We start from the raw sequence: 72,089 nt of genomic DNA, 5'->3' as shown, positions 1-72,089 counted from the left end.
ACCATTGTGAATATTACATGGATACACCTTAGTAAGATGCTCAATAAGGGGTCACTAAATGTTGGCTGTAGTTTTTATTCTTACTTCTCTTTCTCTTCCCTGACATGTAAGAGGAAGCATGACTCAGCACTTAGAACACAAAAGACAATTTGCCTTATAACCAGGTGCATTTTTCGTGCCCTGTGCAAAATTTTAGCTTGAATACTTTAGTCAATGCTGAGATAGTCCCATGTTACTTCCAGTGGCTGCACCTAAAGTGTTAGTGCCAGGAATCTTGGATCTGCTTTCTCCTGTATTCTTTCTAATTCTCAGCATCCAAGCCAAAGATTATATTATGCTCTCCACTCTAGAAAAGGCAAGCAGGATTCTCTTTCCCATGCTTGAATGCCTGAGTATATGACTGAAAGAAAGACTTCTAACCTTTGCAGCCTCGTGTCTTACTTGCCTGACAGTTTCCTCAATTCCATTTTCTTCTCAGCATGTTTTGTTTTATGCCCGAATGAGATAGAAAAATCTAGGGGTTTTACAGTATGTAGATCTGACATTAAGATATTCTGGTGACACTACACATAAAGCACAATAGAATGGGAATCATGCCTACTACTCAGTGATGGTAAGAGAATAAGTATCCTGCTTGGTCAAGGTTCTTTGGTTGTAAGTTATAGAAACCCACTAGAATTTGCTTATGATCCAGTGAGAAATTTATTGCAAGAATGCTTGGATAATCATTAAGCTCAAGGGCAAAAAGTGGAGCCAAGCCTTTTGGGGACTTGGATTTATGAATAGAAAGTTATAATAACAGGTTGAGATTATCTGTCTGTCTCACTGAGAATTCTTGTCTGGCTTCCTCACCTGTCACTTGCATGGTAGCTTGTCCTCTTGCTTAGTAGGTAAGGACTGATTCCGAGTTCCCATGTTTACCTGTCTGCCATTATAGACACAAGAGAAGACCAATTTGAGTTATTTGCAGTCTTAATCACACCTTCAAAAGGGAGAGACTGTGATTTGCCCAGTTTGGAAGAGTGTTGTCTCTCTTGTGTCTAATCAGCTGTAATATAAACCTTTGGGATATAAAATACAAACATGTTAATGTCCCACACCAGTCGATGGATGAAGGGAGTCAGTCGTAGAAATTCATGGGAGGTTGCCTTTTCCACTAATGGACATCTTTAAAAGTCTTTCCTTCATCTTACTTTTCCTCTTCCCTAAAATTCCCCATCTCCTATTTTCTTATTGGGAAAACAAATTTGTCTTATCTGAGTAAAAATGGAGATACTTCATTTTAACAATTTCTTCATATTACTATAGTAACTGAACTAGACTAAGAAATCATAGCCTACATTTTACATTCCTAAGACCTTGGAAAATTATTGCATTAAGGGATTCTTGCAGTTCCAAACCAAATTTTGTGGTTGTCAGTTTGAGATCTAAGTGTGCATTGCAAACATCATCTTCCTTGTGAAGAATTCAATAATCTTGGACTTTACTGCCAATTCTAGAAATTAGCCAGAGGGCATGTTTGTGGAGTTATTGACACCCTATGGTCTGAAGAAAGAGGTCAGGCTCCCATTTTGAATTGCAATTACCTCCCATGTCTAAGATGTTGTAACCTATTAATGGGATTATTGTAATTTTCTCTTAGGAGTTGGCATAGTAAATCTATTCTTGGCCACAGGAGCAGATGAAACTTTCTCAGTGGTGAGAGCAATGGTAACAGTAGCAGCAGTGGGTGAGAGGAGAGTGCCTGTAGGATGCCTCAGTAGTATTGACAGTATGGAATGCTATGTTTGCTAATGAGAACTTTAAGAAAGTCAAGCGAAATGACAGCGCTTTTAAGATGTAACTTCATTTTATATTTTGACAGAGCATGTTGCTCTTGTCATTTTGCTAAGTATGAAGTACTGGTGTTGTTTTGGAAGGACAATTTCTTCCAGAAGGCTAGGAAAAAACGCCTAGGCTACGGGAGGATACAACTCTGATGCTTTGTAACAGTTCAACTGTAAGTCAGAGGCAGGGTTATTAACCATTTTGGACAGAAAGACAAAGAAAGCACTGTAAGCTCTCTATGAGGCACCTTTTAGTTTGGAAGGTTTCCCTTGATCTACTGTCTAGCAAGTAGCACAGATAGTATTTAGATACTGTGCATTCAAAGTATATTTTATTTTTGCCTTTTCTTATTTGTTTTCATTGTTTAAATCACAAGCTTTGAAAATATCATCAATGTCAGAGACATATGTCTTGACCTTCACCAATAGTTCCTGGAAGCCCACAGGGAGAGTAGAAAACACTGAGCAGAGGCTCAAGCCAAAGCAGGAATTTCACTTACCATTTCTGGAACCCAAACTTCAGTATCTACTGAAGTTTGGGTTCCAGAATATCTACTGAAGTTTGAGTTCCAGAAATGGTATCTAGGGGTAAGAGGAATAAGTAGGTGAGGATGCTGCTTGGTGGCTTTAATTATACATGTTTTCTTATTGGTCATGCAAATGAAGTCATGATCCAGCACATGTTGGATAATAAGCTATAAGCCTCTATTAGAAACAATAAAGTATGGAAATTACTTTCTCTTCTTATTTCCACATTTTTTCACTGTGTTTGGGTAGGGCACTGGTTTTCAAAAGGTTGTATCATTCACTTCATTATCGAAACACATTTTATTGATCACCAACTGTGTGCAAAAGATTATCTGAAGCTTGGTGTTAACGAACACCAGAAAATGGAAGGGTGAAAAAAATAGAGACATGGTATTCTAAGTAAAGGGGTGACCACAGAGATTTATATTTCTCTCTCGGTCTTTCTCTTAGACTGATCTTCACTAATCTGAATGCACATACTAGTTAGTAACCTGACAGACAGTGACATCCTTCTAGCCTGAGCATGAGTAAGAAAATTCCAATTCATTGCAGGAAGCATGGATTTTGGGAAAGCTCATCTCTGAAGGATGCCATTATTTGTTGATCTCATTTTTGTTGTTGTTGTTTACTCCTTCCAAATACTGAGTGTTGTATCTGCAAAGTATTTTCAGCAGGGTGTAGACTATCTTCAGTTGGTATTCTTTTTAGATTGTGTCCATTGGAGAATACTGCCTTAGCCAAGATCTCACTTCCTTCCTGAGAAATTCTGTATCCAGTGACTGACAGTACACAAAAGCAAAGGCATTAGTATTTTGTCCTTTCTTGCGGACATCCCAAAGGCCATCCTGGGCCCAGAGCCATTTGAGGGGTTGGCTGATGGTCTGTTTGTTCATTTCACAGCCCAGGGACTCCCACTAACCTTTGATTATTTTCTTTCTCGTGGGCATGGATTTCTAAAATTGCCCCTATAAATGTCCCTGCATGATCTTGGGAACACAAAATATGATACTTCAGAACAAAGCCTGAATTTAGAGTCAGAAGCATGTGAAGCTGCAATAATTATCAAAAACAATTTACAAAGACAGTTTAGGGACAGGCAAAGCAAAATGACACAGAGATAAGTGGTCCAAGTGTTGTGGTCTGGAGGACTACGTGAGTGTGAGTATGCATGCCTATCTGTCTCCCCATCCTGTGTGTGTGTGTGTGTGTGTGTGTGTGTGCACATGCTTGTGTGTACATGTGTATGCATACCTGCATGTGCATGTGTGTACTGGAGAGTGGTGAGACATTGCTAGAGACTTTCTCTGCAGAGAACAGATAGGGATGGACTTGGGTAGGGTCATGAATGTAGTGCTTTCCTGGGATTGTTTCAGAGGCTGTTTGCAAGTAAGCAGACTACAAACGGTCAGGTCTCTATAAGTAGCTTCCTGGCTGATATATTTGATAACTTTGAACATTTATATACATTCTGATATTGACCTGGAAAAATACCTGTCAGAATTATGGTTTCTAAAAGAGAATGATGGGTTCCTAGATGCAATGGCAAATCATTGAAAGGAAAGAACTGCCCCAAACATGGAAGCAGGTAAGAGAATATAGGGGAAATCTAACAAGAAAACATATGCCTTCAGGTCAGAATCAGAAAATACATGGTGGGATATAAAAAGAAGATGTATACATGTATATTATGGAATGAGTACACGCTGTTGGAAATATATGCAACTAGTGTTCACTGCATGTGTACAGTATGAATGAACACTGAGAGGTATATATATACGTATAAGGACAAAGGGGAAAGTAACAACATACAGAAGGGTTGATTTCATTCAACTTTTTAGACTTTGATATAGGGATATTTGAAATAGTCAGAAACAGGAGCTAATAAAGCAGATAGAGAAAAAGGAGAGAATGTTGTAGTTCTGAGATACCAACCCAGGAAAGAGAGGGGCTAAAGGGCCCGGCAGGCAGAATTCATGGGAAGTCTTGTGTTCCGTCTGATCTAGTTCTGATGGTCAGAGAAACCATCTAGGGCTCATAAATTGGTAACAGGCTGTGATACTTTTCAAACTGATATATCTTTATATTTCTCAACAAGATTCACTTCTACTTCTCATTCTTGTCACCATCACTATCACCGTCTTTAGTTGAGAGTTGATATCCAAACTATAAAGAAGTCAAGTTCTCCTTTTAAATTTTGTGAATTCATCCCATGCATGTACAACCTCTTCCTCCAAATACCAACATGATGGGATATAATGAAATTGGGTAAGCTCATTATAATGGAGAAAGTGTTATAAACAGTGAGAATTGTAGGCAAGATCTTTCTACATATTTCTGGGAGACAGAAAATATATGCAAGAGTTCACAGTAACAAAATAGGCAAGAGGCACCTAACCATAGCTTGCATGGAGAAGCCACAGAGGAGGTCCCAGCCTGCTCTGGTGACCTATTGAGAAAATGTGAAATGATGGCGAGGAGATAGGAGAAACTAATTGGAACTCTGACTGTGAAACAGAAAATACACTCTTTCATCCTGAATGCAATGCATTACAATGTTTCAGAATAAGTTGAAATATCTGGAGAGAAAAATTTTTTACAGTTGGGTATGGTTGGCTACATTTGTAATTCTAGCATTCTGGAATCTAAGGCAGGAGAATGGTGTGTTTAAGGCCAACCTGGACTGCAGAGTGAGAGCCTGTCTTAAAACTAAAACAAATACAAAACCTAAATAAATAAATAAATAAATAAATAAATAAAATAAACCAAAAAACCCAACCTTCTACATTCTGGCACTAAATGCCCATTGAGTGAACAACATACAAATATATTGAACTCAGAGGATCTCCTACATTGCTATCTCTTGTGTCTCCAAACACATGGAACTTCTGTAATTTATTCACTACTGCCCAAAGGCATTTAAAGAAACTTTCCTTGTGAGGCAGAGAAACTTAGATAAATAAACAGAAAAAAATGTTAATTCCAGAGGTGAGAGATAATTTGAAAAATAAAGAGTTTGGAATTTGTAGAAATAAATACTGTGTTTGTAACAAAGTAAATAGAGGGCACTGTAGAAAGGAAATAACCTAGTGTTAAGAACACTTAGAAATTAAAAAACACCATATTCTGAAATAAAAATGTGTATACAAGAAGATAAAAAAAATCTTATGAAATAGAATGCATTTGCCATGATCCTACCAAAAATACTGAACCTGTAGGCAATAACTGTATCTTTGCATTAATCATAGATCTGGCTATGGGATTACAGGAGTATCTAGGCAAGTCCAGTATCTGTAGGGCAGGCTATGAGGAAATTGAAGACTGGTACTCTTGTGTAGTTGCTGTTCCTGTTATGTACAGGGGTGCATTCCTTTTTCATTCTTTTGCTAATAAGGCCTTTAAATGGATTGGTTTAAGCCCACACAGATTATGAAATATAACTGTGATTACTTAAATCTACTGAATGTTAGGCACATCTGCAAAATGCTTTGTTATCAATTAATTAGCATTGGATTGAATAATGGAGTACTATAATTTAGCAAGTTGTCACATAAAAATGCATATAGAAAAAAACAAGACAAAGGCAAAAGTGGGGCTGCCGATGAGTCTCCAAGGGTAAATGGGTTTGCTACTAAGCCTGATGACTAGAGTTTGATCCCTGGTATCCACATGGTGGGAAGAGAGAGCTTGGTTCTCTTCTACACATATGCGCCATGGCATATGAGTGCCTACTCATAAACAAATAAGTATGCAATGTTTTTCTGCAGTCTAACCCATATCTAAATCTGAGACTAAAATACAGGCAAGTTCAGGGATTTTTAGAAAATTTGTCTGCCATATATCTTGGGATTTCACTAGAAGATGTTTTATGGTAAAGCAAAGATCTAATGAAGAAAAAAGAGGATATGGAGTTCAGAAACTGGTGAGCTCCTAGGAGAGCAGGTGGATTAGCCAGAGTTCTCTCTAAAGAAAAAGAGCTGAGAGAATACTTAAAACTGAATAGGCTTCCATTATGGCCCAGATAGTCCGACAGAGTCTGTCTTTAAACTGGGGAGACTAAAACTGTGCTAGCTTTCCTTTCCATGAGACTGGATGTCTCAGCAATCTCAGTCTGTTTGCTGAGTATCAAGAAGATTCTTGGAGAGTTCATGATAGGATCCTGAAGAAGGCGGTTCTGCTTTCAGCAAAGGATGAACTAGATGAACTTGTTGGCAAGGAAGAAGCAAAATTTCCTCCTTCTAAGACCTCCTATCTAGGATGCTGCCAAAAGGGGCTGTATACATTACGGTGGGTCTTTCTGGTTGAAATCATCTGACCAAGAAATTACCTCATAGGAGTGCCTAGCAGCTTGGATTTCAATTGATTGCAGATCCAGTCAAGTTGACAACCAAGATTAGCATTACACTAAGGAAAGGAAATGTCAAGATGCTAACTTTGTCATCAGGCTGAGCAAGAGGGCTGAAGGAGATTTGTTTAAAAACGCACAGACACAATACTGCATAATACAACACAACGATAGGGTAGAGAGTTTAAATTGTTTGAGAGGACATAGGGCATCAGAAGTGGGGTGAAGAGATACCACTTGTCATACAATTTGGCTTGTGAAATGGAACGCACAAAAGAATACAGGTGAGCCTTAAACACTGCTAGTCACTAGGGACTGCACCATGTATCATTCTAGTTATATAAAATGTATGAGTCTACTTATATCAACAAGTCTTGGATACACAAATCCAAGGATAGAGAAAGCAAATGACTTGCTGTCCTGGATGTGTGGGGGGATGGGAAGTGATGGCTGAGTGGCCCAGGGTTTCTTTCTGAAGTGTAGAAAATCTAAAGGTGACTTTTACTATATGCATGTATGTATATACTAAAGATCATTGGATTGTACACCTCAATTTGGTGAGCTGTATGGAATGGTATGTAAATCACATGCCAATGAAGCTATTTTTTAAAAGCTTATACAGACTAAACAGCAATCTGTCAAAGAGAAAATGATACTATCGTCTTACTAGGCTCAGAAAATTTTTAGGAAGTCTTTTATCTCTATCATCTTTTGTTTTAACCTAGGCTAGCTGTCTTCTCTGAGTTGCTGCCAGCCCAGTTGTTTTGGCTACTCACAGCAGATCTGTCCCTTGGCTGAACTCTCATCTTCCAGACAGGTCTTCCCTCTAGCTGGTCTCTAGTGCAAAGCACTGGTGTCTCAGAATTCACATAAAGGTGGTGGTCCTGATCCTTATCTTAACTGACCCCATCACTGCTGAGGCCTCTCCTGTCTCACTCTACCTGGCAACTTTTGGGTGCATTGGCAAACTGGTTTTTCTTCTAGCCAGTGCAGTTTGCATCCCTTCCCAAATAATGCTCGCCTCTCTCAACGCAGGAAACACAAGGAGACAACTGGGCAGAGATGCTAGAAAGGGAGGTTCTCATACTGAGGAATTTGATTAGAATGGGCAATGCTTTTGAAAGCTTAACGTGCACATGAATCAGCACATTCAACAAGAGACCTTGTTTAAAATGGGGATGCTGACTCAGCAGCTCCATGGTCTGAGATTGCACATGTCTTAAAAGCTCCTAAATGCTGCTCCAGCTGCTGCTCTTAGGCCCCTATGTTGAGAAGCAAGGTGCTAGACAGTTGCTGAAGTCCATTTTGATGCCAGCATTCCATGAGACCTGATCCCAGAAGTCCCAGCTGCTTATCACCTGGCACTGCTAACACAGATATCAACTGTTCTCTGCAGAGCATTCGCTCTGGAGGTCCTGGAAATGCAAGTTACAAGTAATGGGATGGAAAGTGGGTTTTCCCCAGCTACTGGATAATGTTGCTGGCACTGAGCAGCAGGTTGGCCAAATACAGAACATGATATATTGTCAAAGTGCTATGGGTCATCTTTGTTTCTCCAAAGTTGATTAATGCCTAGGGAGTACTTTTATTTAACATAGGTTTAAGTTTCCTCTGTGAGTGGATGGTCTATTACACTTATTTCAGATGCTGGCAAATGGCACCAAGGGTATCAGGAAAGGAGAACTTGAAAATACTATGATAATTTAGATCTCAACTATTGATTCACATTTGGAGGTCAAAAGGATAGAATCATTAACTTCCAACTTACACTAATTATTAGTATCATGGTTACTGTTAGTTTTTAAAATTTCTTTAAATCAGAATAACTCCATAAAATGGTCTAAAAATTCCAATTTGTGCTAAAAATAAAATTCAACAATACAGTATAGATATATGCATATAAAATTTATATAAAATTCTCTCTCTCTCTCTCTTTCTCTCTCTCTCCCTCCCTCCCTCTGTGTGTGTGGGTGTGCACATGTAACCATGTAACAGAAAATGATTTTGCCTGTCATTTCTTTGGACCCATCATCCACGTTTTAAAAAATAAGGCCTCTTCTGCTGTCCCAAAGCTTGCTAATTAGGTTTGGCTGACTGGCTACTGATGCCCAGGGATTTACTTATACATCTCTAGTACTGAGTTTGCAAGACTGAGCCTCCATGCCTAACCTTTTAATATGGGTTCTGGTGACCAAATTCAGGTCCTCATGCTGTATGGCAAGCACTTTACTGACTGAACCATCTCCCTCCCCTCTACCATTTCATAGTGCATATTACTTATCTAAAAGAATGGGTCTAATTGTTCAATTTTCACACATGCATATGACATACTTTGATTATATTTACCCATCATCGAGTATGAAGTGAATTTGAAGGACTTTGAGCCACAACCTGGTAACATGTCTCATCCTCGGCTTTGGCTAGGGCTTGACCACTTCAACAAAGCCCCAAAGAGGAGTTGCTACACTTACCTAGAAAAGGCAATTAAAATCCACAACTGACTTTCTTCCCGTGTCCAAGGCGAGGGACAGTACGTGGGTGTGTGCCCTTTTAAACAGCCATAGAACTCTGGTGCACGTGCACTCTACCCGAAGTCTCCAGCAAGAGGATTTGCTGCTGATGTTATTTTATTTTGTTGAGGCTGTTCAGTTTGGCTTCTCTGTTATCTATTGACTTCCCTTTTTAAGCAAAATGAAGGTGTTTTTATAAAGCTTGGATGCCAATGAGAGTTATTTTATGGTAACCACGATGCAAGGCAACCATCAGCATCATGGGGGAAGAGCTTCCTAGGCTGAGTCCGTGGCAGAAGGGATCTGGTTGGTGCAGGCAGCTTGGCCACCTGCCCGGGTCCTGCTACCAGCCATGCGGCTAGTCAGGCTGATGAATAGGCTCATCCGATTTCTTCCTTCAGTTAGACTTTCAGTGACCTGTGTGCATCTGTAAAGGCAAACCAGAGAAAACAGCCCTAATCAATAGCGTTCTCCTTTGCCATGTGCGTTGCTGGCTCTTCCTGGTGTTCCTCTCCTCAGCTGCCTGGAGTCTTTTTAATAACCGTCTCTCTTCGTCAGCTAGTACTGTTGGGCAGCCCATTCACAAAGTGGATGCACTGAATACGGTCCTGACAGTTAGGGGTCTTTTTATACACTGAGAACATTGTCAGATACAATGAAGGTTTACTCTGTTGCCATTTGGCAAACAATGATCTAAGCAGGTGAAAAGTCACTCTAGGCTTCAAAGCAAGAGCGCATGCTCGCTAGTGGTTAGTAAGCTGTTGACTTTGTAAAAAAAAAAAAAAAAGATAAAAAAGGAAAAATGGAAAATGAAATTGTATATTTAATGAATGAAACCTGTACAATTTGCCCTGGGAGGAGGTCATTTCTGTTGGGTGAGTGCAAGTGAACTTGGCCGACTTGGACACTGCGTAGCTTTATTTGAGTCCTCTCCTTGTTTCCCTTTTTGTTGGAGCTAATGCCAGCTGCGTGTCTAGTTTGGAGTGCAAATAGAATGAGCAAGCCACACTTCTTTCCCACCTCCCCAGTACTTCTGTTTGTTTCTGTAGCAGCAGTGTACACCGATTCTCCTGTATATTGCCTTTTTGCTGGGAAATGTTGTATGTTGAATAAAATTTTCTATAAAAATAATAAAAAAAAAATTTACCCATCATCATTCTCTTACCCTCCTGTTACTCGATGCCTGTAATCCCAGCCCTCTTCCTTAGCTATCCCTCTAGTACTTTCATGTCTTTTTCTTTCTCCTAGATTCCACAACTGAGAGAAAATAGGTAGTACTTAGCTTTCCAAGTCTCACTTATTTTATTTAGTATGATTTCCAGTTTCATTTATTTTCCTGAAAAAATGCATGATTTTGTTATTGGTGGTGAAATAATACTTCCGTTTGTGTGTGTGTGTGTGTGTGTGTGTGTTTGTGTGTGTGTGTAATATATAATGTTTATCTTTTAGTATTCATGGACAATAACATGACTATCAATTGCATAAATTATATATCGATTACCTGCTATGGTAAATATGAATTTTGTTCAGTTCTCTATTTTCTTTTCCCACCCAACCAATAAATTTATATCTCTTTTTTGGCTCCACTATTAGATACCTCTGTGGCATTAAATGATGTATTTAAATTCTTCTCTTTTCAGCCAGAAACAAAGCGCCATACTTTTAAGTGCAGGTCTGAAGTCCAGCAACCCCTGACCTCTTCTTTCACATGCCCACTTACTGACTTTTGGCACCAAATATTTATTTATTTTTTATTTATTTATTTATTTTTGGTTTTTCGAGACAGGGTTTCTCTGTATAGCCTTGGCTGTCCTGGAACTCACTCTGTAGACCAGGCTGGCCTCGAGCTCAGAAATCCGCCTGCCTCTGCCTCCCAAGTGCTGGGATTAAAGCCATGCGCCACCACCGCCCGGCAGTTATTTATATTTTACTCATCTTTGAATGTTGTCAGTAGTCTTAAATACGAAAGTTAACTAAATAAATCCCTGCCTTTTCTGTGTGCTGAAGAAAATGAAAATGTTTGCATATTGTCCCTATGGAGATACTGTTTCCTATCATGTGTAATGATATAGTATATCATTTCCTTTCTGTAAAGCTATTCCTTCAAGCTTCTATTGTCTTTTTATTGTAGTAATAAATGAAGTCTTAAACTTGAGTGCTCCTCAGCAAAGGCACCCTCTCCATCCTTGGTTTTGGCTCCTAGTAAAATCAGGTTCAGGTTGCTTCAGTACACAAGATAACTAGTAGTACCTGCATCCTTAAATTTTTCTCCAGATTAAAAGAACAACCCTAAGGCTGTTATAAGCATGTCAGAAGGTCGAGGTTTCCCTTTCTTATGCTATGTTTTCTTTTTCTTTTTGGTTGGTTGTTTGGTTTGGTTTGGTTTGGTTTGGTTTGGTTTGGTTTGGTTTGGTTGTGTGGTTTTTGAGACAGGATTTCTCTATGTACTCCTGGATGTCCTAGAACTCATTTCGTAGACCAGGCTGGCCTAAAATTCAGAGATTTACCTTCCTCTGCCTCCTGAGTGCTGAGATTAAAGGCATACATTTAAACTTTAGCTCACAACTAAAGACATTAAAAGCTATGAAATCAATTTACTGGGTCACAGCTAATATTTTTTTACATTTATTGAAATGTAAATGAAATGTTGAAACAGAATAAACACCCTTCATTATTGTTAGGAATTCAAGCATTTTTATACTAACGTGCATGTATGTTCTGGTTACATGTAAAAGTGATCTTTTATATATTTTGATGTTGGTTGCTAAAGTAAAGGCTTGGATGCTCTAATCTTGCATGCTGAATGGTCTCATTTAGGCTCTATTCCCGGTTTAGAAGTTGCCTTCCTTGTCTCGTATATAACTCTCTTTCATACGAAGGGTATGAGGTCTTAATGGATCTAATGGGGCTTCAGGCTCTGCTCTCTCTCTCTTTTATTTATTTATTTTTTTAGCATGCAGCTACCAGAAAGGTCTCAGGTTTGAGGTTTAAGGGTGTCAGTAAGGTAGATTTCCTTTTGGTTTAACCTTTATTAGAAGATTTATTAACACCATAAAAAGACAGCAACATGAAGCGTGGTAGGATCTCTAAGGAGAATTTATACTCATCCTGCAAAGTAGAAGTACCTTATAGGTTTTAGAGGACAGAGTTTTATGCCTCCAGGTTGATGGGTAGTTCATAGCACTTGCTTATAATCAGGTTGTTCCTGATTCCCCAAAGCCAGCGGGATGGCTGGTGAAGGGGGGTGTCTGGTCTTGTATTGCTATGGAGGAAGGAATCGTGTTAATGTGTGACTTAGAAGTGGGGAGAGTGGGGAACACATGGGGGATATGCTATTGATAGCCCTCTGGTGCCTTGGATTCTTGTAGCTGGTTTTGTAAATTTCCTTGGGGAATTTACAATTAAGGTGCTAGCTCTTCTTCTAGAATCTGGGCACCTGGGGAACCTGTTCAAGTGTTTTAAATTTACAGGCAGGTTTTACATGGGAGCCTTGTCATTTTTTTCCCCCAGAAGAAGTGAGAACGAAGTTGCTGCAGGTGGGCATGACCTGATTAGTTGGTGGCTCTAAACCCTTCCCAGCTGGGATTTTGAGACATCTTGTGACTCAGGATGTCCTTGAATTTCTAGGACTAGCCTTTCCTGGGGTTCCCATGGAGAAATCACTCCTCACCTTTGGTCCCTTACCTGTATAATGACAGCAGCTTGTTTCTCGACAAAATTATTTTTAAACATAATAATAATTATACCTTCTAGAGAAGAACTGTAGACATTGATCAATTTCTTGAACTTTTTATATGTTATTGCAATAACATATAAAAATCAGAATGATAGTAGACAAATGCTGTAGGTTAATAGCTTGTATTTACATTCCTGTCCTTTTGGAGAAATAAATTGGGGTACATGAGAACCTCAGGTTCAGAGAGGGATTTCAGTTGTTGACTGAGAGAATGGAAGTAAATATTTTCTGTTGTTTCTCTTCTTTAAAACCATCTGGCTATCATTGCTTATTTTGAATGTACACTTTAAATGTTGCAATGTGACCCCCAAGGTATTTAAACCTATATCTTGTCTAGAAATAAGCAGATGCCATCACTGAGTTGGTATGTGTCAAGTTGGCTCCTTGACTGGGAAATCTTGGAATTCACTTCCTTGTCATTTCCCATGTTGACTGACATAAGGAATCCAAAGTGCTGTTTTAAAGTGCACAGACATATTACAGTATTAAAACTTTTACAGTAACCATAGCAGCATAAGCTTTCTTTGCAAGGAGTGGGGCTATGTTCTCATCAAATTGTTTAGAATTGCCAGTGCATGGTGGAAATAAGGCAGACATGACTACTTGGAATCATTAGTGTTTTCAAATTATCTAGGAACAGTGTGCCCCTTTATTGCCTGTCCTTGGAACCAACCCTCTCCACTGCCTCACCTGTGGTGGGTCAGATTCCAAGAAGAAAAGCAACTCCCACTCTTGCTGCAGTTCTTTTGATGTGTTTAGAGCAATTGAATAGCATTAAGGAAATAAACCTGTGCAACACCACACAATGAGCATTGCTCACAGTTTGGTGCAGATTTTCTTTTGCTGGGCTCTAAGCCAGGGCCCAGGTTTATGTGCGTGGAGGGTTGGTGGGATGAAGTAAACACGAGTGAAAGGATTTGGCTACACGCTGTTCCGGGCATGCACATCTATGCCAAGGAAAGCCCTGCCACTCTATAGCACTCTTATAAGAAATTAAAGCCTAATCTGAATCTTAGAGTGTGTTTGGCAGTATGATTGGAAGTTTCCTTGACCCCCCTCACCCACTGCCTCTCTCCTTCCCACTTCTATATTCAGCCTTTTTCCCAGTTACAAAACAGCTACTGAAAATCAGCTTTCCTCAGATTCTTCATTAAAGCCAAGAATCTCTTTGTTTTGGTTTTGCTTTAATTTTTCCTCACGTTTCAAACAGAACACCTGAGATTCACTCAGCCTGTCTTAGTATTATTGGCACATGCCATCCCAGCTCACTTCCTTTGTAACAGCAAGACTCCTAACTTTGTCAGGTCCACCAACCTAGGCTGGTGGTCAGAGTCCATAGGGCCAATTTCTTCCTAGACTAGAGGAAAGACTTTTGTAATTGTGGAGGGGCTTGCTGCTGTTTAAAATCATGGCAACTCTGACACTCTGACTTCAGCCCTTAAATTAACACTCCCTTGCCAACATTGCAAATATCTGAGCTTTTCCTATGTACTTCTCCTATTTTCTATACTTTGTACCAAGCCTCTTTTTGCTTTAGTACCTGTGTGTCCCTGTGCATCCAATTCAGCTTTAAGTGGTGAGGAATAGTTAGTCTACTAGCTTTCACACTTCAATGCAGCCTATTCCTCCAGCCATTTTTATTTGTTTTCCTTCTTCAGTCCCAAGTCTCTTACTGTATTATTGTCCATGTGACTGGTGTAGCTCATTTCACTGAGTATCTACAGAGAGTCACTGGGGGATCTATAGGGTTGATGGAATAGAATTCACTTGTGGAGAGAGTCTATATGTCTTGAGTGATGTGTCCACTATAGCATGCAGCACATAGGATATTATATGTGAGGCAACTTTGTTTATAACTGATTATAGAAATAAAACCTGAGACATGGCACATAAAGTTTTGAAAGCAAGAACATGAAAAACTACAATTTCTTGTCTCCGTGATGGTCTTTATGTTGACTTCACACATACATATATATGCATACGCAGTAAAATTGATTGGTGAGTAAAAAATTAAAAATAGAAGCCTCAAAATGTACTCTTTCATTAATTTGATCTTATGCATGTTTGCTTTCAGAACTATTATTTAAAATCTTCCTTGATTTTGTTAATATAAAGCAAAGCTTTCAGAGATAATAAGAACAAGACATATTCAAATATCTCCAACTTAGAAATGATGTGAACATTTTTACATGCTTTATTGAGCTATTTGTGTTTCTTTTTTGTGACATTCACTGACAATCAAGAAATACAAATTGAAACAATAACAAGAAACTATAATTTTTGCCTAAATGGTATAATTTTGGTGTTGTTTTGCTTTTTGAGACCGAGTCTTTGACTATGCAAACCCCTGCCTCTGTTTACCTGAGTGCTGGGATTGAAGGTATATACAATCATGCCTGACACTTTTTAAAGGCTGTATTTATTTGTATGAATGCTCTGTCTGCATGTATACCTTAAAGTTAGTAGATCGTATAGGATCTCATTTTAGAGGGTTGTGAGCCACTCTGTGGTTGCTGGGAATTGAACTCAGGACCTCTGGAAGAGCAGCCAGTGCTCTTAACCACTGAGTCATGTCTCAAGCTCCTGGCACATTTTTAATGAATGATTCCTACTGTGGTGAAGAGTTGCACATGGAATCTCACATGGTGTTGGGATTAAAGAGAAAGGAATCTTTCTGAATGACAGACTGTCAAAAGCAAAGGTATACATATTCTATGAGTGCTTTGGAAATTCTTTTGACAGTCTCCACTGAAGTTGAACATATGGACATCTTTTGGGCCTTGCAATTCTATCCATAGGCACATGCATATTAAACAGAAGTGTTTATATATGTTGCCAGAAACAAACAAGCAAACATGTTCTAGAATCTTCATAATCGCACCATTCTTACTGGTAGCTGAGAAGCAAACAGATAAATTCCTGTTGACAGTAGGTTAGAGAAAGAAGCACAGCATCTGTCCACTATGGAATACCAGCCAGAAATGAGAAGAAACAAATGATCACTACCAGCTACAGGTAGAAGCTGCACAAATAGCACTGTTGAGGGAAATGAACCAAGTTAAAAGGAAGAACAGTACATGGCATATGAGTGATTCTATTTATATTGAGTTAAAACATTAGTAAAACAAATTTATTTTGTTAAATGTCATTTTGATGACTACCTCTGTTGTGGTTAAGAATAGAGAAAATAGCTTCATAAGGTCTGTTGGTATTTTGTAATATAATATTTTATAGATTCTTAGACAATTTCATATACCACATCTTGATCATATTCATTTTGCAATTCACTGCTCCTCCTAGATTCCGTCCTCTTTCTTGTCCTCATTTTGTTTGTTTGTTTGTTTGTTTGTTTTAAAGAGGTTACCTTTCAGGAGACGTCTGGTCTCTAGGTCTTCAATTTGGGCATTAGATATTGGTTTCACAGTTATGTTCCTCTGATGAAAGTTGTCAACCTGTGTGCTAAATATTTGTGTACATTTTAATGGAGAATTTTAAAAGTCCAAATAATTTCACTAGTATTTTTCCTGTGAAATAATCACAGATGTCTTCAAAAGAATTTGTATGCAGTGCTTTTAATTCAAAACTCCTTCCAACAGTGAGAAATTAAATATAAGTGTCGGACAATAATGAAGTGGTTGAATATAGTATAACAGGACATTACAGCCCCCCAAAATAATTTTTATGAATACCACATAATGACATGTTTTAATGTAATGTGAAAATCACAGTGCTAAACTGTATACAGAGAATAACACAATGGAAATAAAAATACAACAACAGCAAGAAAACATTTGAGACTGATATATTTCAGTAAGAAATGATATAAATTTTTAAAAATGCAGTTATTTGAAAATGATGGTTTATTGGGTGGTTTCATTGTCTTTTTAAATTTTTGTTTACATTCTAATCGAAATTATACATGATTATTGAATGATTATATATATATATATATATATATATATATATATATATTTCAAATAAGTTCCTCCAGTGTCTACTTATGTTTTTTCAAAGCTAATGAGGGCAGACAAGTCATAGAAGGAAACACCATTCATTTGACCTTGGCATTCAAGTCAATTCTCTTGCTCTCCTTGCTCTGGCTCTCCTTTCTCACTCTTTTTGCTCTTAGGCATGCTGATTAGAGAAATATCTGGAGCCCACAAAGACCCTCAGAAATTTTCAAGGGAAGTAGAAAGTGAATTGACATCCATTTTGAATAGTGACTGTGGGCTGGCTGTAGAAGATCAGAAATGTGGGAGACAGGGAGCTAAATGAGAGTGTATGTTTTTTTCCCCCTTTCCAGGTTCATGAAGAAGTTACTGTGCACAACTTTGCAGAAAGCACAGCTGAAACAACCCTCTTCTCTCATTTATACAATTCCAAAGTTTGATAGTGTCAGTGGAGGACAAACACCAAGTTCTTTATCACCATAGAAATAATGTCTTCTTAAAACAAAAATAATGTGTATGAGTGCTTATCCTATCTGCCGTCAGACTCCAACCCCAGAAGGTGTTGGATATTCTGGAGCTTACAACATACAGTTGTAAGCTACTGTTGTGAGTGCTGGGAATCAAACTCGCAAGCTCTGAAAGAATAGCAAATATTCTCACCCACTGAGCCATCACTCCAGACCCACAGGACATGTCTTAATCTATTTTACATTCTCAATACTTATATTGGCAATGGAGTGTAACTTTTTTTATGTAGGCAATCATTTTATCAGTTGATCTATGTTATAAGTGAAACATTCTATTTTTAAACTGTAACACGGAGAGTTTATTTTAGTTCCAGAAATTCATACACCATTTTTAATATCAGTTTAGAGAAGTGTGTATCATTCTTAAGGGAGCATACTTTATACAATCATTTGTTCTGTGGTCAAAGGGACATCACACACAATTTACTTCAAAGCATTTGGGTCACAATCCTTTTGCCAAGTACAGAGTCTTAGCCAAAAATGTCATAAAGTGCCCAGACTAGCTCTATTCAAATGTCCCATGTTTGTGTTTATGCTCAATACTGACACTATGCATTAAGTATTACAGAAAAGTGGTAGTTTTGTGAACTGTACCTCAAGAACTGAATAACTCTCTACTGTGTGGTAGTTAAGAAAATCTAAACACAAGGCCGATATTACCTATGTAACATAATACTTCTGTAGTATACTACATACTACCTACGAAACAATGAGGAGCTTCTTAAGGGCCTAGAAACCCCCAAATGAAGACACTCATCTACAAGTGTCTGTAAGAGGGAGGCTGAATCCTGTAGCAGAAACAATTGTCTCATGGGAACAAGCTTGCTCCCCTCAAGGAACTGCAAGGAACTCAATATATTTTTCAGGTCATCTTTCAGAGCCAGAACTGACATAATAGTCAATGACACTATGGCTTGACAAGAACTACCTAATTATATCTACTTCCTGTGCTCCTGATCCAATTCTTTCTCAAATATGATGCCTACATCTGTATCTTAGAGACAAATTTGGGGTCATTGGATACTTTATCTCCTCATACTCAGTTCCTTTCCACTATTAAGCATCTTTTAAAATTGGTATATTGAGACAGATGTCTGAGCTTAGCTCTTGGTTCCAAGGAGAATGATATTTCGACCTGAAACTCCAGTTTACATCTCACTAGCTACAGCAAGGAGCTGGTTACATCATTGAAACTGTGTAGGTCTTTGCAGCTGTAAGACACAAGAGCCACTGGTATCAGTGGGGTGTGCCGTGCCAACCCTGACCAGCAGGAATTAAGACACGGAACAATTGGTTCCTTCTCACAGCAGTTTAGTCAGGATGCTTAGCAGTTGGTAGTCAAGATGGCAAGCTCACGAGCCCTTCCCTGGCGCAGCTTATAAACCCTGCCAGGAGCCCATGAACTCATGCCACGTGCACCATACAGCTGAGGTCACTAAAGAGCAAAACAAGCTATGTGGGATAAACAATATATTTTTCAGAGTGTGCTTCAGCTGTTATAGGCTTTTGACAACCAAGTCTTTGATCAGGGTATATGGTTCCAGATGGCTGCAAAGTTGATCTAGCCGCTTTCTACTAAAGTCGGCTCCCAACAGTGGGGTAGAGTGGTCAACGGCCTGTATATTTCTATATTAGTCCAAATCCAACCAACATAACATAGATCAAGTCTCTGCTTATTGAAGTTTGGATAAAGCAATTAACTCAGAATTTTGCCTTGCAACTTAATGCCACACTGCTAAAGCTTAACACTAAGAATATCCAAATGACCTCGATTTCCAAGCCAGTGCCCAAACATAGAGCCTCTGTAACAGATCTGTTGTTAGAAAGTGACCCAAAGTCCCCATCCATTAGACTTTGATTCTAGTCAGCCTTACTTGTAGCTCATCACAGTCATTTGGGATCATGGATCTACTTCAGCACTATGTAAACTATAGCAATGGTGTGGCCTCAGCATGTGACACAAATTTGTTGTATTGATGGTATAGGGGACTGGAACTAAGCCAAATTTTATAGTACCAGACTATAGTCCAGTGACTCAAGGCAAGGTATCTTATCCTGCTACACACCAGAGACATATTTCCAGTGCCATACTACCAATTTTAAGTGGTTTCCTTAGTCCTGATGAACCCACTAACTGGGGAATTGGAGCCAAGCTGGTTATTCTTTAGTGCTAAAGTTGTGACAACACAGCAATTGAAGACTTGTAGGAAAGGTGGACACAGAGTAGCACTTGTTTTGGGAATGGTGGAAATGGCATCAGGCATAGAGGCAATCTACTTAGATTTTTTCTAAAAAGAGAGGTTCCAACAAAGCCACTGATTGTGAAGACTGAAAAAAATAAATATGCAGTCCTTTAATGTCCAGATGATGTCACTCATCAAACATTAAGAGCTTCTAGGAAAGCTAACGGTCAGAGTAAAAACCTAAAAACTGACCCATTCATAACTAGTTGAAGTGAACATGGAATTTTAAACAGTTGTTTTATAGCAATTCAGAGTTTCAAGAAAATGGCTCAGTCTTTGAACACAGAAACTTAGCAGAGAGATCGAAGCAATTTTTAAATGTTAACCAAAATAACTAATCCAGTTACTATAAACAGCAGTATGAAGGCCCCTTAAAGGACTAAAACTGGACTTACCCTATGGCATTCTACAGCACTCTTGGGAATATACTTGAAGGTACTCCAGGACAATATATCATTCTGATACTTGTGCATCATTATTTATGTACAGCACTGTTTACAATACCTAAAGTTTGGAACCGACATGGGTGTCTATCAACAGAGACAGGGCCAAAGAAAATGTGGTGTACAGGGGCTTTTCTTTTCAGCCACAAAGAAGTAGTTGTGCTGTTTGCAGAAAAATGGCTGCAAATAGAAGTAATCATATTATGGTAATTTATTCTCTTTTAGTATTACAAATAAGCACATGGTTTCTTTATGTTTGAGTCCTAGGGTTTATAAAGATGACATAAAATCATGTACATACATGTGACATAGAAGAAGCAGCAACACACTCTAGAGAAACAGAGTGGATTAATGGGAGGGGCAAGTAAGAAAAGTGTAGTGAATCAGTGGAGAATTACCCAGAATATTTTTCATACTTTGATAAAATGCTATCATACGATACACAACACAGTATGATGAAGAAACATCAAAATAAAAAATAATAAAAAACATATCAAAATGCACTAATACATTAAGTCAGTTAGGCACAAAGAAGACCCAAAGAGAGGGCAGGGAAAGAATAGGATGATAACAAAACTAGAAAAAAGCTAAAAATGGTTGTAGTAAGGACATTTTATTGATAATGACCTTAAATGTAAATGTATTAAACTGTTCAATGTATTAAATGTATTAAACTCTTAAAAGACTAGGAATCACTAAACTTATATCAAGCAAGGCTTATTAAACCAAGTCCCAGGATTGTGAATGTGCATTCATGAGTGTGTGTGTGTGTGTGTGTGTGTGTTCGCGTGTGTACACATGCGCATGCCTGTGTATTCCAGCCATGTATTGCTTTAAATGTTCCTTTTTTATGAGTTAGAAACACTATATCTTTACAAACAGGCTGAAGACACAAAATCATAATAAATAAAAGCCATAAGTAATAAAAATCATCATAAAATATAACTATTAGATATTATATTTCATCTTTTAAATATTTTATTAATGTTTTAAAATTTCTATTAAAAACTTACCATATAAGTATGAAAGGACATTTCATTTTAAATATAATAATATAAATAAAAATTTCAATTTTCCCTAAACTTATCTTTAAATTGTATATCATTTTAACATAACTAATCACAATACAATTAAACATAAGTTCATATAAATGTACAAAGACACTTTTATGGACATATCTATGTACAGCATGTCCAATTATTTCAGTGTTTAGTATGGCATTTTATAAAACAAATCTTTTTCTCAATAAGAATTAGAATAGGAACAGAGTCACAACATACAATTATAAAGAATAAGGATCCCTTTCACTATAAGAAAGTTTCTTTGCCTATAAAGACATGCATGGCCTGGAAGTAAAGGGACAGAATAAGATACTTCATGCAAATAGAATCCAGAAGAAAACAAAAGTGGTATACTTACATCAAATAAAGTAGACAAAATAAAATATGTTGTTATAATTAAAAAAGCAAAGTAAAAGTAAAAAATACAGAAAAATAAGGAAGATCTTTTATGATGACAAAGGGCTCAATTCAGTAAGAAGTAGTAATTCTAAATATGTATGCATATATGTATATATACATAAACACACACACATACATACACACACACACACACACACACACACACACATATGCACTCTGTATCACAGCACCCAGATTTATACTGAAAATATTTATGATATAAAAGAAGAGGTAGATTTTAGTACAGTATTTGGAGACTAATACAACTTGCTTTTAGCAATGGAAAGAATCTTCCAGGCATCAATGGAGTACTATTGAGCTTTTAAAAGAATAAAATCTTGACACTGGGGACAGAGTGTATAGGACTACAAGATATTAAGTAATATGAGACAAGATAGGCAATAGTGTACTATGTGATCCTAAGTGGGAACACAGAATAATTGATTCATTACCAGAAACTCAAAGAGTAAGTATAGGAGAGAGATGGAAAAGGGTAGAACAATGTGTAGTAAGTTACATTTAGATAGAAACAGGAATTTTTAAGGTTTCATCACCAAAACAGACTGAGTATAGATAATGATACTATACTCAGTATTTTGAATATTTCTATTATAACGAAATGATAAATGATTAGGGAGATAGATATATTTAACATGATTTAAACATTATGTATTGAAACATGCATGTATTGAAACAACACATTTGGATGTAAAAATTCGCATTTTATGAATCAGTTTTTGAGTTTAATTTAAAGAAAAAAACTCAACATGAAAATACATATTTTTTCTTTTAACCAAGGGTTAACTTGAAGCTTTGCTGTATGATTGTTGAAAGCATTTTTCTCCTTAATGCAAGCCATGCTTCCCAATCTTTTTTTGAACATGGCATGCCAAGGGGAAAATTACAAAGAAAGTCTACCCCCAGCAAGCAAGTCTTCTTCCCCAACCTTCCTTTGTGCATTCGCTGCTGGCTGGAGATGGTGCCACTCACCATATTCAGCTCCCTTTCCTCAGGCCACTGGATAGGTCTTGTTCCCATCTCTAATACTTAGGTTTTTCTTACAGAGTGATTATTGAGTACTCTGAAGCACATACACTTGTTATCCTCTCCATGTAGTATGTCCTTTGAAGTGACAGGGATTGTGGATACTTAGTAAAGCAGACATAACAGCAGCCCTGCCTTCAAGTTGACTTAAGTATGTTATATCCATGTCTGTCAACCAGGACTCCCTGTTAACCAACAAATCTGAACATCAAAGCATACTGAGACAAAACCCATGTTCCTTGTGTAACCTTAAGGCACTTAAGAAAACTTAAGCCTTAAGAGGTTCTCAAACTCTGAGTTTCAACCCCTAAGGGGATTGTACATCAGATATCCTGCATATCAGATATCCTGAATATCAGATATTCTGCATATCAAATATTTGCGTTACAATTCATAACAGTAGTAAAATTACAGTTGTGAAGTAGCAAAAAACCAATTTTATGGTTGGGGGGTCACCACAACATGATGAATTGTATTAAAGAGTGTCAGCAGTAGGAAAGTTGAGAATCACTGCTAAGGGCTTTTAGAATTATCTGAGAGAAACCTTGCTATATTCATCATGGCTTTCACATTCACTATAGATTTTTAACAGTCAAAACCTTAACAAATGTGTAACGACCAAATGCCATATCCCATTGCTTTATTAATGAAATTGTCAGTGAACTACAAAAATATTAAATGCATAAATCTTGTTGCAGATCCAAGTGAATAAGATCTCTTTGGTGGAGGCAAAAATCTCAATCTTAATATTAATTTCTCTCTCCCCCTCATTCATTTCTATTTCTTTCATTTATTTCTTCATTTATATCTCTGCAATCCAACTGCTTATATTTCTATTTCTCACAATATATCTCTATATAATATTCATATATGTATATATAGTATATTCATTTAAACTTATTATAAAAATTTATATTTATATACAAAAAATGGCAGAATAGTATCCTCCATGTGCTTTTTCCAAAGTTAAATAGGGACCAGATAAACTATCTAAACAGTCACATAACCCCTAAGGAAATAGAAGCAGTCATTAAAAGTCTCCCAACCAAAAGAAAGCTCAGGGCCAGATGGTTTTAGTGCAGAATTCTATCAAATTTTCAAAGAAGATCTAATAGCAATATTTTTCAAAGTATTCCACAAAAATAGATACAGAAGAAACACTACGTAATTCATTCTATGAAGCCACAGTTATGCTGATACCTAAACCACACAAAGACCCAACAAAGAAAGAGAACTTCAGAGCAATTTTGCTTATGAATATTTACTGAAAATAATTAATAAAATTCTCATAAACTGAATCAAAGAACACATCAAAACCATCCTTCACCAAGATCAACTAGGCTTCACCCCAGGGATGCAGGGATGGTCCAACATACAGAAATCCATCAACATAATCCACTATATAAACAAACCCAAAGAAAAAAAATCACATGATTATCTTATTACATGGTGAAAAAAAATCTTTGACAAAATACTACACCCCTCCATGTTAAAAGTCTTGGAAAGATCAGGAATTCAAGGTACCTACCTAAACATAATAAAATAAAATACAACAAACCAACTGCCAACATCAAATTAAATGGATATGTATATATATGATTTAGATATAGATACAATATATATAATATAGATATATGTACAGTATATATGATATAGATATAGACATTATATATACATATATATAGCTTCATATGCATATACATTTTGCTTCACCATCAAGAGATTCTGATACTTTGATTATATACTTTACTTTCATCTCAACTCCATTGCTGTTTTATGAAGAATGTCAACTGATACTTTTCTGCCTTGTCCCCTGTTTCAGATTGCTTTTTGTGTTTTTCTTTTATTGGAAAAATGATTAGCTTTAAACTCTTGAAACCTTTCTTTATAGATAAATGGTCTCAACTAGTTTTCAGAACTTAAAAACTATAGTGAACCAAATTCCAAATTCATGTATAATGCAGTTTATTAGCACTGTCGAATTACTTGTATTATCTATCCCATTGGAAATTTCCATAACCCTAATACCTAAAATTATTTTTATATTTTTCAATCCATAAAAAGCAGCCCCAGTGTGATCTCTTACAACTAAGCTAATTGTTCCCTGGAAATCTGTAAGAGTAACAGTCATTTCTACTTTGTAGTTCTGATCGAAATTGAAGTGGTCCAGCAAATTTAGAGGGAAAAGGGTATTCAAGTGTCTACTATACAAATCAGATTAGTGATTGACAGCAAAGTGCTCAAATGTCATCATAGTCCAGGAAGCCTTAAAGGCAGGAATGGAAGCATATAGATAGACAATAGTAACCATTAAGATATTTAGCAAGTCCAAACATCCAAGAATAACAATATACATGCCCAAATCTTCGTGTCAGTTTTTTTTTCAAGTCACAGCTGTAGTTTTTCCAGGGTTATGATAGACTGGGCTAAGTCACAGTTAAATAGGCTAGATAATAAACACATAGGTGGACAAGGGAACCTTATCATGACCAATAGTTGCAAATTATTTATTGTGACATTTTTCAGCCAATGGTGGTGATTTTGAGCATAGGGGACAGAGACATTTCTATGTTTGCCTTCAGCCAGAAAATGCTCTATTGTTTCTTTTTTAGACTCCTTTTTTCCCAGAAGGCATATTGAAATGTTCATTAGAGAACGAATGTGCACTATTTGTAAATTAAATGTGAATTTGAGGTCAGAGGGTCTTGGGGTTAACTTCATGGGCTTGGCAGCTCTGTGAGATTGTCCACAACTGCTCAAGTGGAGATACTGAGGGAGAAGTGTCTAAGTCTAAAAGGAAGAGCTCAGCATCTCATGCTACTTTGGTGTCTGGTGAAATCAAGGTGACTTTGAATGGGCTTACTTCAACTTTTCCCTTACAACTCCTACAGACCTGAAGAAATGGTTTTAATCATAGGCACAGATTGGAGTGGGTGGATGGGCACTTCTCAGCCAGCTCATAGAATTGATTAAATAGACAGTTTCACTATCCCATGGGAACCAAGGTATCCGCATCATAAATGTGGTACTATAAAACTTGCCCCAGTTGTCCATGCATATAGTCTTCATGTGATCGTACATAGCACAATCTCCTTCTCTCCTGGCCTATGACTATATATAACTAACGAACTACTGTCTGTGTAATTTGTCTATTTCCTAGGTTTCATGAATTTGACAGTCCTCATTAGCCTACATGAAATAACTTGGAGGAAATATCTGAGTTAGTTTTTGAGGCATGGTGAAGAGGACTGAAAGGTTTTGTAGGTAAATGCATTCAAAGCCTTTGAGCTCATATCCATTCATCTGCAAAGTGGGGCTAACAATGCCTACCTCTAAAGGTTGCCTATAACATTTGTATAAACATTACAAGTCTCTTATTCCAGCTTCTGACCTGCAGAGTTTGAAGAATAATAGGCATTACCAGTTAAGAAAAAAAAATATTTTATAAACTATGAAATCCTTCAATTTATTTCTTTTTATTCTTATTGTTCTCCTGCCCAGGAATATCTTTTCTAGGAGAATTCAGTCAATTAAGACTAAGTAGGTCTCTTTCTACTTCCCCATGCTTCTCTTTAATCTAATAAGTGAGAATATGCCACCCAAAGTAACACCACTGTGCTACAGATGATCCCACCAGCGGCACTGAAGTCTCCAGGGGATCCTACAAAATTGTGTTGAAGTCGGGTATTTGGCTGGCCCTCACACATTTCTTAGGCTGTTATGACTAGCTGGCTCCATAAATTTTGTCTGATTACTTACGTGTTTCGGTTTTCTTCTAATAGCTTCTCTTAACACATTGTATCTTCCTGGTAATAATAAAAACACATGCAGTATTCAACATACATTGTACCAAAAAACTATCCCTGCCATGCTCTCGTGATGCTCTCTAAAAAAAAAGGGGGGGGTCCACATGCCATGTTATTATGATGTTGGGTGTAATTAGCAGTTGTCTGTTACTTTGGTGTGTGTACTCTCACTTATCAGATGGACAAGAAGTATCATGCAGTAGATAGAGACCCACTCCAGTATGACCAACTTATAAAATATCGTTCAACCTCTGGGAACATTTTTTTTCTCCTGTGAAATCAACTGCCAGGCAAACGAGTGAAAAAATATTCTTCATACTTCTAACAGGCTGAGAACAGCAGAGTCAGCTAAAGATTTCGAGCCTTGCACAACTGGTGTCCAGGTTTGCTTTGCCATTCAGCTCAGCACCCAGATAAGCTCTGCTTGAGGGTGAGATTGTTAAGCTTTCATGCATCCCATTGCCTCCATTTTCCTAAGGATTGATAGCATAGCCAATCCTCCAGTAATTGTGCAATTACTTCTTTAAAATGATTGTAACATCTGATCACATTTCATTATTTCTAATGTCCCATCATCTCTGGCCTGGATGATTTCATTTGCACATTACATAATTTCTGTAGCTTCCATTTTGTCCGCCCCACTCCAAACCATCAGCTCTCAGTGCATTAGCCTTGATGATACTTTGGAAATTTATCTCATCATGTCATTCTTCAGTTGAAAATTCTCTCAGTGTGTCCCACCCTACTTAAAAGCAATGTTCGGTTCCTCACTATGGCAGTCTAAAATATGTCCCCAATGGACTCCTTTACACATTCTATGAGGACACTTCAACTTCTTTTAGAGATTTTCTTTGAAAATTCTACCTTCATTCTGGGGCTGGATTTTGGAGTCCTTGTTGTTGCTGCTCCTGATTCACTCTAAAATAGCATCCCCAATTTGCATCTTATCACTCTCTATTGCTCCTACACAGCTTTGTTTTATCATGGCATCCATTATGATTTTCTGCCCCTCCTCTGCCTAGCACATAAGTTTCATGGAAGCAGGAGCTTTCTTATGTTCATTGAGGTAATTATATCCTCTAGAATAGTACCTGGACACTAAGAATGCTTGAAAGGGCATAGATAATCATTATTTCATATTTACCTAGAGTTACATAATCCATATAAGTTTATGTATACATATATTAAATGAAGTTACCTGCATTGGGGTACTAATACTCTCCCCCCCCCCAAGAGCCACAGCCTATCAACAATACCCTAGTAGTAAGCATTAGAAACTCCCTTGAAGTTGTTGGTTAGGGGAGTCCAAATGACTGATAAAACAATATGGGCTACTGCTATTGACCTTGGTGGCCTTGCAGAAGCTGAAAGGAAGTCCCTGTTGTGTAAAAATTTGAACGTGCGTTTCAAAGGATTAGAACTGACTAGAGAGAGAGAGAGTTTCCTCTCTGGGACTAGTTTGCATAGTACTAGAAGATGCTATGGAAGGTGCTAAGGAAGAAAAGCAATCATTAATTGTGCCCCAGATGTGACACCACTGGAGCACAATAATGACCAACATAGCAAGATTTCCCTAAAGGTGCAATAGTGGCACTAACATCTGTAAGGAATCAACATCTGCCTGACTGAACTTGAGGACCACTCAACAGGAAGGAAATCATAACTGGTACTAGAAACCTAGCCAACTCGCAATGGCTAGAGAGGCCATAGACAGAGAGGAGAACTTATTACTGTCCTGTTCCTAACCCAATATATTTTCTGTTTCCTAAATAGTTATCCTCCTACCCACACGTAAGTGCAGATATCACTCCTCATCATAGAAACTTCTTTTACTTATTTATTTATTTATTTATTTATTTATGCAGCACGTGGAGACCACTATGAAAAACCAAAACTTGTCAAAATACAGAGAACACCTGACCATGGTGGCACAGTCACAGTTCAAACATCTACAACATACATCCTGTATCTAAGGCCTGGGAAACTTTGCAAAAGACTGGGGTGGAAAGATTGTAAGAGCCAAGAGAATCAGAAAGTCTACTGGGAGATGATGCTATGACTGCAAAGCTATACCATTGAAATCACAACAACATTGCTGCCTAAGAATACCTGAACAATTCTAGAAACAGTTAGCATTTCAAAGTAGATGGAACAAATTTCATAGGACTTCATTCTTCCATAAAAAGTTACAACCAATTAACAACTGGGGGAGAGGAAAAATTAGTATGCTCCAGGGATGAGGCTCTTGCTGTGTTGTTATCTGATACCAAACGATCATCCTAAAAAAATGAATTTAAGAGATTGTACGTACACACACACACACACACACAAGCACATGCACGTGCATGCACACGCACACACACATGGGGTGGGGCATAATTAAAGAAAATGAGATCATGAATTTGAGAGAAAAAGCAGGGAAAATGGGAGGAGAAGAAGAGAGGGAGAAACAATGCAAGTATACTTTAATAAAATTATAAAGGAATAGTATCTGGCACCTAGTAGGCACATACTTATTTGTCAAACAAATTTATATGTAACATAATTTTTATACCCTCAACATGCAGAACTTTTCAAGACATTTCTTAGAATAATAGTATTCAGTATCTTCTAACCATGTTATTTAACTATACACCAACGTGAGACAGATACCTGTTTCAGATCTGATATGAAGATGTCATTGTTCATTCTTATTAGGGGAAAAATCTACAAAAGTTGGAAATCAGCAGTTATTTTTTGATTCAATTACAGAACTGAGGCTTTAGAGCAAAATGCTACCCTTGAATGTGGAAATACAGGCGCATCTAGAGTGACAGTTGAGCTATGCTTACCTGGAGCAGAAGCCTCTGAAGAGACAAATTGTTAGAACCACGTACACAACAATTTTTAGAATTTAATGAGGCTAAATGTGGAGCAGCATAAGAGACTCATGGAAGGACAGCATTCAGAGGGGTCTACCTCTAGGAATGCATCAGATTTCCTGGTAAAGACTGTAGAGATCTCTGGGTGGTTGGGTTGAGGCATGGGACATACAATCACTCTGAAGTCCTCCCCAACCCTTCTTTATGAGTAAGGCCTAGTGACCCAAAGCAAAACCTTTCCAAAGTATTATCTCAGCTAGTGAAAGTGTATTTTTTCTACTTTAGCCAGTCCCATAGACTAGAGGCTGTCTCATATGGGGGTTGGGGAAGCAAAAGTAGAAGAGGATGGATCAAGGTTTACCATTTCATCAATGTGCCTTGCTCACATACCATCATACCAGTCAGGCACCAGTTATAGTTAATAATGGCCTATATCTGAAAGAGCTGCGAGATCCAGATTCCTTCTCAGAAGTACTCTGCAATGCATAAAGTTAAGAGAGGAGAAAAGGCAAGGCTTTGGAGGATTTTGAAGTCTTGGCAAATATTGCTATGTCAAATTCTAGATACAAACTTTCAATCAAATTAGCTGTTTCCTCAAACTAGGGGCTTATTTATCTCCATTCCAATTTCCCAATTTAACATACACACACACACACACACACACACACACACATATATATATATGCATGTGTATGTGTATAGGTGTGTATGTTTATATATATGTATGGAAGATGCTATGGAGGAAAGCAACAGTTAATTGTGCCCCAGATGTGATACTTCTGAAGCACAATAAAGACCAACATAGCAAGATTTCCCTAAACGTGCAAAAGTGGCACTAACATCTGTAAGGAATCAACATGTCTGACTGAATTTGAGGACCACTCAACAGGAGGGTCCATATATACACATATACACCTACACACCTACACACATATACATACATACACACACAACACACACATGTATATGTATATGTATCATGAGCTTCTGTATACTATGGGCATGCAGATGACCAAAATATACTACACTGGAATTCTAGTAAAAGACAGTCATAGCTTACTGTGTAATTGGGGTGCTGGGAATGGAATATAGGTCTTTTACAAAGCAATAGGTGCTCTTAACTGCTGAGTTAAGTCCCAATATTCTGATTTTTAACAGCCATTGACAAGGAAATTCTGAAGAGCAAAAGCCATCACTGAAATAGACTTTAGCTATGGAATTTTTGGTTAGTGAATTAAAATGATTGGTTAACAAAAGAAGACGTACAAATGTCCAAAGTACACATGAGAAACTGCTGAACATCACAGATGATCAGAAAAATGGAAATCAGAAATTACTTTGAGACAGCATCTCAGCCCATTAAGAGGCTCTATTATCAAAAAGATGATAAAAATACTGATTGTAGATATAGAGAAAAGGGAACCTTTTGCATTGCTGGTAAGAAAGTTAATGTAGTCATTACAGAAAACTGCATGTATGTTCCTGAAACAGCCAAGATTAGAATCACTATAAGATCTAGCCATCTTACTTAGGTATATTTACCCAAAACATTTTGAAATCATTATGATGAGATGTCTGAACTTCCATATTCACTGCAGCACTATTCACCATAGCCAATAGGTGTCCATCATCACATGAAAGGATAAAGGAAATGTGATATGCCTATACCAGGAAATACTATTCTAGCCTTTAAAAATGAAATGTGATCATTTGTAACAATATGTATGGAACTGAAGGACAATATGCTAAGACAAATAAGTCTGATACACAGATGATAATTATATATGTTCTACCTTATATGTTGAATTTAAAACAACTGAAACTCAAAGAAGCAGAGTGGCTTGTTGGTTGTGGGAAGGTGATAAGGAGAAGAAACAAAGCCTACATTAGAAAGATCATTTGTTTGTTTGAAATATAGTCTACAGTGTAATGAGTATGCTAAACAATAAAGTATATTTAAAAACACGAAGTCCATTTCTAATGTTCTCCCCATACAAATAAGTATTTGAGATGATGGATTTATTTTAATTAGCACGATTTAATTTTTTCCACATTGGGTTGATACATCATAAAATCACTTTGTACACCATAAGTAGATGCTGCAATTTGTCAACTTATGATAAACAACAACAACAAAACTTAAAAATAACAGTATGCCAATATTGGTTCATTAGTTGTGACAAATGTGTGCTGTTAATGTATGATTCCAATAATAGGGGAAACTGAGTGTAGCATACATGAGTACTCTTTGCACTAGAGTCCCATTTTTCTGCAATGAAGAAACAATTTTAAATAAAAAGAGTTCTATTAAACTGCAGTGCTAAAATAAAATATTCAATTACTTTAGATAGGAGACCTTTATTTTTGAGCTCAGCAGAGTATGCTCAGGCATCTATCTACTGCTGGGGCCAGCAATTGGTAATTCAATGGACTGACATTCTTCACTAAAGCCTAGATTTTATCAGCAAAGTCTCCCCATTTTGGTCTCCTGCCTTTATTAGCATTTGCAACTCTCTCAATTTAGCATCGTTTGCAATGTCATTACCATGCTGGTTATTTCCTCTTCCAGATCATTAAGTTAAAATAGACCATCTCCGACACCACACCCTGTGGCAGTTGTGAGACCTTGTCCTCAAATGGCTGCAGAGCCTGTGAAGTTAGAAACTGGCTAAATAATAATTATCTGCAAATGGCAATTTCCTAACTTAATTGGTTGAATTTCATTCTGCAGGTGGTGATATTAAAGCAAACACTTCCCTGCTGTCCAAACAGATACACTGTGCTGCTGATTTCTGGCAAGGTAACCAAGGGAGCCTGTTGTGGGATATTATTTGTCGCTCTCCAGGGTTAATTGTTTATATTTATGAAAGCAGATCATTATCAAATCAGTATTTCCATGATTCTTCTTTATCATTTTGTGCTACTATCCTGTATGTGGTAGGTTTTAAGTTCCCCTGAAGTAGACACTAAACCAGATGTCAATCATCAACTATAAAAGGTCTTTGGCAGATATGGTGACATAAAAGTAATTTATTAGACATCAAACTTCAACTTTTGAATTTTGATATTTTGGGGAGCTAGCATTTGGCTGTGGATCATCTTGTGTCCTGGTGCCACCAGGCAGAGAGTGACAGTGAGTTATGGTCACAGCTAGTCCTGCAGTCAGGAGAAAAGAACTCTACAGTATGTTGTGTCACTAAAGTCAAAAGTTAGCATTTGGGGGTCACAATAGTTTCTGTTTATGGTAGATAGTCAGGGCATAATCTTATAATAAATGGAGGAACATTTAGACATTTTACACCTCAACTCATTACCCATGTGGAAAAGCAACTTGTCCATTAACCCATGATGCGAATATCCTTGCAATCTGGACTCAGCTCAAGAAACAAGATGACCAGCACCCACAATACTCCCTCTACTGTCTTGCCTTCCTTTTGACCTCAAAGAATATCAACTGACATCCCTTAGTCTACGTATTGTGTGTTTTAATAGAACAATTAAAGAAGACCCTGTGTACATTTTAGAATCTGGGTTTTTGTTGTGTTTTTGTTTGCTTTCTTGGCACAATACTAGTGATATTTATCTAGTAGTTGCATACAGTTTTAGGCAACTTGTTCTCACTAATGTTCAGCATTCGCCGTGACGTGCATCAGTGTATTGCTATTTGTTTATATATTCATCTAGTGGTGTTTATTTGTCCTTTTTCTAGTTTGGAAGTTTAGGAATAGTCCATCTATTTAACATTCTAATGAATATGCCTCTTTTGGTGACCATGTGAATGTATTGGGTAGGCATTGTTTACCTTTAATAGATCCCAATTAAAAACATCTATTATTAAGTACATGGAAATTAAATCCTGATAAACTTAGCCTAGAATTTTACTTCTACTATACTAGGAACTTGAACAAGCTCCTCAAACTCTCAGAGCCTCATCTTTTAAAAATCTGTCAAGTGGGCATTCAAATAGGGCTGTTGCATTTCAGAATAAAAGAAATAATTATATTCAAACTTTCTGACAATGTTTGACACATAGCAAGTAGTCATTTAATATCAGCTATTGTTATTTTTAATATTATGTATTCAGCATTATTTTATTCCCTGTCATAGATGAAACAAACACATTATTCAAAGCAGTGTTTTAACTTGTTAAGGTTCTGAAAAAATGTGCACCGACCCCATAAATATTATTCGGAAGACCTTTGTGCTGAGCTGCACCTCTGGTATTGTTTCTTGAACCCTCAAATTCTTAGCACAAATGACATGCTTGCAGTTAAGCTAACCCTATGACATTGGCTGCCATAGAGGCCAAGCAGAAAACACAAGGACAAGTGTTAATTTCTTTATTAGGTTCTTTGGAAAGAACTGAAGGGCTATTTCATACCTGAGACTCATTGCAAAATTTATATCCAGTTTGAACTCTTTGTCTACTCTAGAGTATTTGGGACAGATCTTTATTATTAAAAATATATTTCATATCATTATCCAAATACTATTCAGTTCATGTTGAAAATAAAATATCAAATGTGATATTTTAGACAAAAAAAAAAAGACAAAAAAATTAGGTCATTTCTCCTTTCCATGACAATAAGTCCTGCTTTCTGTAGAAATATTAAGGCAAGTGAGAACTATCCAGAAGGAAATATTTGTAGTCCTATTTGCTTGGGGGGTTCTAAGTATGCTTTTCCTTCTTACATAATTTTCACTACAAAAATACAGCAAAATTTCTGAGACATAGAAAATCCGAATGAAAGCATCAAATGAGAAATCCTATGTGATGTCATCATTCTGAGATGTCCCAGGGTTTTTCTTTTTCTCCTTCCTTCATTCTATCCATCCACTTTGAACAACTCTAAACAGCACATGACTGTTTACCAAAATGAAATTGCAGAGCTCTATCTCATAATATTAAGTGAATTGTAGATGAACAACATCAAATGTTAAGGACAAAAAAATTCCAAATGGACAGAGGCTGGTGCTCTTTTGTTCCTCCCCCTAATCCCCACCTCTGTGCTGAGTCAGGTAGGCCTATGGCAGGGAGATGGAAAAACAACAAGCAACTAAGGGTGTTAAACAGGGTGTGCTTGAGAGCACCTAGAAGGGAAATTCTTCCCATGGATCTTACTATTGTTTATCCCTTGGTTCTAAAATGATGGCAATAGGAACAGGAATGGAAAGCCAGGAACTCATGCACGGTGATACTCTCAGCTGAGAACCCCAGCTGACTGCTTCACTTTCACCAGTTAATTGTGAAGCTTTGTAAGCCCCCAGTTTGAATATGTTGCCTTTGTTCTCTAGGTCAGGCTTTTCCCAGCTGGCTCTACTGGATCTTCTGAGCTCCTGGTTTGGTGATGTTTTGCTGCTTCTATCTCTCTGCTACTTGTTACTTGCTCCATTGCTTTCTGCATACTTAATAAGCTCACTCATTCAAAACCAAAAGGATGGATGGCTACTGTAGATTATTCTACAGGCAGTACAGAGCAGGGCCCTAACTTGATTTTCTCCTCATAGTATATTTTCCAATCTTCCCCTGCACTAAGCAAAACATTTAATTCCTATTGGCCTATGATTCCTTCTTCATCACATTTAAAGATACACTACATAGTGAGATTACTTTACAGTTATTATCTCTTTGTCTCCAGTGCTTTGTCTATTTATTGGGCATATATATCTACTAGATCCCAGACCAAGGGGCAGACTCCGAAATGCACAATGCTAAACTTGGTAACCATCTTAAACTCCAGAACAAGAACCATCCCCTTGTAAATGTGTTACTGTTCGATTGACTCCACTTCCAGTCCATTTTATTACTCACAAATTTCTTTCTTGCTTCCCACTCCACATGTGCTAAACATCCTGTTAATTTGGAGGTCTTTAGATGAGAGGAAACAAGTCTTTTCCCCTTCACTACTTCATGGTGTGTTTGCCAGGGCTGGATGGAACTGTGTGGCTCATGAAAAACATCAGTGGAAAAGAGCTGGCACTCATTTCTGAATACCTTGTCTTAGCAAAACCTGACTCTCCTTTGCTATGGCAAATAAGAATTTTAAATCAGAACCAGTCTGGTTTTGAATAGTTACTATGTGTTTGTGTGATGTTAACAGCCTTCTAAATGTATCTGTAGTTCTTGGAGCCTCAGTTTTTGCATCTTTAAAGTAGAGTTAACAGTACTGGCCTTACCAGCAGAATCTTTGAGGGCAACAATAGGGTAGGAAACCTTGTATAAACTGTAAAACATAAAGAAGCCAGAAAGTATGACTGCTAATTTTAGGCAAACTAAAGTACAAATAACCTGAAAGCCAGAGCCATATCATGCTGCATTTGTGACTCCCCCTTTGCCGAGCACAGCATGTACTTACTACTTACCCTGAGAAGAAGTCCTTTATAAATACTTATTGAGTACATACAAAACTTCCCCCACTCAGATACATGCTGTTCTAATATAGCCTAATGGAAACACCCCCTGACCAGAAAACTCTAAGCAAATAACTCATTATTTGCTATGGATTTTGGTTGTCTTTGTAGCTTATATAAGTATCATGATACTCACAGTTTGGGAACTGTCTTAAATACTGTTTAAAAAAACTAGAAAAGATCTATAAGCAAACACATTAATCCTGTAATATTCGAGAATGATACATTCTGAAATCCTCACAAAGTTCCAAATTTATAAATACTATTGTGAAAGAAAATGGAGTGATTAAGGTTAATGCTTTTTAGAGTGCAGCAGAGAGACTGTGAGGGGGATTACGCCTCTTTCTTGCTAAAGATGGAAGCATAAAATGTTCTAATCGACTTGGAAAAATAATGGAAGTCCACATCTCTTAGCCAAGGAGACTGATTAGCTACCCTAAATGATGAACTGATCATAACGTGTTTACATTTTGGAATTCCTGTCTTTGTAATAGACAGCTTCTGAAAAGAATGCTTTCTGAGAGTCTCTGATTAAAAACTTTTGTCAAGTTGGAGAGATGGCACAGCAGATAAGAATACTCATTCCTCTATAGAGGAGTGAATTCAGTTCCCAACACCCATGTAGTATGACGCACAACCAGTCTGACTCTAGTTCCAGGAGATGCAATACTTCTGACCTCTGTGGTCTCTTGCATGCTTGTGGTACAAAGAAATACTCAGGCATATATACTCAGATTATGTATATGTATATGATGTATTATGTATATGATGTATTTGGATTCTGAAATTTTTCTGCCATTGACTTTCCTAACCTATATAGAGATAGCCCAATTTAATATGCATGGATTACAATTCTTTTTTATTATTTATTTTTATTGAATATTGATATCCCCTTTAACCATTTCCACTCCCCAGAAACCTCCTATCTCACCCCCTCCTCCTTTTTGCTTTTATACCATTTTAATTACATGCAAATATTAAAGTCAGGTCTAGGTTGAGGAACTAGCAATACAATAGATGCAAATAGTCAAGGAACAAGCAAGACAATAAACACAAACAGTCAAAGAACAAGCAAGGCAATAAACAAAGTTCCCTGAACACTCCTGTGATCACTGTTTCTAAGAGCTTATCAGGATGACCAAAATACCTGAGCCTACTTCCCTGTTCTAGCCCAAAGTCATTTTCATGTCTGAAGCCTACTTCCTTGTTCTAGCCTAAAATTTAGATTCTGCCTGAAATTACTTCCTTGTTCTAGCCTAATATTTAGGTTCCTGCCTGAAATTACTTCTTTGTTGTAGCCTAATGTCAGATTTCTGCCTGGAGCCCACTTCCTTGTCCTTGGCCAATGTCATATTCCTGCCAAGCAGCCCATTTCCTTATCCTCGGCCAATGTCAGATTCTTGCCCAGCAGACCCAAAAGCTGTCTGCATCTCCCCGTTTTTTATTTCATTAACAAGACTGAGCCTGTCTTAGGTCATTCTGACAAGAATGCCTTCCTTATCCATCGTGGAATACATATTATCAAAAGCAATGCACTTCTGTCTTAGGTTGGTAAGACTGTGCAGAATCTTGCCTATCCTTGGCTTGCCGAGGACTGGTAAGATTCTGCACAGTTAAATTGATAACACTATCTGGGGGTCCATTTTCAGGTTCAAACCATGTATTTTAGCTGCCAACATATTGATGTTATTAAAGACAAGCTTTAACATGATGGGCAGGAATAGAAGTATTCCCAGGACAAAAAGGACTAGCATGATCAAGCTATATATGCCATTCTTGAAGCTTGACCAAAATGAAAATACTGATCTCAGGCCATAAGTAATTCTATCAGCAGCATCTGCTGCATCAATGCTCAGCAGAACATCATTCTTTAAATTCATAATGTCACTATACAAAGTTAAAACATCCAGAGAGGTGTTAGAGTTATGCCAATTACCCACCAAGTGTCTTTAAACTTTTTCCTAAATATAATGACTATCATTGTAAATTTTAGAAGCAACATAATTCCAGTGGCATTTGGCATGACACTCGAGATGGCGTTTTACTCTTAAACTCTGAACCTCCTTCCAATAATTTGAATAGGATAAAGAGCATCGATCTGTTGTTCCAAATGCAACACTCTTGTATACTTAACATGTTAGTAACATTTTTTGCTAAATGATTAACAAAGGTAGCTGTCCTAACTTCTTGTGTCAAAGCAATTGCAGAAGCAGTGGTGCTAACAATTAATGTAATTAAACCTGTTATACCAGCAATAATCAAGCCTACTACTCTCTTGCTTCTGCTTAAAGCCTGACTCTCTTCTTCTAGTACTTGCAAGCTTTTTTCAGAATACCAAGGTTCTGTAATACTCAGGCCAATAAAACAAAAGCTGGTTGATAGACCTCTGTAACTGACATGCTGGGTTTCAAAACAAATACAATTAGAAGGTATACAATCAATGCAACTTACATTAAATACTGTAGAAGAAACAAAAGTATTTTTAACTTGACAATTAAAAGAGCCTTAACACATGTACTAACACATGTTTGAAATCCAGATCCTGTCCCAACTTTATCTCTTGCTAACATAACATCATAGAGAACTGCAGCTAACTTCCATATATGTCTCTGAAAATGTCCAGAACCAGACTTCCAAATGAAGACTGTTATTTCCAATATTATATTGATTTCTAGACCAGTAGATGATTGAGTCTGAATATCTGGTCACATTTAAGAAATATACAAGAGTCATTAATTATAATTTCTCTTTTTGATTCTCTGTCCCCCAAAGTCTAAAAACTTAAGGCAAGGCAGCTTGTCCCATCTGGGATATAGGAAAGCAAAGGTGGGTCAGGAACAGATATCCAATACAGCTTCGAAGTTGCCATTGTCAGGGCACTCAGCAAGCTCACAGGTCAGTATCATTCTTTGTCTCAGCAACAGCATCTCTCACCATTTGCTCCGGCAGCCAACATGCTCCTTCAGCATCCTGCAGAAAAAACAAAAACATGACCTCTTCTCCATATTAAATACCTTATTGGGATCATGCCATATGCCAGTAAGTGGATCCTTCTCTTTCAACTAGACATAAGTATGACTAGTTGTAGAGTGCCATAGACACTCAGCAGAAAATTCCTTAGAATCCAAGTTTTTTTTTAAAAAAAAAATTAAATAAAAATATGATTTAAATGAATTTGTGGTAAACGGTGATATACCTCCCCTTTTTTAGTTTATGAAGATATTATTTTAAAGTTCCATGGGCCCCTTCCACAGTCCTTTGTCTTTGAGGATTATAAGGAATTCCAGTAATGTGGGTAATATTAACTTGTTGGCAATAAGTCTTGAATTTTATACTGCAATAGCCAGTTCAATTATCTGTTTATGTTCTTATTGGATAATTTATTTATCTACATTTCCAATGTTATCACCTTTCCCCATTCCCTGCCAAAGAAACCCTTTATCTCATCCTCCCTCCTTCTGCTTCGATGAAGGTGTGCCCCCCACCCACCCACTCCCGCTTCCACTCCCTCTAATTCCCCCACATTGGGGAATCTACCCTTCTAGGGACCCTCCTCTCCCACAGATCCCTGACAAGGTCATCCTCCAGTACATATACAGCTGGAGACATGGCCCTCCTTGTGTGTTCCCAGGCTGGCTCTTTAGACCCTGGGAGCTCTGGTTGGTTGGTATTGTTGCTCTCCCCATGGGGCCGCAAATCACTTCAACTCCTTCAGTCTTCTCTCTAACTCCTCCATTGGGGACCCCATGATCAGTTCAATAGTTAGCAGTGAGCATGCACCTCTGTACATGTCAGGCTCTGGCAGAACATCTCAGGAGACAGCTATATCAGGCTCCTGTCAGCATGCACTTCCTGGCATCCACGATGGTGTTTGCATTTGGTGATTGTACATGGAATGGAAACACAGGTTGGGCAGTCTCTAGATGGTCCCTGCTCCAGTCTCTGCTCCACATTTTGTCTTCATAATTGCTCCTGTAGCAATTTTGTTACTACTTCTAAGAAGGACCAAAGCACCCACACTTTGATCTTTCTTCTTGAGCTTCATGTGGTCTGTGAGTTGTATTTTGGGTATTGTGAGCTTTTGTGCTAATATCCACTATTAGTGAGTGCATACCATGTGTGTTCTTTTGTGATTGGGTTACTTCAGTCAGGATGACGGTCTCTAGGTCCATGCATTTGCTAAGAATTTCATGAATTCATTGTTTTTAATCACTGTATAGTACCCCATTGTGTAAATGTACCACATTTTCTGTATCCATTCCTCTGTTGAAGGACATCTGGGTTCTTTCCAGCTTCTGGCTATTATAAATAAGGCTGCTATAAACATAGTGGAGTATGTGTCCTTATTATATGTTGGAGCATCTTTTGGGTATATGACCAGGAGTAGTATAGCTGCGTCCTCAGGTAATACTATGTCCAATTTTCTGAGGAACCTCAAGACTGATTTCCAGAGTGGTTGGACAAGCTTGCAGTCCCACCAGAAATGGAGGAGTGCTCTTCTTTCTCCACATCCTCCACAGCATTTGCTATCACCTGAGTTTTTGATCTTAGCCATTCTGAATGGTGTGAGGTGGAATCTCCGGGTTGTTTTGATTTGGATTTCCCAGATGACTAAAGATGTTGAACATTTCTTTAGGTGCTTCTCAGCCATTCGATATTTCTCAGTTGAAAATTCTTTGTTGGGCTGTACCCCATTTTTAATAGGTTGTTTGATTGTCTAGAGTCTAATTTCTTGAGTTATTTGTATATTTTAGATATTAGCCCTCTATCAGATGTAGGATTAGTAAAGATCTTTTACTGATCTTTTCCCAATCTGTTGCTTGCCGTTTTGTCCTACTGACAGTGTCCTTTGTCTTACAGAAGCTTTGCAATTTTATGAGGTCCCATTTGTCAATTCTTGACCTTAAAGCATAAGCCATTGGTGTTCTGTTCAGGAACTTTTACCCTGTGCCCAAGTATTCAAGGTTCTTCCCCACCTTCTCTTCTATTAGTTTCAGTGTATCTGGTTTTATGTGAAGGTCCTTGATCCACTTGGCTTGAGCTTTGTACAAGGGGATAAGAATGGATTGATTTGCATTCTTCTACATGCTGACCTCCAGTTGAGCCAGCACCATTTGTTAAAAATGCTGTCCTGTTTCCATTGGATGGTTTTAGCTCCTTTGTTAAAGATCAAGTGACCATAGCTGTGTGGGTTCATTTCTGGGTCTTTAATTCTACTCCATTGGTCTTCCTGGCTGACTCTGTATCAATACCAGGCAGGTTTTTCATCACTATTGCTTTGTAGTACAACATGAGGTCTGTGATGATGATTCCCTCAGTAGTTCTTTCATTGTTGAGAATAGTTTTCAATAACTTGGGTTTTTGTTATTCCAAGTGAATTTGAAAATTGCTCTTTCTATCTCTATGAAAAATTGTGTGGGAATTTTTGATGGGGATTGCACTGAATCTGTACATTGCTTTTGGCAAGATGGCCATTTTTACTATATTGATCCTGCCAATCCATGAGCATGGGAGATCTTTCCATCTTCTGAGATCTTTGATTTCTTTCTTCAGGAACTTGAAGTTGTTGTCATACAAATCTTTCTTTTCACTTACTTGGTTAGATTCACACCAAGGTATTTTATATTATTTATAAATATTGTGAAGGATGTCATTTCACTAATTTCTTTTTCATCCTGTTTATCCTTTAAGTCGAGGAAGGCTACTGTCTTGCTTGGGTTAATTTAATATCCAGTCACTTTGCTGAAGTTGTTTATCAGGTTTATAATTTCTTTGGTAGTCTGCCGGGCGGTGGTGGCGCACGCCTTTAATCCCAGCACTTGGGAGGCAGAGGCAGGTGGATTTCTGAGTTCAAGGCTAGCCTGGTCTACAGAGTGAGTTCCAGGACAGCCAGGGCTACACAGAGAAACCCTGTCTCGAAAAACAAAACAAAAAACAAACAAACAAAAAGAATTTCTCTGGTGGAAATTTTGGGTTAAGTATACTATCATATTATCTGCAAATGGTGAACTTTTTACTTCTTCATTTCCAGTTTGTAGCCCTTTGACCTCTTTTTGTTGTCTAATTGCTCTGGCTAGGACTTTGAGTACTATATTGAATAGGTAGGGAGATAGTAGGCAGCCTTGTCTAGTCTCTGATTTTAGTGGGATTGCTTCAAGTTTCTCTTCATTTAGTTTGATGTTGGCTACTGGTTTGTTGTATATTGCTTTTACTATGTATAGGTAAGGTCCTTGAATTCCTATTTTTTCCAAGATTTTTACCATGAAGGGGTGTTGAATTGTGTCAAATGCTTTTTCAGCATCTGTTAAGGTGATCATGTGTTTTTTTCTATGAATTTGTTTATACAGTGGATTACATCGATGGATTTCTGTATATTTAACCATCCCTGCATTCCTGGGATAAAGCCTACTTGATGAAGATGGATGATAGTTTTGACATGTTCTTTGATTCAGTTTGCAAGAATTTTATTGAGTATTTTTGCATCAATATTCATAAGGGATATTGGTCTGAAGTTCTCTTTCTTTATTGGATCTTTGTGTGATTCAGGTATGAACATAATTATGGCTTCATAGAAGGAATTGTGTATTATTCCTGCTGTTTCTATTTTATGGAATAGTTTATAGAGAATTGGTATTCAGGTCTTCTTGGAAGATTTGATAGAATTCTGCACTAAAACCATCTGGTCTTGGGCTTTTTTTGGTGGGGAGACTTTTAATAATTGCTGCTATTTCTTTAGCAGTTACGGGACTGGTTTGATGGTTTATCTCATCCTGGTTTAACTTTTGTACCTGGTATCTGTCTAGAAAATTGTCCATTTCATCCAGATTTTCCAGTTTTGTTCAGTTATAGGTCTTTATAGTAGAATCTGATGATTTTATGAATTTCCTCAATTTCTGTTGTTATGTCTCTCTTTTCAGTTCTAATTTTAATTTGGACATTGTCTTTGTGCCCTGTGGTTAGTCTGACTAAGGGTTTATCTATCTTGTTGATTTGGTCAAAGAACCAGCTCCTGGTTTTTTTATTCTTTGTATAGTTCTTTTTGTTTCTACTTGGTTGACTTCAGCCCTGAGTTTGATTATTTCCTGCCATCTACTCCTCTTGGGTGTACTTGCTTTTTTTTTGTTCTAACACTTTCAGGTTTGGTCTTCTCATTGTGTCCTGGATTTCTTGGATATTTTGGTTTAGGAGCTTTTTGCATTTTGCATTTTCTTTGTCTGCTGGGTCAATGTTTTCTATGGTATCTTCTGTACCTGAGATTCTCTCTTCTATCTCTTGTATTCTGTTGGTGATGCTTGCATCTATGACTCCTGATATTTTTCCTAGGTTTTCTATCTTCAGGGCAGTCTCTCTTTGTGATTTCTTTATTGTTTCTACTTCCATTTTTACGTCCTGATTGGTTTTGTTTAATTCCTTCACTTGTTTGGTTATGTTTTCTTGTAATTCTTTAAGGGATTTTTGTGTTTCCTCTTTAATGGCTTCTACCTGTTTACCTGTGTTCTCCTGTATTTCTTTGAGGGAGTTATTTATGTCTTTCGTCAAGTCCTCTATCATCAACATGAGAAGTGATTTTAAATCTGAATCTTGCTTTTCCAGTGTCACGGGGTATTCAGGGCTTGCTATAGTTATGATGATGCCAAGTAACCTTGGTTTATGTTGCTTATGTTCTTGTGCTTGCTTTTTGCCATCTGGTTATCTCTAGTGCTACCTGCACTCGATGTCTCTGACTGGAGCCTGTCTCCCCTGTTAGCTTGGTTGTGTCAGAACGCCTCAGAGTCCAGCTGTCTCTGTGATCCTATGATCCTGAGATCCTGGGTGTAAGAGATCCTGGGGTTTCAGGCTGCTTCTGAGATCCTAAAATCCTGGTGTGACCACTCTCCTGAGATCCTGTGGTCCTATGATCCTATGTTCCTGGGTATGTTGGAGCTCCTGGGAGTCCAGCCTCCTCTGGGTGTTCTGGGATTTAGTGTAGAGCTGGTACCCTAGGTCAGCTCAGGGCACCGATGCAGACCTTGAATTGCAATTCTTTGTTTTAAAAATAAGTGCTCTTTCCTTTGACCACTGTGTTAATCCTATTGTTAAATTAATACTATGATAGCATACACTTTTCTTCAATAGATTCGTGAAGGTTTAGCTACATTTTTTGCAACTGGATTTTTGGTGATTCTATAATTCTAAAGGCTCATTAGCTTGAACCCAACTGTGTGCCCTTTGCTTTTCTTGGGAGATGTTTTTCTGTTTGCTCCTTGGCTTGCCAGTAGACAAATCCCAGACATTCTGATTTTTCTGAACACTAAACACAGTAAGAACAAAGCTTATGTGTAAGTTGATACTCACTCTCCATCAACATTCCTGCTGGAGAAACAGTTAAAAGCTGTAAACCAGGCCTGGACAGGTGGCTCAGTGATTACGAATACTTGCTGCTCTTTCAGAGGACTAGAGTTCAGTTCCTGGCACCTACATCAGGTAGCTCAAAACTTCCTATAACTGTATCTTCAGGGGATCTAGCATCCTCTTTTGGCCTACTCCACACATGTAGTAGGCATACACACACACACACACACACACACACACACACACACACACACACACACAGGTACACATGCATGTGTCAGCTAATTTTGATGTACCTTGACTAGCTCAATGGTTGGGCATTTCTAATCCTCCCATGGCTAGCATACATTCTCCTCTCCAATTTTCCTAAGTCAATTGAAGGAGTTTCATTTTTCTTCTTCCCAAGCATGGCAACTCCTCTCCTCTCTTTCCTTTCTCTTGGTCTCTTGCCTGCACAATCTGAAAGTTCTGCCTTGTCACCCTGCCAAGCCAATGGCAGTTTGGCAATTCTTTGTTATAGATCGAAGCCAGCTGTGGGCAGGGATACTCAGGTCTAGAAGCATGGCTTTTGGGGAGCTGAATTATGACAAAGCATTAGAACCAATTCCTAACACATGCACCCTTACCCGATTGTCCTATCTCATGTGTTCAATGAGGCTTCATATCACCCCTCCTGCCCCCTTAATTAGAGTAAAGGAAATAGGCCCATTCTCCTACAAAGTCTAGCTCACCTGTCAGGAAACAGAATTATCTCCATCATCCTATTTTCTTTTCCAAATTTGGAGTCAGAAGGTTCTTTGAAGTATTGCAGGGACTATTTATAGGCCCTTGGGATCTGTGTGTAATCTTTAGTGCAGTGTACTGGATACATATTTGACTAAATGCTAAAAGGCAAGTGTTAAAACCACTTTTAATCAAAGCTAGGGCCAATGTTGAAAATCATCATAATAGAGTGAAGATCATAAGGATATTTGAAAACATAAAATACTTAGTATTAAGTGTCTAGTAAGATAATTCAGAGACATTATTTTCTCAGGTATTATCAATTACAGAGTTGCTTGTGTGGTGACTCTAGTGCAATTTGTCTAAGCAAATGGGTGCTCACTTTCACATGGGGTTGATGGGTAAACAAGATAATTTGAAGCCTTTTCTGTCAAAATAGAATTCTGTGGTAGATACCACATTATTAAGCCTTTCTTTCTCTCTAGTAGAATGAACTATGGATGAGGATATTTCTTCTTCACATCTTGGATTTGAACAATGATCATTGGTTGAAGCATTCCCTTCCAAATGAGGTTTTATGGAGAGAAGCTGTTTTAAAGTTTTTAAAGTTCAACAAGTCTTACGCGTTTTAGAATGTATAATATAAATGATACCATGAAACATCTTCCAAAGACTAGCTCCTCCATGGATTCCAAGTAATCAGTCCTGGACACATATCCATATAGGCAACACATAGTAGGTTTTGTGTGTATGTGTGTATGTGTGTGTGTGTGTGTGTGTGTGTGTGTGTGTGTGTGTGTGATTTATGAAGATGCATTTGGGAAGCAGAGGACTTGGAAGGAGGTAGGGAGTGGAATTGGTATAGAGGTAGTACTGGTGTACAAAGTTCTCAAAAAATTATTAAAGAATTCTGTAAGGCATCAACATATATGACACAGGATTACTTGTGCTATAATATTACTGAGTTTAAGGTTTAGTAAGTACTGGGCTTATAAAGAAATTCAAGTTCCTCTTAAACTTGTCAATTAATAGTCTCTTTTAAATAAAGTATAAAGTGCAGTTTATATTTGGAAGTTTATGAAGTACTACTTGGAAGTTAGTAATAATTATTTTTGAATTAACAGCTTTAAAATCTTCATTAATTCTAATAGTGTTTAACCTGTACAAGATAAATATATGTTCATAGTTCAGTGACTTCAAATTTCAGCATAGGAAGTATGTGAGGAGTTTTTAACTCTAAATTATACCTGCAATGTCTACCTCCAAGTGATTAGATTTTAAATGATAACATGTTGATAATATCAATGAATCATTGTAATACATCTCATTCATTATGTTGCCTGAATCTAAGCATAATCTGCATGTCATATAATCATTGATTGCTTATAAATATGAAGACACTGGAAATGGCATAGCTGTTTATGATGTTTTGTTTTTAAAGTTCCAACTATGCAGATTTTGCCTCAATTCCTGAGCCAGCCTTATCTGATTCCATGATTAGATGGTTGCAGAGCCAGATTCAGGCCAGTTCTCTATCAAAGGGTCATTTCAGACCAGCTATCCTTCAAAGGGTTTTCTCTTCACTTGTCCTTAATGGTCTTGCAACTCCAACTTTACTGCTTGTTTGCTTACATCACTCTTAACATCCCTCTTGCCTTCTGTCTATACATATGTTGGTATAGTCTTAGGTAACTTATTGGGTTCTTATATCTATCACCCTACCCTTCCCATCCTTATTCCTCCCTAATCCCTTCCAATACTAGGTAGGAGAGAAAAAAAGTTAGAAGGGAAAGGAGGTGTAGATGTTTCTATACTACTCCCTGCTGATTAGGGAAGTCGAGTTCCTTGTGGTAAGCCCAGTCTTCACGTCAAGATATTGAATCTCTTCTTCTCATCTCTCTGCTCACAGTCAGTTGACAAACTGCAACAACAGCATCCAGCAGCAGCAGGGACCATCAGCAGCTGGGGCAGCAGCAGGGGCAACAGCAGGGGCAGCAGCAGCCACCACTCCCATTTATGGCTCTCCCATTTATACCCTTTCCAGAGTCCCCAGATTTAAACTATCTACAGCTGGCAAAATTATACCCCTCCTAGAGCATGAGACAATCATAGTTATCAGCAGTGGACAAACTGAAGCAGCCCCATATCCCATACTTGGAATTAAAACAAAGACATATTCACATTACATAACCATGTTTTAAAAGAAACCAAAATTCTCACTACATACATTTTAAAGAAACCAAAATCTCACTATGTATGTATACATCCTCACTCATTTACTCACCAGTGACTTCCTGAACTTAAAAATGGGGGGTGGGGAGCAGACATTGTGGTAGTTTTATACCTGAGGCTGAAAGATAAATGTGGAATTACTGTATTTAGCATGTGAGCTAGGAAAGCAGACAATAATCTGGGAATGCATGTGAATATGGTTCTTAATTCATTATAGAAGGATAGAATATATTTGTGGGGTTCCCCTAACCACATACTGATCCTTAAAGGCTGATTGAAAAAGATCAAAGAGTAATCCTGTGGTTTGTGTAAAAAAAATGTCCCCCAGTGTCTCTGGTATTTGAACACTTAGTCCCAGTTGCTGGTCCTGTTCACCTTCTTTGGGACGTTGGAAGATCATTAATTGACTAAGTGGTCTCTTGTGTTTTGTTTTTTCTTTCAATGGTGTCTGAGAATTTCAGAGATTTTTCTTTCATTTCTGTGGGCCATTCTCTTGGGTCTTGCTTGGGGTTTATTAGCTCCTGAGTTTCTATTCTTTTGCCTCCTTTTTTTTTTTTTTTTCTTCTCTGCAACTTTCCTTCTCCTTTCCACTGATGTAGGGAGCAGCCCATGGTCTTTGGATTTTCTTCTTCTCCTGGAATTCTTTAATCCCCAAAGTCTCTACACTATTACTCCAGCAATTCACTCCTAAACTTTCTGCATTATTCCTCAAACAACCCATGGAAACATTCTACTCCCTGTCTCCCTCACTTTTGTTGAAAATCTCACAACTAGGATGAGGATGAAAATCAGCCATTACCCCTCAGAATTTACTTTCTCCTTCTAGCAGAGGTATGTTTGCATTTTTCATCTGATTTAAAATGGTAAGTAAATGGTAGATTTTTTTCACTGGTTAATGAATTTATACCCATCAGACATATGAAATATTTTTTAAAAGAAACTGTGGATGTTTTTCCCTATATCTTAAAATAATATCACTGAGCATATAGCTTAGATATAGATGATATAGATATTCGGAAAGGTTTGTATTTATTATTATCAATCAGAAGTGAGGGATTTATAAACAGTATGTGAGATATTTTTTCTGTTTTGTATAAGTATATAACATTGTATATGTGTAACATATATGTATGGGTATACTATAAATATATATTATAGATAGGTAGATAGTGTTGTAGATTAGTTGTTTATTGTTGCTTATCGAATTACCTCAGAATGTATTACCTTAAGACAATTTATTATCTTGTAGTTTGTGCTCCTAGAATTTGGGATGCTTAGCTGGATGGCTGTTTATTTAGGTTGTCTGGTACAGTAGATATGAGGATGTCTCCTAGGTCTGAAGTCTCTGGAGGCCTGTTGGGGGCTGCAGGATCTGCTTCCAACGAGGCTCACTGACCTGGATGTTGGCAGGAGGCCATGGTCCTTCACCATATGGGCTCCTTCTATGTACCCATATGGCATTTGGCTTCCCCCATGGAGAAGAATGGGACAAAGACAAAGAGTGAAAACGAAAAAGAGAAACACTCAGAATGAAAGTACTTTTAATGATTAGGGTTCTCGAGTAATATTTCATCACATCTACTTCATTCTTTTATCCAGAAGCCGGATACTAAAGTGTAAACCCCATTAATAGAAAGGAAATTAGGCTCTACCTTTTGAAGGGAGGAATGCAAAAAACTCTTCTGAACATATTTCCAAACTACCATAATTTATGAAAAAAAGTTCTATAAGGATAAATGAGGCATTTTAAATAACAGTTATCTGTGGGTAATGAGACTTAAGCTTTCTTTGTGTACTGCTATTGCTGTTGAGACAGAGTCATTGTGTAATCCAGGCTGACCTCAAACTCATAATGCTGCTGCCTCAGCATTCCCAGTGCAGAGATTACAGACAATTTTTGGTACACTAAGTTGAAAGTGTTAAACTTTTTTTCCCCTGTGCCAGTGACTTTACCTAAATCTTTGTCCATTCTAGGTCAGTATCTACCACTGAGCTACACCCCCAGTTTCATTTTCTGAATTGTTTTCTTTTTCACATAGACACAAATATATTAAAATAACAAACTAAATGAACCCAAAATGGTGTAACCACAACAAATGAGTGTCAGGAGACAGAAATTTATTTCCTGATGGCAAGAAGCTAACGTTTCTAAGTCTACATATAGGCATACATGAACATAAAGAAGGGGGCAAACCTTATTGCCTGGATCTTGAATTATTATTAAACTCTTTTATCTCCATGTCCCATCTTACTGCATTTCACTTAATTGACACAATTCAACAGGTCCCTGCCTATATATTTGAACTAGTCTTGTTATTGGAACATTCTTGGTCCTAACTCATTTCTGTACTTTCTTTTTCTTCTTTTTTTTTTTGCCATTAATTTGTTTCTAATTGATGTAATGAGAAATTTCTTTTCAAAATTAGGCACCATGTAGTATAACTTATTCTGTTCTAATTGAACTTTTTGCTAGATCATAACAGTGAAATTCAAGATCTATTTTCCATGTTCAAAGTCACTCAGTGTACTTTATGTTGATTTGGTATTATTTTTAAAAATTAGTACAGCATGTTCTGGAAAAAACTGGGCTTTCAGACTTGATTCCAAGGATGAAGCATCTTGAGGACTCTGAAAATTAGGAAGTCACCCAAGTTAGATATTTTCAGCAGACAGTGGAATTTTATTAGTGTTAGAAATAGTTTCAGGATGGAAAATTAAAAATATCTAAATAACAATAGATACCTCATTTTCTTTTTTCTTTCATGTCTATCAAAGTCTATTTTCAAGTGAGCACATGAAGACTTATGGTCACTTCTCCATGGCACTCAGCACCCATTTCACACTATGGGATCTAAGATGATGTCAAATTACTAATTGTGCAGAACAGTTGTGAGAACAAGTTGCTTCCATAGAATGATAACTGTGATAACTGATAGGTGTTATTCCCATAAAGGATTGACAGTAGGATATGAAAGAAAGGCAGAGCAGGAAGATCACAAATTAGATATAAATCCCAACTCCTGGTTTATTTTTGAGAGGTCATTAGGAGTACACACATGGAACCAAAATAAGACATCTTTAATTGATGAGTAATTTTCAGGATCACAATGGTGCTTTATCCATGGTTCTGGTAGTTTCAAGGAATGAATTATAACTCGCTTTCCTCCCTCCTTCATTCCTTTCTTCCTTTCTCTCCCTCAATTCCTTCTTTCCTTCCCAGAAAGAACATAAGATAGCCAAAGTACAGTTACTTCTTATATACCAAAGCATTAGGAAAAAGAACTGTATAAGTGGCACTATCAAAGAAGTCAGGATATGATCAGGAAACGTGCTGTACCAGATGGCACTTTTCATTGACAGTCAACCTGTTAGGTCTCAGACTGTCTAAATATCCAGGAATGAGCTCAACCTGGACTGCTCAAGCTTTCTGGTGATTAGATTAAACCAACATTCCTCAGTGAACCTGGTTCTCATTTGCCAAAAGGACTCATTTCCTTTACCTTTGGCAGAAAGGATCTATGGCTCTCCATTGACACTTACCTGTGGCTGCATATCAATATATCAAACCCCACTTGGTCTCCAGGCTCCCTCACCTCAGTTCCTAGTGAGTCCTTATTCACAAGTACTTGTTACACATTTCCAAGTTTCCTTACTGGTCTACTGGTCCTCCCCACCATCAGCTACTCACTCTCCAAATAACCCAATATTCATTTATATTCTCTAATCTATCTATCCTCTATTGTCTATTGTCTATTGTCTATCGTCTATCGTCTATCGTCTATCATCTATCATCTAGCTCTAGCTCTATCTTTATCTCTCTCCCACTATCTCCACTATTTTCACTCCCCTAACCTTGTTGAGTCTGCTGGCCATGTTTAGTCTACTATTTTTTCTCTCTGTTCCAGACTCTTCCAGATGCCTCTGGCTGCTCTCACTTTTTTTCCCCCATGAGACTCGGGCAGAGTCACACAGGGAAAGCGGGATTCGAACCGAGAGAGAGAGAGAGAGAGAGAGAGAGAGAGAGAGAGAGAGAGAGAGAGAGAGAGAGAGAGAGAGCGCAAAGGGTACGGGTTCGCCCTCTGCAGGCCCGCGCCTAAGCTGCTGTGCCACTGCTGGCTGGCTTGCTCTCATTTTCTTATGCACAATAAAAACCTTCCTTAATAATGGAACAATCCTAACAGCAGGCTTTTAAATGCTCCGTGTCACATACACCAACCTCCATGGTAAACTTCTGTAAGTGAAATAATTTTGAAGCATTCATTAAGACTCTCTGATAAGTGCTAAGAAGGATGAATTTACTGCCTACTCACTCACCCCTGACTTGGGAGCACTGTGCTGCTCGGACTTGGGACCGAGGTAGAGGTCTTAGCCCTCCTTAAGGCGATTCAGCTGGTTCTGATCCTCATAGAAGACACTGCTCAGCTTAGTCTTCCTGCTGTCTGGGGCCCTCCTCTTCTCATACCCCCTTGGTGATTAGTCTGTTCTTGCCACTCAGAGTCATTCAATCAACCTTAGCTATTGAATGCTATTTCTCCTGCTGCTTACTGCTTCTGGATTCCCATACTTCTGGATTCCCAGTCATACTTACTATCCATAGTAAGTTTGTTATGGTATTTTTTTTAAAGGAAAATTACTCTTGTAAGTAGAGATCCACATAGCAAATGTTTCCCAAAGACAACTCGAATGTCTTTCCTATCTATATATACTTCTATTGTGACTTTTGAAACCTGGACTTTATTTTAGCATAAAATTATGATGTAGATGTTATATTAATAAGGGAAAGCTTTAGCTCAATGTCTGGTTATTCAGTTACAATTTCTGTAACATATTAGGTCAGATTTCTGCTGAGATAATGCTGCATAAAAAACAACTTAATCATCGGTAATTATGTGCAGGCTGCTTGAGATAACAGCAAATAGGTGCAAAATATTGAGCTATGTAGTATGAGTACCATCAGAGGACATGTAGAAGACAAATTCTTAAAGTGGAGCAAGTAATAGGCCTAGAAGGTTCTCATATAATAGCTAATGCGAAACCAGGAAAAATTTCACTCCAGTAGTTACTCCCCAACACATAAAGAGGTATGTTCTCAGAGAGTCAGTGGAGATTTGAAACAATGTATAGCACTGGTCTCTCTTTATATATTGTACATGTATAAGCATGTGCATGTGTATGCACCATAGATACTCTCATCAAATGAATAATGCCATGCTTCAGATGGAGATGGATGTTGTCACAAAACTCTGCAATATATGCAATTTTTAAACCACATATTGACCACAGATAACTGCAACCTCATAGGGCAGAATTAGAGCTCAAGGAGCTATAAAGAAACATCCTGATTTTGTTTTAGGAGACAACATGAATGTTGTGCAGAGGCTGGACTGGCATCGGAGTCTATTGAAGTCACCTGCCCACCTGTGTCATTATCACAAGATTTGAGAGAAGAGCTAGGGAGCCAATGAAACACAGCCCCAGAACACAACATCATTCATTCATTCACAGAAGACAAATGTTAGTAGACTATTCAATGTAGGAAGTAAAGGGAAATAGAGGTAAGGATAAAACCAACACCCCAAGGCCATGTGGGAAGAAAATGGTGCAGCATTGGAGAAAGTCCATGAATATAACACAAAAGTGGCATCCTCCACTGACCCCTCCATAGAAGAAAAACTCAGGCATGAAAACTTAACTTCCTTACATACAAAATTAGTTCCAGATGCAGAACTGCGGTGATGAATACGATGACGACAGTGATGATGGTGAGAGAGAATCCCATTAATGATATTGAGAATGATCCAGGTATTGCCACTTTCCATAGACTTCCTACTTTATGTTTTATTTTCTGTTATGGTGACAAAATACCCCAACAAGAAGCAACTAAGGGGAGAAAGGGCTTGTTTTAGCTCTCAATTCCAGGTTGTAGTTCAACATAGCAGAGAAGTTAAGGCAATAGGGACTTAAAAGCATCTGGTCCCATAACATCCATAACTAACAGCAGAGGACAGAGGATTGTTGCATATAAGCTTATATTCACCTCCCAGTCTCCTTTTCATTTATTTTTGGGCCATGTTTGTGAAATGCTGCTATCCACATCAGGGCAAGCCTTCCCACCTTAATTATCACAATTAAGAAAATGGCTTACAGGTGTGCCCACAGGTCAAGCTGATCTTAGTAATATCCCTCATGAAGACCCTTCCCAGGTGATTCTAGATTGTGTCTAGAATTGTGGCAATAGGCTTAGTCGGCTTGATCCTCACAACAATCCTATAGCATATTTACTTTGGTATTACTGTTCCATTTTGCAGGTAGAGAACCTAAAATGCAGGATTGGTGAGGTTCCAAAAGCACATAGCTGATAAATGGAGTATAACTTTAATTTCAAGTACATCTGCTAGTGAAACAGTTGTTACTCCACAGTTGAGCTGATATTCAAGTCGGGAAGACTGGCTTATACCTAGAGAGATTATTTCAAACTTTGATGTGGACACGGAATAGTCTGAGCAATACAATTCAGTGTCTTTATTTTGCATCATTTTCAACTGATGATTTGCAAAGTTTTCATAGCAGTCATCTTCCTATCTAATAAGTTAATCCCTTGCATGAATAGAATTTTTCACCCTACAAAAATCTTTGGCATGCATTATCTCACTGAAAACTGCTGAGGGGGTTTAGGCAAGATATTATGATTGTCACTTTTATCCCCAAAGACCAATAGGCTTTTTTCTTAAAGGACTATATAAAAATATTTTAAGTTTTGTGAACTACATAGTATCTGTAGCATTATTTAACTCTGGCATGAATATAGTCATAGATAATACATAAGCAATTGAAAGTGATTGTCATATAATAAAGTTTTATTTACAAAAATTGGTGATTAGGTAAATTTGGTATAAATTTGAAAATAGTTTGCCAATTCTTACCAACTATTCTGGATAAGCAAGCTTCTATTCAATGTGATGTGATTTTCATTCCAATTTCTCACATCTTATAGAAGTAAGGATGAAACCTAGGCCTCCTATCTGCTCTATTTATTTAATGAATGTTTAGTCAATGTGTAGTTTATGTAAAGCACTCATAAATATTGGGGGAACATTTCTACTTCGATTTAGCTTGTTTCTTTAAGGGGAGAAAAATGGCAAAATAGGGGTATGAAAATAGCATCATAAAAATAAAGTGCTGTGAAGAAAAGAAAGCATATGGAAGATGCCTGTAGCTACAAGAAAGACTAGTAGGCAATAGAAAATTCTGAACTGACACTTTGAGGAAGAGAGCACATTAGTTACACAGTGGCTTGGGGAAAGATTACTAGATGAATAGAAAACTCACTGTGCTGTGGGAAAACAGATGTGGCTAGATAAAAGAAACTGGGTGCAGATTAAGGCAGTAATTATGTCATGTGTATGGTGGTTAATATTGATTTCCAATTCATATGGACATTAAGGAAGCATACTCTTGAGTGTGTCTGTGAAGACAGTTCCAGAAATGATTAGATAGCAAGGTCTCAGGCTTTATGGGTGGGTTAATCAGTTGATTCATTGGGACAGACTATTGGTAGGTTATGCAACTGTGGAAGTTGGAACCTAATTGGAGGAAGTGGGTGGCTGGAGGTATCATTTTGAGTGAAGTGTTTCTATTGCTTCTTTCTGCTTCCTGGTTGCCATGTGATAAACAGCTCTGCTTAACCATATTCTTCTGCCATAATGTTTTGCATTACCACAGGCCCAGAAACAATGTAGCCAGCCAGCCAGTATGGAGTTTAACCATTGAATTTGTGAGACCAAATAAATCTGTCTTTCTTTTCATTGTTTTTTTCATGTTTTTGTCACAGCATCAAAAAGTCTGACAAACATAGTGGCAAAGGATTTGGATTTTATTCTGAGACAGGAAGCCAATATTATCTTAATAATAACATGTGCTCTTCCAATTTCTTTGTGTTTCCTCTGATGCTTAAGCATGTAGCAAATGATCTTACAACGCATTGGTTAGCTGGTGTGTTCTTGACATTTGGTTTCCTTGAAAACACACAAGATCCATCAGCATGCTTGAATCATTGAAGAGCCTTGTGAAGGGGGTATTTTAATAGATTTTCTTTCATTTATTGGTTTCTGAAAAGGATTATATCTAATGCTTTTGTCCAGGGACAACATGGAAGCCTTTGTTCTCTCCTAGGGTGATTCTGGGCACTATCCAGACCATCTGCCTTGGCCCAGGCTCCCTGAACATAGTCTCTGTCACTATTTGTCCAAATGCTCTGAAAACCAAGAAGGTGATGTCTTTGATAACACAGCCAATTTGTCAAAAAGAAACATCATAGTGAGGTAACAGTTTCATGGCGATCTCGTTCTAGATATACTATTTATCATCTGTGTGTAATTTGTGTGTGCTTGTGTTTGCTGGCATGTAAACCCAAAGAGTGTTAGGATGGCGAAATAAAACTACATAAACTAAAGATGCGAAAAGCCTCCAGGCTGTGCTGGCCAGTGAGAGTCAATTCTCTTTCCTTCCCAAATGCTCCTCTATTTGGTAATTAGTAGCCAAGTCCCTTAGCAAGCAGGGATTCCCTTCACATTTTCATTTTATTAGAACTTTTAAAGTACTGAAAAAATTACAGCAAGACTTAAAGTAATTGGAAATACAAGGAGGCAGTTTGGCCACCTCAGACATAATTGATTTTTCACAGCAAATTGCCATCAAGGATACTGAGAGACTCATCTACCCAGATCCTTCTTAAATGAAAATTGGTTGCCACAGTCACCAACAGTGCTATTAGACTTCAGCCCTTAGTGTCAACCACTTCAGAGATTGCCTCGGGCTGTAGAGTGTCCTTAGCAAGGCACCTCCCTTCTCAGCGGGCCCACTTCTAATTAGTGATTGATGAAGAGCTGTAAATATTCTACTCTTATGGATCAACTTGAGACAACTTCAAAGGCTCTAGAGCCTCTCATAGATCTTGGCCAGAGAAGGTTGTGGCTTCCCCTATCCATAGCAGTCTCCCTCACTGCTAGTTCTTTAGATGGTAGCAAGTATTGCTCCAAATGCTATTCTCTGAAAAACATTTGCATGCTATACTCCATTCCAGAGTCTGTTTTCTAGACAATACAACAGATAAAAATTGTGTTCAGACATTTTGCTTTCTTTAAACCTCTATTAATGAATTTAATGCTTATGGAAAATACTCCTCTACAATTGTGAACATTTATATCTGTATCTGTCTGAAAGGATATATTACCCCATTTTATTAAACAAAAGACCTTTCTTCTATACAGTTAAAAAATGGCAGCGAGAAATAAAATGTCTCCAACTAAAGACTCCTAAAGGGTCTCTGATTTCTGACTGTCTATAAATTAAATGAGAATGGCATGAAATGTTCTTCAAATGCAAAAATAATTTCAGAGTTAACTTTGAGATTATATATCATTTCAGCATGATAGTAAAGGAAAATACTAGCATTTAAAAAGTTAATCGAAGATTAGAAAGATCGGTTAATTTAGGGATGTATTATAAGAGGAAATGCTTTATTTGTTTGAATTGCACATAGTTTAGAACTCTACAAATGCTTTTAAATTCTTGTATATTAAACTATATGTCCTTAGCATATATGTCCTCTGGCAAATTTGTCTTAGGTTAAATGAAGGTTGTTTTGGTGATTAAATGAAAAAAAAAAAAAAAAAAAGGTTGGATGGAACAGAGTGCTCAATAACTGTTAGCTACTGCTGTTATTCAAAGTGCTGCCTGGTTAGTATTCCCCAGAGAAACTTCTCTCAACATCCACCACAGAAGATCTGGGTGGAGGAAAAATAAAGCTCCCACAAAGCAAAATCAGACTGGTGGGTCATACACTATCACAGTCTTGAAGAAAATAAAGTGAGTCCCAAGATTAGATCTGGGTTCAGACACAAATAAAAACTCCAAAAAAAGATTGAAAAATAGTTGACACTTCAGTCACTAAGAGTTCAGGATTTGAGGCATCTCCTTTTTTCCTGAATAGAACAAGAGGCAGCACATCTTCTGACTACAAAGTGATAGCACAGCCATTTAAACAGGACCATTGCAGGAAGAGTCATGGTAGCAATGCCTGCTACAATTGTACGTTTTCATGAACCTGGAGACCAGGTAGGAAGTGTCAGGTCCCAAAGAAACCCTGGACAAATGGCTAACTGTGGTGCCTTAGAACCAAAGCATAAGCTGGTCTCTAGGCTCACTCAATACCCATGGCTCCTCCCAGCACTTCTCACCCCACCCTCTTACCCTAAATCTCTCCAGTTAGGGGCTTCTCTTTCCCACAGATACCTATCATTTTGGTCATTTGCTTTCTTGGTTGTCTTGGTCCCTGGCTCTTATCTTGGTCCACTTGTCCCCTCTCCTCTTCTCCTGCCTCTAGCTCTCCCCCGTCCCTAATACCTCATGGCCTGCTTCAGTCTGGCCTCTTCTAGATGCCTCTGACTGTAGTATCCCTTACATGTACAAGAAAATTCTTTCATTCAGAAAGAAGACATATGTACAAGGGACACAGGAACGCAAATGTAATTTTATTTAAACAAGTGAAGGGTTGCTACTAGCAAGGGGCAGTCTTCAGGATGAAGAAATAACTAAGATTAATAGAGAAAAATGGCAACAGAGCCTATAAAATATTCTAAATAAGGGAAAACAAACAATACATAGAAGATATAGAAAAATAAGCAGTTTTGACAACTAAGTAAACTCACAAGAAAGTTTCAGGACATGATCTGACTTTTGCAACAGAGCACAACTAGATACAACCTTTATGAAATAGCTGTAGACTTTTAGAAGGGCAATATATTACTTGAAAATTTGATTATAAAATCAAATAAGAATGTCATTTTTCCAATTAAACTGTATGATTTTAAAAGATGATGGATTTAAATGTTTTATTATATTATTAATATAAAAGGAAGAATGATGAGACTTGTTAGTGAGGGTCAAGTATAGCAAAACTATACTATATTACTTCTGCCACACAGTGGATACGCAGATAATTTCTTCATTCATACAAACTAGGTAAAGTGAACTTAAATTGTATACAAAAATAGCTTACACATGCTACTATTAGAATTAAGCTCAGTAGCTATCAAAGAAGAGAAAACATTGGTAAAAATTGAACATTAATAATAATAATAAATGTGTGTAAATGTAATACTTCAGAAAAATAAACACCTGAATTTTACTATCCAGTGCTATACTGTTCTTAATTTTGAATTTCTAAACTACATTTTTTCCCGCTGTATTTCTTCATTATAAAGTCAATGGATGAGACAAAAACTAATAAAAAAGAACCTTCATTATGTGTATAGAATTGACTTGTCAATTTTCCTGTGACTGTGGTTAATGCCATTCCAATGAAAATATAGTAAAACTTATTATTATTTCACAAAATGCGTGAAAGCTATTTGGAAAAATTAGGAGAAAATCAACAACAAAGTCATAAAAAAAGAGTACGGGCTTTTGGAATTACAATGCTAGACATGAAAGTGTTCTAAAAATCTTTGATAATTAAAAGCATATTAATAGCCAAAAGAACATAAACAGGGTTTTTAAAATCCAAGTATGCGTGTTCCTATTTATTTATTTATCTATTTAAATTTAGGAATGATTGCAGTTAACTCAGGAAAGTATGTATTGTTAAATAAATGAGGTTAAATCAGATGGCTAAACACTGGAGGAAAAATGACCACCGCTAATTATAAATTAATCAAAACAAAATGTTTAAAGTAAAGTCACAGAAGTAAGAAGATAGAAAAGAATAGAAAAATAGAGTATAGAAAACAATTTATGCTTGTATTGGAAGATCATCTCGAAAGCATGGCAGCAATGGAATTAAAACAGAGGTTCATTGTGAAATTTAGATCTATTCAGTCATTGAAATTGAAATGCTGTTGGCAGCTGCTTTTCCTCTAAGGAGACAGAGGAACAATTGAGATATGGAGTGGCTGAAAAAGCCTAAAATATGTATTCTCTGATTCTCTTCAGAAAAAGTTTGATGACTCCTGGTATAAAGCAAACTTATTTTATGTGGTCACACCTGAAAATGTGGGCATAGAAAATAATATTATGAACAATAAATAATTGGAAATAAGACTTGTAATAATTTATACATGGCATAAGAACTTACAATCTATGGTTGTTATATAAAGCTTTTGCAAAATATTAAGAAATGTTATGTACGAGAAGACAAATAGGAAAAGATAGAAACAGACTGTACACAACACAGGTGGTGTTTGTATTATAAATAACCAATAAGCTGATAAAAATGTCAACTCTCTTTTAGTCAAATAAATGCATTTCAATATCACTAAGTGTTATCAGGGAAACCAAAAGGAGAAACTAGCCAAAAATGTGGAAAAACCAGATTCTTTTGTGCTTTTGGTGGATGTGAAAACTGAGAGAGTATTTGTAGCATATGGGAAAAGCTTTAAAATGTATTGGTGGTCCTTGGTATCCCAAGGGAATTGTCTACAATTAGAGCAAGCAACTCTATCATTAGGATTTACCCTAAGAAAATAATTAAGGAGTTTAATGTGAAATATTAAAAAATGCAACCCATCCTATCTCTGGCCAGGCACTGGCCAGCCTTGTTCTCATCTCGTGGAGACTGACCCAGAGCTTCGAAATCTCTCCAACCAGCTCGCTAAGTTCCTATGGCGAGTAACTGCCATGGCAGCAATCTCCTTTTGATTGTTGCTACTTCTATGATAGGTCTTTGGTACCTTCTGTGTGATGAGGTCTAAACAACATTCACAAGGGGCAGCAAGATGTTTACCACCTACTTTTTCTCTTTACCCTTCTCTTCCAACACACACTTCCTCCAACCATCACCATCATTATTCAGACACGAGAAAACATTATTCAATTTGGCTTCCTTTGAAGAACTTTATAGTGTTCATGTGAAATTTAAATACTCATGACAAATTCAATGGGGGAAGCAGTGCCTGCTGGCCAGCTTGTTCTGTGGCTTTCTATGCTGCCTTTCTCAATTCAAAGGGGGCTGGAAATGGGTCTCAATTCATTTCCATAGCTACATCTCAGGACAAGACCTGGTAACAGTCTTCATCACTTTCAGCATCCTCACCCCAACCCTGGCCAGTGTCTGTATGGTGTGATTCCCTTGGAACATTTCTTCTGATTTAAATTTAATTGTTCTTTTGTCTTTCCTCGATTTCTTTGGAGAGAAGGAAGCTTTCCACTTCTACCATGAGTTAGAAGTCGTTTTCACTCATTCCTTCCTATAAACTGGGAGTAATGCAACTGTTAAATCTGAGTAGATTTTTCTTTGGACTATTAGAAGTTCATTCTCAAAATAAATGAACAAATAATGTTGTGAAGTGTGAAGGCATGTTGTGGATTGATGTCTCCATTAAAAGAGGTGCCCATACTCAGGTAAGGTCAGGTGAAATATTTATCAGCAGATAAAGCTAGAGAATTCATTGGGCAGTGGAAGGAAAGGCAAAGATGAAAGTTTTAGAGAGGGGGAGGAGTGAGACACAGAGAGATATGGAGAGAGACAGAAGATGGAGAGATGATGGAAGAAAAGGAAGATGAACCAGAGCCACATGACCTGAACAAGCTGCAAGTAGCTAGGGATTTCATAGATGGAAAAAACAAAGAATAATGTAGGGTACATTTGCCGGATCTAGGTGTGCAGCATGAATTTATATCAATTGAATTTGTGTTCTTTGCTTAGGCATTTTGGGGTTGGAGATTTACCTTCATAAATCTGACTGATATATTACAGATATCTGATGTTATCATTTTACAGGGCAAAGGGGATCTGAGCTAGTGATAGCTGGCTTTCTGCAGGCTAGCCACAGTGGGTGGATGGCCTGGGAAGTGTGAGTGGCCCAGCAGCAAGCTAGCTGCAGGAACCTTGGGATTGGGGGAGACCGATGTTGCCAATGCCTAGCCAGTTTAGCGTGATTTTTTTTTTTTTTTATAACTACCAGCAACAAAGGCATGGAGAGTTAAAATGACTTTCTTATCAAATGCCAATAATTTTAAAATTATGGTATAATTATGACCAGAAATATATAGTAATCAAGATGACAGAACAAATAGACTTGTGGTGATTTGATTGGCCCAGGGATTAGCACTATTAGGAGGTGTGGCCTTGTTAAAGTGGGTGTGCCCTTGTTGGAGGAAGTGTATCACTGCAGGTGTGGGATTTGAGATCCTCCTCCTAGCTATCTGGAGGTCAGTCTCCTACTGGTTACATTCAGAACAAGATAAAGAACTCTCAGCTCCTCCAGTGCAATGGCTGCCTGGATTCTGCAATGCTTCCTACCACTATGATAATGATGTCTCTTCACAGCAATGGAAACCCTAAGACAGCCCTCAACAGATCTTAGTGTGAAATAGCTCAGTATATACTAGGTGAACTATCGAAGACTAACGAGAAGAGATTATATATTCAACAAAAGTATTGAAAACATTATTTGGAAAAACAGTGTTACATTTCCATATTATTCAGCAAACTATATTTCAGATGGCTTGAGCTTAAATATGACTATAAAAAAACCTCAAAAATAAAAAAATAATTTTGAACTGATCTTTAGTTTGCAAAGTATTTCACATCCTTGAAAGCATTGAAAGAGAGTAAATGCTTATTTGTATTAAATGAACAAATACACAAATAGATATTGAAGCTACACTGAAACAGATGTAAATGAAATATTGTTGAATAAATAATTCTGGAGCAGGAGAGAAAATACAATCAACCAGCAACCAAGGTACTAATGTCTCCATTAAAAAAAATGGGCTGTGAAATGGCCCGTTATTCACTGTTTGTGGAACTGTAAATATTGCTGTATAGCCATTTGGGAAATCAGTTTGACGACTTCTCAAGAAATTAAAAATTACCATATAACCCAGCTATTTCACTACTGAGTATATACTTAGAGAATTCCATACCCTAACATAGATATATTTGTGCCTCTATGTTTATTGCTGCTTTATTCATCACAGCAAAGACTTGGAATCCATCTCATTGTCTATCAACAGATGAAAATAAAATGAACTATGAAATTGTGGTATATATATATATATATATATATATATTCATATATATGTGTGTATGTCAATATATATATGAATACTAGTCAACTCTAAAGAAAGATGAATGTACTTAGAATACATAATATTAAGTGAGATCACACAATCACAGAAATAAAACACCATATGCTATCTTTAATATGAAGAATCTATCCCAAAGTATATGTATATATGTAAATAAATGTACATATGGGTATAGTATAACATGAAGAAAAGAGAACAAGAAAAGCTAAATATAAGGTGACAAGGAAAGACTAAATTGAGGTAACAGACATGAGTTATGAAAAAAGGATATAAAACTAATTAGTTTTCTAGTTCTAATTATGTCACAGTTTTTTGAGTAGTAGATAAGTATGTAAATTTTATTGGATACTGAAAGTGTAAGACTTGATGTGAAACATCACAGCTTCTATCCCAAATATCTATTCTAATAGTGTATAAAAATTCATTGAGCTGTATATACTTGGGGTCTAGTTAATTTAATATATAATGTTTTTATTTCCTTGCTTTTTTTTAGATAATAAAGCTTATGAATTTGAAAAGTAATAGTATATAAAATAATAAAAATAGCTTCAACTTAAAAAAAGAAAGATGGACCATGATATAGACAGTAATGGACAGATGAACTCATCCTATCTGAGTCGTACATGAGCTCCTTAGTAATAAAATCCAAGGAGAAAAATAAGATGCTATTTTACTAATAGAAAAAGAGATTTTTAAAAAATGTACAAAGATGATGACAGTAGAGTGGAAAAATTGTTTGTACCCACAGCAAGTAACTGAATAGACTGGCCTAACCTTTTAGATAAATGACTGAGGTTAACATGGACTGATCTTCTTCCACTCAGCTAGCTAGATGTACAGTGTAATATGTGCACAAGGATGTTAATAATATGCTTATTTGCAACAATTTTAGTTGAAAGTAAATTATTATCCAATGATTGGGAAATTGAGGTTATCTGCTTCGCAGAGTTTTAGTATCTGTGATACAGACCAAACAGTACATGTGTTAGAGAATTTTAAGTGGCATGGCAAAGTGCCTGTGCAAGGAGAAGCTAAATAGAAAACTATTTATAGCATGGCTTTTATTTCCTGTCACTCTTCTTTTTCAATGCATTCTGTGTCCAAGGTTTTCTTTTAATTCTAACAGATTCAAGTTTTCAATATGTGTTTTCTTAATTGTAACTTTAAATAACATCTACTCCTTTTATTGTTTGCATTTTTAAGAACAGCCCATTTGAAACATAGCTGGCGTACAATAAATGGCATGCATTAAAAGGTTCCTGTAAAACCATTGCCACATTTAAAAAAAATGAGCATTCTACAATTAAAGTCTTACTACGAAAACATTGCTGCCTCATCCTCTGCCTGTCACCAATGGCTGCCTACAAGCTGGTGCTGATCCGGCATGGCGAGAGCGCCTGGAACCTGGAAAACTGCTTCAGCGGTTGGTATGACTCTTACCTGAGCCCAGCGGCCACGAGGAGGCAAAGAGCGGCGGGGCAGGCCTTGCGACATGTTGGCTATGAATTTGACATGTGCCTCACCTCTGTGCAGAAGAGAGCAATCTGGACCCTCAGGACAGTCCTGGATGCCATTCACCAGATGTGGTTGCCAGTGATCAGGACTTGCGTCTCAATGAGTGACACTATGGAGGTCTAACAGGTCTCAGTAAAGCAGAAACTGCTACTGATAAGCGTGGTGAGGCACAGGTAAAGATTTGGAGCCAATCTTATGATGTTCCACCACCTCCAATGAAGCCTGATCATCAACATCAGCAAGGATCACAGGTAAGCAGACCTTACCGAGGACTAGCTATCCTCCTGTGAGAGCCTGAAGGATACTAATGCCAGAGCACTGCCCTTCTGGAATGAAGAAATTATCCCTTAGATCAAGGAGGGGAAAAGGGTCTTGATTGCTGCCTATGGCAAGAGCATTCGGGGCATCCTCAAGCATCTGGAGGGTCTCTCAGGAGAGGCCATCATGGAGCAGAACCTAACAACGGGCATTCCCATCATCTATGAATTGGACAGGAACTTGAAGCCCATCAAGTCCACAGAGTTCCTGGGGGATGAGGAGACCATGCATAAAGCCATGGAAGCTGTGGCTGCTCAGGGCAAGGTGAAGACATGAAGGCGAGGAGGCAGACTCCTCTTCGGACACCCTCTCTGCCTGTTCCTGCCGCCTGCATCCTCCCCAGCACCTGCCACAGTGACTACATCTTTAGGATCTTAAGTTTAAGTTGTAGCTGCAGATGGGGACCTGTGACTCTCATTTTTATTTTAGGATTTTTTTCCCCTGTACCCACTCCCTTCATAGAATTCTAGTCAGAATAACACCTCTGGGGGTGCAGGTTCTTGGTCCACATCCAGGTACGACTCCCTGTACCAGGAGAGTTGAGAGATAGTAATTATAGTTTTTAAGACCTCAGGGAGAAACTGTGCTGTGATATGACCAATGAGGGGAAGCTGCGGTCCAGATTTGCCCCTGGAACCTGTCCTGCACTCTTCCCACAATTAGTTAACTGAGGGCATAGTCATTCCAGTGGAAAGTGAAAGTAACCTCTTGGTGACTTACAAGACCCTACTTTCTCTCTGACCCTAAAGGAGCTGCTGGCCCTAGAAGGTTGGGATCAATCTTGTCAAGTTTATGTTACATTTACTTTTTTAAAAAATATATATATTCAAAAGCAACTCTGAGGTTGCTAATGACTATTGAAACAGTCCTATATGGTGGCCAGAAAATAAGCCATTCCCCTTATCAAATGAGACAAACTCCTTGCACCTCTTGCTGTGTTTGGATCCCTTTGCCTTGTTTTGTTGAGGTGAAGTGCCCCTTGATCATGTCCAAGTTTTTGTCTTTCACTGTCTGAATCATGTTCCAGATGCTTAACCCTGCGGTGTGGGTTCAGAACTTGTTTGGGTATAACAACTAAGTCTGTTCCAGATCGGTATAATAAAGGAATGATGTGCAATTTTTAAAATAAAATATATAGTCTCAAAAGAAAGGTGCCACAGAGCTCAAATTATTTATGTCTCATAAATTCTCTTTCAATTATTTTGAATATGTTTTTAAAATTTGCTGCAGGTGCACCTGTTGCTTTTGTGAGCAGACAAGCTTTGAGGAAATGCTAGTGGCCTATTGGTTCTGGTTTACCAAGTAGCTTCTCCATACATATTTTGCTTAACCTTTCTCCTCACCCTGAGTCCTCCATCCTCATTACTTCACTATTTGTTGAAAATCATCTGTCCCCAGGATCTCCCTTCTCTAATGGCATTTTACCTATATTATATTATCCCTGCTTTTTAAATGCATCTCTGACAATGGCCTATTTCTAGTTTTCTAGATTCCACATGAACTCCAAGTTAAACACCCCAAACAAAAGACTTGATGCTAAGACACTCATTTATCTTTTGGGGTCTGGGTGATCTCAATATATATATATTCTATAACTTGCCAATTGGCTTAGACTAGGTGGTTAGCCAGCCTCAGAATCTGCCAGCCTGTTTCCCTAGAAATGGAATCACAACTCCATGCTGGACTTTTTACATGGGTCTTGGAAAATTGAACTCAGATCCTCATACTTACACTTTTACAAACTAAAGTATTTCCCCAGCCTTCACACAGCCATTAATGTAGCACATTGACGTGGAGCTATAAAGGAAGCAGTTAAGGAGTGAATGCATGATCAGGAATGGAGAAGGAGGGCTGGAGTCCAGGTGACAAGCTAGCCTTGACTTGAGGAAGGACATCTCTTACTTTGGGACCAAAAATAACTGAGGAAGAAATAGAAATGTTAGACAGAGAAGCAGTGAAACTAGGATAAAAGTTAGATAAGCAATTGCATCCTGGGATATAAATTAGGAAAGCCTGTTTGAAACAAAATTGATTGTGTTTTTAATTAAAGTTATCACTATTGCTAATATTTTAGTACATAATTGATTTTGTCACACTTCAAATTGGATTATCACACTTGCTCCATATAATTCCTCTTCAAGGGGGATGTTCCTTGGCATAGTAAGGAAACACTACCACTGAGCAACATCCTCAACTCTTTCTTGCATGAAATTCTTCACCAGTATCATTTAGTTCGCATTTTGTGCACTCCTTGTAGTTTAAATGGTTTCCATGTTTCAAATCAAATATAATACCAGTGTGTTGAAAGATTAACCAAGCTTTCCCATGCATCCACGGTCATCTGTAAAACCGAGACTTCTTAAAATAATTCCTTTGAAATTCTATCAAGTACACACTATTAAGAAAGGCTGTGCTAGCATTATTTTCAATAAACACTTAGGTAGAACATGTATTGATCAGTAGTCTCTAATGTGGAGTAAGAGTCTACTTAGCTAAATCATTTGACAAATATGGAGTTATCCTCAGTTCTATGTAGATCATGTGACAGTCCTAACTGGATTTTACATAGTGGAAACTCTTTGCTACATTATATGTCTGCTTCCTTTAGGATCCTTTATGTTTTATAAAATCACTAAATAAAATGCCATTTTCTTTCTTTGTTCCTGGTGTGTTCTAATGTTTCAGAGCATTGTTAATTTTCAGAAAGCACATGAAATTATAGAACTTGCTTTGCCATCACTATGCCTTCATTTGGGAACTGAGATCTGGGAATAGCATATATTTATTTTATGCTAATTGTGTAAGCCAAAGGACATCAAGGACTAATAATAAATAGTCTGATGAATCTGCCTTAACTCTAGATAGGGAATTGACCAAAGATGATTTTTTGGCAATTTTTGTGTCCTTCCTATCTCTGTTATCCTCATTTCAGATAGCTTCATAATTGAAGTCAATTTCTCTTCTGAAAGATGGCAACATGCCATCCTGTTGTTGGATCACATATTTTTGTACAGAAGTTTTATATATTTTCAGAAGAACTCCTCTTCAGTGGCTTGGTAAAGAAACTTTTATGCCCTATTGTTAGTAGTAACATATCACTGAAGGCACTTGACACATTCCATGCTTTAGTCTCTTCATTTCTAAGATGATAATATTGGGTCTGGCTTTATGTTTTATAATTTTTCAGAGATTCAACAGGATTTTGTGGAAATGCACTGTGACAAGAATTCCAGATAAAACAAATAAAAGAGATTTTTCTCTTTGGAAAGAGAAAGCAGCCAATAACAGTTTCTCCCTTCTAGAATGTTGCTATTGGCATGTGAGCATTGGTTCATTCCATGTTTTAATAAAGATATGTAGCTGAATTGTTGTGAACCATCATGGCTCAGAGTCAGAAGTGCTACTTTCCATCCTCTATTCTCCATCCTCCATATGAATATATGGGGCAAAATGGCATCCAAGACTGCATTTCCTTGTGGAATTGATAGTTGGAATGCAGCAGTCTCCCTTAAGGGTAGAAAGCCTGGTTTGGTTTTGGAGTATGGTTTTTATGTTTAGTGTGATTCTATTCTGATAACTTAATTGGTCCACTGATTTGTTTATAATATTGAAATTACCTCTCAGCTCTGTCAGTAATGATTTATTTTGATATTATAAAAAGTCATTAAAACTAAGATAATACTCCTTCTCCTATTCCTTTGCTGGTTTCCTCAAGATAATTGCCTTAGGATTTATAGTTCTGCTATTTCTAAAATAAGAACATTTGCCCATGCAAAACTATTTGCTTAGCTCTAATAAAATATTATCTACTTAGACTTTTTTCCTTTCTGAGAAAAAAGTATGTTTGAATGTTGACTATTTTCATGACACATTTAATTTATACTGCAAAGGAAATATTGTAAGTGTGAAGACCTGGCACCAGCAGAGCAAAGGAATGACTTGAGGTAGCTGGAGTAGGAAGCAATTTGTGTGAGGATTCACATGTCAGTTTCTTTTTATTCACACAGGCTAATGGAAGGTCGTCTATATCACTAAATTACTCCTGGATGATTAGAACAATAAATATTGTCAGATCCCCACCATTATCTCAACTTCAAAATTTTCAGTTAGCTAGCTCAGCTTCAATGCCTGTAACTATACATGTGCCTGAGTGTGGGGAGCCGACAGAAGGCGGCTATCATCCTTGCAGCCATCTTGAGCCATATACCCTGACAAGAGATTTGATTACATTAGCCTACAACAGCTGAGCACACTCTGATCACATCTTGTTTTAGATACCCAGGATCTTCCCTTGGGTGTGTGAGACTTAAAGCTGTGATTTAGAGTGAGACTTAAGGGTGTGACTTAGAGATCAGATTTAGGGACAAGACCTAAGGGCATGGCTTAAAGGCGTGAGCTAAAGTCGTGGATTAGAAGTGAGACATATAAAAGGCGAGAGGCAGACAGAAGAGTTCAGTACAACTTGGAGTACAACTTGGGAGTACAACTTGGAACTAGGAACTAGGTTAGAGAGTACAACTTGGAAGTAGGAACTAGGTTAGAGAGTACAACTTGGAAGTAGGAATTAGGCATTAGCACAGTACAACTTGGAACTAGGAATTAGGTTAGAGAGTACAACTTGGAGTAGGAATTAGGCATTGAGGAAGAAGACACTTGGACTAGAGAACTTGGAAGAAGAATTATTATTAGGTAGTAGGCACTTAGCACTTGGAGAAAGAACTTGGAACTTGGAGGCACTAGGGACTAGGAACTCAAGACTTGGGACTTGGACTAGGAAGAGAGACTGAAGAATAAACAGGATTGTATCACACTCTGTCTCATCTCCATTCTTCACGTCCATCCTCACTCTTTCTCTTGCTGAACCCCAACCCACAGACTGGAGCAGCTTGGGGCAGTACGAGCTGGAACAATTTAACCCCCAAGGCTTTTGGCAGTGCGGGTTCAAACACTGACATTTTGGCCCCCAAGTGTGGGGCAGAGTGGTTCTCAACATTTTTGGCCCCCAAACGTGGGCCAGCTCGGGCTGCAACACCTGAGGACTATCTTCACATACTAAAGCTAACTCTGTCCATAGAAAGACAAGGATACCAGGATATTAATGTACTCTGGGAGTATCACTCACTCAGTGGCTGACAAAAGACTAAATTGCCTCTTCTGCCCCCTGGATGGTGTAATAGTACGGACTGTGTTTTGTGCTGTGTTTAGAGTTTACAGGGGAGACTGATTTTACATTATCCCTGGTGCTAAATTTAATACAATGTGCCTTGAACTGTGCTTTTCTTCTGCATCACTCCTATACTCTTATTGGTTGTTTCTGGGATCATCTCCAAAACTTCTGTTTGTACTCAAACCTGAAGTGGAAATTTCTGGTTTCTTTGAAAACCCAGTTGTGTCACGTGATGCTTTTCTGGAAGCTGTCTTATGAGAGGGTATTTTGCTAAAACAGACACCTGAGAAGATGTTTTTGCTGAAGCAAACACGTCAGAGGACATGTGATATTTTGCTGAAGCAGATGCTTGAGAGGGTGCATGATCTTTGGAAAAAGTATAAATGGAAACCCATAAGCAATGAGAGGCCCTTCTTGCATTGTGACTCCACACAATGCTTTGCTGGTAGTCACTGGTCTTTGCTGGTCTTTGCTGGCCATGCAATGCTTTACTCATCTAGCTTCTTCGCTAGTCTTCATTTGTCTTCACTGTATAGAGAAAAACACATAAAGAACTTCTCATGGTATTCCAAATGATTCTGGCAGCTTCTGTTGATTCAAACAGATTTGACAGATGGGAGTCTTGCTGTTTCTGCTGGATCAAGCTGCAACTACTGATTCATATTGGACTGGACTGCTAGTATCCTGACCACAAAGAATGGAATCACCCCCAAAGAATTACTTCTAAACAGGTCCACAAACCTCTTATCCTATTAACCTCTTTTCCCCCAACCTCTAATCAATGGGTTAGAAGGGAGGTTGAAGCATTCAAGAACCCTAAATAAAGTAGGCTTAGAAAAATATAGGTTTTGTTCAGACCAGTAGTTTAGGGAAGGAAGTGGGCAGCTTGACCTGCAAAGGGATCATGAGGCATTATAGCGTAAGGATTAAGATAATACAGCTTTCTATAAAGGTGATGACATTTTAAGTAGCAAGTAAGGTGAATTCATTTGGGCGGGGGGCCAGAGATAGAAAGAGAAGTTGAGTAGACCTTATGACAGGCATGCATAGGAATGCAGACTCATAGGCAAAAGGAGACAAGTTGCTTGTAGTGCACTCTGCACTGTCCAGCTAAAGATGGTACAGCAAGAGCTTTTGTGAGTTCTCCTGCCTCTGACTCTTCCTTTCACAGTCCTCTTATTCCTCATCCTTCATTACCATGAGTTCAACAGAGAGAGCTAGAACTGGTTAATATACATTCCCAGCTATCTTAATGATCATGTGTCAGGAAATGCATGTTGAGAGATCACTAGAGTAAGAATGAGAATAAGGAGGTAGTTAATATTCTTATCTAATACATGGAAAACAGTAGAGTAACAGGAGAAAGATCTTCAGTGACATTTAAAAATAGACCTAACTTGACCAATTAGTCTTTTCTGCCCATGGTAACCTTATTCCATGTTATGGTAGTAATCTCTTCTGGAAAGCTGTGACATATTTTATAATTGAACTGTCAGGTTCATACTTAGTTATAATTCACTCACAGATAAGTGTGTCTTGTTAACCAAATTATGTTGACTCCCTGAGAAAGCTAGTATGAGGACTTTGCTGTCTTTGTGTGCTTTTACAGGCTCATGACAGACCATTAACATGATGAAAGATTGATTATTGTCTTGGGTACCAAACTGTAATTTAGCCCTATTTTCATTTTTCTTTCTCATCAACTGCAGAATCATATGCATTTATCAAAATGGGTGTCATCTGTTTTGAAATTCATGAAGTGAGATTGCACACTTGTCAAACATTTTTTTTCTGACATTGACAAAAACCATCAACATCAAGCTTTCCTTAAGTGCTTTGGAAATAGACATGTCCAGGTGAAAGAATGGTGGAATCAAAATGAAAGACTACCAGGCTGGAATGGCTCATTCAGTCTATGAATGTTTCTTTCAATGCATTCAGGGCATACAGCAAGTTGCCAGACTCAGGCTGAAGTCTATGAGGAGCTGAAGGGACATTATGCTTATCCATTCATTCAAAAAAGATTTAGTTCTCACTTTGCTCAACACTGTCCTAGAAAAAAAAAAAAAAAAAAAACCCTAATACAAAGCAAAGTTCCTTCCCACATAGAGCATGCCTTTAGATAGTTCATATGATATTAAGTATATATGATAATAAAAGGAAAGGACACTAAACTAAAATTATAAAGAAATGAAAAGCTGAACAAATGAACAAATAATGTGTTGCACATGTAGGTGATCAAGGCAAATACTTTCCAAGAACTGGCTATGCCAAATACTTGATAAGACCTAGAGCAGTGGTTCTCAACCTTACTAATGCTGTGACCCTTTAATAACGTTCCTTATGCTTTGATGACCCCAACCATAACATTATTTTCATTGCTACTTCAGAACTGTAAATTTGTTACCATTATGAATCATAATGTAAATATTCATGTTTTCTTATAGTCTTAAGGGGGTTGCAAGCCACAGACTGAGAACTGCTGACCTAAAGGCAGTCACTTGCCTACCTTGATCTGTTTGTAGAGCTGTGGTTCAGCTGAAGTTTCACTATTGATTAGAACTTCTGAGCATTGAAGACTATCCCCAATGAAGACTATGGAAGAAAGACAGTCTTTGGCTGTAGCCTTAGAAACCTAAAAGAACTCTCATACCAAAGATGTGAAGCATGTTTCTTTGAGGTTTAGTAATGAAATAATGCTACTTATTTTCATTCTTTGCTTTTAAGATGGCATTAAAGAAGGTTCTAATGAATACAAAAGACAAGGAAGCTGAGTCCAATTTTAAGAATTGAATGAAAGAAGTGAAATAATCATTTGCAGACAATCTAAGTATTTACACAATAAATGTAAGAGGCTCAACAGGCAACTAGAAGTAATATGAAATATCAACATTAGTAGCTGAAAATAAAATTTGAAAATCAGCAAGGACCAATTTTAAAAGAGTCATTTAAAGACTTTTACATATGAACATATTTAATAAAGAATATAAATGCAACCTAATATAGAGAAGCAAATCGAAGTTGCT

The 72,089-nt window shown here is 37.6% G+C and overlaps 1 pseudogene across 1 annotated transcript; it reads left to right on the top strand.

Moving 5' to 3' along the window:
- The first annotated feature begins 32,007 nt into the window (after nucleotides 1–32,007).
- On the top strand, nucleotides 32,008–65,433 carry LOC143435468 (phosphoglycerate mutase 1 pseudogene; annotated as a pseudogene). The gene is made up of 2 exons (XR_013105802.1): nucleotides 32,008–32,076; nucleotides 63,267–65,433. The product of XR_013105802.1 is annotated as a phosphoglycerate mutase 1 pseudogene (transcript).
- Nucleotides 65,434–72,089: the final 6,656 nt, after the last annotated feature.

This window comes from Arvicanthis niloticus, chromosome X, assembly GCF_011762505.2.
Source record: "Arvicanthis niloticus isolate mArvNil1 chromosome X, mArvNil1.pat.X, whole genome shotgun sequence".
In the NCBI taxonomy this organism is placed as follows: domain Eukaryota; kingdom Metazoa; phylum Chordata; class Mammalia; order Rodentia; family Muridae; genus Arvicanthis; species Arvicanthis niloticus.
The sequence above is the reverse complement of the archived record's forward strand: the minus strand, read 5'-3'. Positions and strand labels throughout refer to the sequence as shown.